The following is a 72,089-nucleotide window of genomic DNA, read 5'->3' as shown; positions in this document are numbered from 1 at the left end:
ACGTGGAATATTATCTATGCGGATAAGGATTGTTTCAAGCTAAACAATCTTCGATAGTATTCCCTTGGACGTGGAATATTATCGATGCGAATGAAGTTTGTTTCAAGCGAAATAATCTTCGATGATATTCCCTTGGACGTGGAATATTATCAATGCGGATGAGGATTGTTTCAAGCGAAACAATCTTCGATGGTATTCCCTTGGACGTGGAATATTATCATAGCGGGAGAGGATCGTTTCAAGCGAAGCAGTCTTCTATATTGGAAGCAGTTACAAGCGTAGCGGTTTTCAAGCAGGATGGCATTTTCTAGCTTGCAGGAGGTCATCAAAACAACAGTAAAGCAGCAGGAAATCGGTTACTTGCAGAGACGTGTTCTCGACGGTGCAAGATAATGGCCAAATTACTAAACTGGGCCCGGTTTGAGCCTTATATGTGGCCCAATGATCTAGGGGAGGGCCTGATATAGATTTATCATTCCTAATACAATTAGGAATGGTTTTAGTCTTCTACATTCTTCTAGAAGGTTCTTTTCATTCCTAATTCAATTAGCATTGATAAATTGATTTTTGTTGACTTTTCAGAGTTCTAATTAAAATCAAAGAGCATTTTTGAGGAAAATACGATTTTATCCTCCTATACGGCAATTTTTATCTGATTTTTAGGAAAACGCGTAAATTTTCAAGTCAACGCCAAACGCTAGTTGTAGCCCCTAGTGCTAGCCTTGGCGCTTGGCGCCAGGGTTAGCGTCTGGTGCCAATGGCCAGCGTTGGCGCCAACCTTGTTTCACGTGCTCAGACTCTGTTTTGGTATTTTTATCTTTTTGGCTGATTTTTTCTATATATAACGTCGTAAAAAATCCGTTTTCATTCACCGGTTTTAACCAGAATTCACCTACAACTAGTTTTCATTAATATTCATCTACAACTTGTTTTCATTCTCATTCTCTTCTAATCATTCGCCAACTCTCATCAATTTTCTTTTTATTCTCTCTCTCTCTTTTTCTAAACTCGCTTTTTACATACAAAATTACGCATTGTCAAGATCTAGAAACACCTAGCCATATTCGAAGTTGCCTTCGCCCTAGACGTGAAAGGTTTAATTTCTGAGGGTTTGGTCCCAAATCTCTATTTCAATTATTTAATTTATTTGTTTTGATTTTATTATTTTCCTTGAAGTTACTAACGTGTGTATTTTGTTATTAGAAAGAGGTACGAGGCATCAAAGTAAGTGCTTTAATAGTTTTTATTGATGTTATGATGTAGAAATCATGTTTAGGTTGTTATTATGATTCCTAGTATCATGTTTAGCGTAAATTTAATATCAAATATGATTGTTACGATGCTTCCTATGTTCTTCCTAATATTTATGATTCCTAGTATCATGTTAGGGTTAAAGATTTAATTTTTTATTGTTTAGTGACATGATAGGGTTTGTTATTAATCTTGTTAGTATCATGCCTTGGATCTTGCTATGCTTTAACATAATTATTATTATTAATTAATGATGATTATTATTATGATTGTTCTTTATGATTTATGATTATAATTGTTATAATGATGATTATTTTTAATTATGATTGTTATGATTATAAGTTTATTATTATTATTATTATTATTATTATTATTATTATTATTATTATTATTTTGCTTGATATATTGTTATTGCTTGATCACACCTTTTATGCATGTTTAAAGGGAATTTGTACTTGTAATCACGCTTAATGAGATATTTAATAATCTTGTTTAGGTTTAATTTGATTATAATTCAAGTGATCGCCAATAATAGTTTTATTTGTGCATTAAATTCAACCAACATAGATTAAACAGGTTTAGGGTAGTCCTATTGATTGCATGTTAGTCAGAAAGCGCACATGAATACGATCAGAATAAAGTAGAGGCCTATTATTAGGGTAGGTTCAATCTCTTTTTGGTTAGATTTGTACCTTCATCCCTGAACCCTTATTTTGTTCAAGACCTTATGGAGTTGACGATCTCTTGGATCGTTAAGGGATGTAACCTTCTTCCTGTGAACGGTTTACAAGTTCCTAAAACTTGTTGGCGACTCTTTTGCTCTATCTTCTTCCCTTTTGTACGCCACCGTACTTTAGTGTATGATCACGGTGGGGTTTAAGTTAGGGGATTAACGCTTGAAATATATCCTACAGTATCATTCCTAGGATCTTGCTATTTTTATGCTTTAACATGATTATGATTATGAATATTATTATTATTATTATTATTATTATTATTATTATTATTATTATTATTATTATTATTATTATTATTATTATTATTATTATTATTATTATTATTTTGATTATTATTATGTTGCTTGATATTTATTGTTATTGCTTTATCACACCTTTTATGCATGTTTAAAGGGAATTGATACTTGTAATCACGCTTAATAAGATAATTAATAATCTTGTTAGGGTTAATTTGATTATAATTCAAGTGATCGCCAATAATAGATTTATTTGTGCATTAAATTCAACCAACATAGATAAACAGGTTTAGGGCTAACCTATTGATTGCATGTTAATCAGAAAGCGCACATGAATATGATCTGAATAAAGTAGAGGCCTATTATTAGGGCAGGTTCAATATCTTTTAGGTTGGATTTGTACCTTCATCCCCGAACCCTATTTGGTTCAAGATCTTATGGAGTTGACGATATTTTGGATCGTTAAGGGGTGTAACCTTCACCTCGTGAACGGTTTACAAGTTCCTAAAAAAACTTGTTGGCGACTCTTTTGCTCTATCTTCTTTCTCTTTGGACGCTACCGTACTTTAGTGTATGATCACAGTGGGGTTCAAGATAGGGGATTAATGCTTGAAATATTCCCCACAGTTTGTTTGTTTTTTTTGGGGGGGAGGGGACATGTTAATTTGGAGGATAATATAGTAATTTTATTACTTGTGTTAAGTTAAAGGTTAATAAAACACCAGAATCTTGTTCTCTAACAATTGTAAGGGCAAATATGGACAAGTCAAATTTCTACCATGTAGAAAGTTAGATATTACCATGTAGAAATACTCTTATATTATAAACAATTATGAAAAGACTTGCATGTTTTCAAACTGATTAGCTATTTTGAACTAGAAAGACGCATATGTTTTCATTGAAAATTGTTTTCCTTCACCTCTAGGTCAATTATAGCCTAGCTCATTTTGTTTTAGTGTGAAACGAAGAAAAACAAACTTTAATAGGGAGTTTTTTTTATTTTTTATTTTTTTTTTTTTTTTTTTTTGCGAGAAGAAGGAATAACAATCTTTTACAGGGAGCTTATATTAATCTATATAGGGACTTCTTCCTTTTTTTTTTTTTTTTTTTTTTTTTAAATGCGAGAAGAAGGAATAACAATCTTTTATAAGGAGCTTATATTAATCTGTATATGTACCGCGAACCTTAATTAATTTAACCTGTAATAATTTTTTATTTACCACAATAAAATGCTTAGTAAAGCCACATATATATAACAATAGACAAACACAGGTTTATCACTTAAAATGATATCATTATTATAGTTTGATTACCAAAGAGAAAAACCTAAATCTTAGGGTTCGTTTGGCATCACTGTTGCTTTCTGTTTTTTGGTTTTTTATTTTTTAAAAGTATATTATATATGTCACATAATGAATCAAAAGTTATATAGACTTATTAAAATCATGATAATTTTGAAAACTGACAACAGAATAGTGGAAACACCTTTTGTTTTTGGTTTTTAGTTTAAAAAAAAAACAGGAAACTGAAAACCAAAAATGATGCCAAACAAACTAGATACTATTAAGAAGTTTTCAATTATTTTAACCTTGTCAAGTAATACAAAAAGGTTTTATTAAAAATATTGAAACAATAATAAAAATGTCAACTTATAATAAACTATGGATTTCTTATATAGGTAATAAAGATCACTAAATTGTTATAGACATGATCATCAATCAATAGAGATATGTTTAATGATAATAAACAAATAGGAAAATACAAGATATCTCCCAACTTAACTAACGAGGCTAGACGAAAAGTTGTTAAGTATGGGCTTTTCCCAGTTAGTGAATGGATAATTGAGTGTAATGGGATGACTTTACTACAAAGTAATAGAAGATTGGTCCCGTGGCAAAGAGTTGGTCCTACACAAATATAAGAATCAAGGATTTGTAAATTTATGTAATTTCGTGGTCCGTACACAATCATTTTTTACCTCCATTACATATATATATATATATATATATATATATATATATATATATATATATATATATATATATATATATATTTTACTTTTAGCATGTTTGTTTGTGGGGATTATTGGTGGGATAAGGATTTATAATTCCTCATGTCCCATTATCTCTTGTTTGTTTGAGGGGATACAAGTTATCCCATATAAAAGGGATGGGGACTAAATTGGGGCTTATATCTCTATCTCTATAACAAGGGGGAGCAAGTATAAGGTTTGGGGATAAAAATTAAAAATTAAAAGACATATTTGCCCTTATTAAAAGGGAAGAAAGAGGAGAGAGGAAAAAAATTAGTAAGGATAGTTAAGTGAATTTGCTAGTTAGCCTAATTTAATTCCAACCTCATTCCAAACAATAAATTTCATAATTTTATCCTTATCCCACCTAATAATTCCCTATCTTTATCCAACCTTCTTATCCTCATCATCCCTATCCTTGTTGCCAAACACCCCGTTGGGGTATTATTTGTGTGATATAAAATATTTCAAAGTTGCAAAAAACGTAAAACCGAGGTAATAATTAATTGTATAGATCTAAATATTTTGTTCTCCATTATCTATTGAGTCTTCACAGATTCTCCAAAAACGCGAGTTTATGTTAATTTATTATAAAATGGGTTAACCTTATTTTAAAAGTATTTAAAGTTACCCTTTATACTACAAAAGTTATTATTTTTCTAATAATAAATTTTGGGTAATGTTATATATAGCCCTAAGAGCTATATATAAGCATTAAATATACTCTTGGAAATTGAATAAAATTAGAAATTCATGACAAAACACGCGTAAATCAGTGTTATTAGTGTTTATATTTTGATAATTTCTTAACTTTTTACGATTTTCAAGTGTATATTTAATGCTTATATGTAGCCCTAAGGACTATGTATAACATTTTCCATAAATTTTATCTTACAAAAAACTCATTATACATTAGACTAATAATCACATTAACTTTTATAGTATGTAATCATGAATCTACTCCCTCCGTCCCTTTTTATAGTTTCCATTTGGACTTGCACGTTTGCTAATGCAACACTTTGATCACTATAAATATTGTTAGTTGCCTAATTGCCTATTAGTAAAATATATAACAATTAAATATTAATAATATATTCATCGAGACGAATTAAATAAGACCCAACATGTCTATGTTATGTATTGTATATTAAGAGTAATTTAAAAGATTTTCTCATATTATGAATAGTGTCAAGATTTCAAATGGGAACAATAAAAAGGGTTGGGATGGAGGGATTATAAAAAATTACTACTATGTTTTTTTTTATTATTTCTTTTTTTTTAATAAGCTATAGTTAAATTTGCACATTGGACAAGACACAATTTTCACCATCACTATTTTTAACGAGAGATTAGTAAAAGTTATGAAAAAATTAATTTATAAAAGTAGACATTATGACAAATCCAACAACATATTATATTAACATATTTTTTTTGTACGGAATCCTCTCTTAATGTAATTAAGCGATAAAAACTCTGTTTAATCAATTTTAAATCAAATTTATCATAATAAAACACTTGTTTTATTTCAAACCAAATTCATTATTTTTCTAAAATATTAATTATCAATGCTAATGCTATTAGAACTCAAAATATCCTTCTAGACTATTCTAGAAGACTATAATCAATCCTAATAATTTTAGGAATAATAAATAATAGGCCCTCCACTAGATCATTGAGCCATAAAACCATTTCAGACCCAAATTAGTATTTGGACCATAACGGCCCTACTTTGACTGAGTTTGGAGAAACGCATGTTTCGAAAACAAAAGTTAAAGTAGCCATAGGGACGGAGAATGATTCAGAACAATTTGCGATCCTAAATCATCCTATAACGCCGATACCTTCAAACTAGCGTTAATTAAACAGATAAAAGAGTTAAGAAATGTGTATCTCGCACCGTCGAGCACACGTCTCTAGAGTAACCAATTTTGTTGCTACATTTTTTGGTGACGACCTCCATAGTGCCTCGTGAACGCCATCTGAAGGTAACAATGCCTCGCTATCTTCATTTTTTTGTGACAATCCTCCAAAGTGCCTCGGGAACATCATCGAAGGATACTATGCCTCTCCATCTTCAGGGTTGTGACAGTACCTCGCCATGGTTGTGCCTCGCCGTTATAGACAATCTCCTCTCTACCTCGGGACATCGTCGAAGACTGCTGCTTGTAGCGACCTTCAGAGTTGTGGCCGTACCTCGCCATGGTTGTGCCTCGCTGTTTTAGACAATCTCCCCTATGCCTCGGGATATCGTCAAAGACCGCTGCTTGTATCCATATTCAGTTTTATAATGATAACCTTCCTAGGAACGTTATCGAAGACCACCTCTTGTTGATCCTCTGTGCTTTGCTTTTTGTTGTTACTTCATTGTAATTCCTCACTATACTAGTACCTCGGCGCATTTTTAATGAGTCGGTACCTTGGCGCTTGTGCTTGCTTGTGAACCATGACCTTGGTGCTTGTGATGAGCTAATTAATACATAGGCGCTTTAAGCTAAGTGAGACGATAGTTGTCAAGTTGATCACTTTCTGCGATTATAATCAAGCCGGCTACTAATCATGTCAATTTTCTTATATGGGCTAACTAGCGTACCAAGGAACCCAAAATGCTGCATTAGGTCCGCATAGACGAATATGGGGGCCATGTTTCCTATCGCTAAGCCAGCGCCCGCAAGAACTTGTTGTCGCGACACAACTGCTTTGTCGCGACGCGACAAGGATCACGCTGCCCTTGATTTCTGTCATTTGGCGATAGAGTTGGGATTTTCGGATTTAAACCCCTTCTCCTTCATTTCGCCGTGGCTGATCGTTTTTTGCTCTAGTTTTCGAAAATCTTCCTCTTCTTCGTTCTTTCTTGTTTCTCAACCGAAATCGCTCAAGTTTTTTTCAAATCGAAGCTTTCAATCTCTAGTTTCCCGATCTATGTAAGTTTTCTCCAAACTCACACCGATTTTTCTCAATTTTGCGCATGTTTGTTTGCGGGTTTTTGAAAATTCGAAGGACAATTATGTTTATTTTGCTTTATTTGTTGAATTTTATGCCATGAATCATTTTGCTTATGCTTGTATATTGCCTTGGGAGTGTTTTGAGACTTGTTTGACTCAATTTCGTGAAGAAATGAACATTTTGCCATTGTTGACCCCTTTCCGTTCGTGAGAACAATGTGGCTCATTCTTGATGTTCTTGATAGTTATTCATGCTAAATTTATCACAATATTTGCTATATTATAGTAAGAAATTGTTTGATTGTTTGAAAATGTTATTTCTTCTTGAATCAAAATCGTACTCTGTTTTAGTACTACGTACTCTTTTTTTGTTTGAACATAGTATCATGCGGCCAGGCGAACCTTAGATACCATAGAAACTTTGATTATTATTTTTTTTCATAATTTAGCATTGATAGACATCGCGGCTCTAGTTCTCACTCCTGCAACGCTCATCAAGAGGACGAGCCTGTTAACATAGGCAAGGGAGCTTCTACCAGCTTTGGAGAGTTCCCCGAGTGGGACAAGCGCACTCTCTACTTTGCTCCTCACTTTCACATCTCGGATCGCGTGTAACTCAGGATCACAGGCGACCGTATTCGTTGCCACGCATCTCTTGGTTAGATATATGGCCTATACTTTCGCGACTACATCGAGTTGCGCGAGCTTTGGGCGTCTTGTGGTCTGACTCCTCTTCTTCTGGCTACACGGGCCGTTCATTATTTCACGTCAGGCCGCTGTTTGGTTTGAGCTATGATGGAGTTCTTTTGGGACACCACCAACACTTTTCACTTTCTGTGGGGCGAGATGACTATCACTCCTCTCGAATTTTCTTTCATCACCGATCTAGAGATCCGGGCGACGGCGGTGCCTTTTGGCAGCGACATCACAATATACTCTCTAGAGGTAGAGGAGTTGATCGAACCCATAGCTATTCAAGATCGTGCTGAGGCTCAACCTACTCAGATCAGCAGTCGGTCCATCTGCCAGACCATGTTGATGAAGGCCTTTCATGATAGTGCGATTACCCTTGAGCAGCGGGTGCGAATCTTTACTTTGATTGTTTTTTTAGGGACCTTCTCCCCTGACAAGGGTATCCGTGTGCTACTCTACTACTTCCCTGCTCTCCGTGACCTTCGTATGGTCGGATCATATGATTGGGCTAGCTTGGCCTATGCTGACTTCCTGCTTGGATTGCGACTCGCTTGTCGCTGTCGCAGTTATGAAGGGGAGGTCACGCTTTCCAGTTTCTGAGGGAAAGTATAGGTATATCTCTTTTAACCAAAGCTTGCTTTAGGTTTTGTGTTTAGCTTTTTCTGACACTTTATCCTGTCTTATAGGTCAAGTTCTACGAGTATTTCCCTTCTTTTTTACCGGCGAGGCCATCGCTTCGCGGGCTCCCTATTGGTGCCAGTTGGGGAGGTCGTGTGAAAGACCAGACTGCTACTGTTTGTGTTCAAGAGTCACTTCCCTCGGTATGCTTCTTCACACTCTATGTTTATATTACCCTTAGCAGGATTTGACCTGATAGGTGTTCGTTTTGAGGAGCCTAAGGTTCGATTTCGGCTATGGGATGACTTCATCTTCCCTGCACTAGTCGTGCAGTATACTGCCCAGCGTCGGTATTTTTAGGGGATGTATGATGTTGTGGTCTATTTGGGCGAGAGAGTTGCGATTCAGTACTCCTCGGATTCTTTTGTTGTTCCTTCTTGTCCTCATGGCCACATGTTCGATCCGACGAGGCTGAGAGGTCGTGCAGCTAGGACACCTGTTGGTTCAAATCGGAGGAGTCATATCCATTCGAACCGTAGATTTGAGGAGAGGCTTTTGTCGCACTTGGCTCCTCCACCTTGCATGCCAAAGTCGAGAGAGGTATCATTTGTATTTTTTATTTGTTCATTTGATAGCCCCCGAGTCAATCCTAATCATTCGGGTTTCACCTGACAGGCTTCGACCAGGGAGTTCGTGCCTCCGCCGGTGTCCATTGTCTACTAGGGCTTTTTTAGTCCTATTGATGAGATGGTTCCTCTGGCTCCTGAGCCATGTCGTATCATAGAGGAGTTGATACCTCGATAATAGACTTCGATGAGTCACTTTATCTATTATCTTATTTATATGTATACTTGGTTATTTCTAACTTTGTATCTTGGCAGTTTTCTCGCGAGGTGATGCTGATGATGGCTAGGGGTATGGACGCCTTCCGCTACCAACTCGTGAGGCTGAGCCACCAAGCCATGTGTTGTCGTGGTGACGATGGCATGGAGGTACTTCTCTTGACTCCTTTTATGTTTATATTTGCTTTTCGATACTTGACTTGACTTTCTTTTCTATTTTAGCTCGTTATTCCGACGCGCGCTCGTGTGAAACCTTAGGCTAGGAGAGAGAGATTGGGGTCTGACTCAAGGCGTCGTCGGACCTCGGTTGGGAGCCAGGGTGGTCATGAGGACTCAGATCGTACTGTAAGATTAGACAGTTTTGGCTCTTTGTCTAAGGGTGCGTTGGGGGACCGACTGGCCAAGGCAGAATGACGTCAGCTCCTTTAGTGCTTGGTGGGACGTACGAGGTTGGCTCGTCGCCACAACACCCACAACAACCTCGACAGCCTTAACACTTACGAGTACAGTAGCAGGGTGAGCCTGGATGGGCTGGCCCTACTCTATCGATTTTGGCTCCTTCGGATTAGACTGCGGGTAAAGGTTTTACTCCTCGGACTGTACAATTTTTCGATATGTTTAATGTTCCTCCCATTTGCAGGGTCCGCCATCATAGGTGTACATGTAGTTTTTATTTTGACTTTGTAGGTTTTTGCTTATTTGACTCCGACACTTGTATATATATGATTTTATTTTCAGCTTTGCATTTTTATTTTTCGTTTTATTATGCTTAAAAATTTATGTCATTTTCATTATCTATGGAGGGTATCCGACTTTCTCCCCCCAAAAAAATGAAAAATAAAAATCGATCTTAAATTAAATTAAATTCAAAATGTTACAAAAAAAATTTACAATGAAGGATTTGGCTAATTTTCTGTAAATAAAGGTAAAAACCATAAAATCATGGTACAAAATCCAGTCAAAGTCAAGAAAACTGGGTTAGCATAGCAAACAAGGCTGGCGCGACATAATACTGTATGGGGCAATGCAACAGTACACCATGCATGTTTTCTGTGGCATGGCGCTGGAATGATTTTTCCGAATTCGAGCGGGATTCGGATTGCGCCTATTTTTGTGCATAAATAGCCCCCAAATCTGACGATTTCTACATAGTCGAACAAATTAAAAATAGTCATAGCTTTTGATTCTTAATCATGTCTAAGAGTTTTAGCGATTTCACTTGTGAGTGGTGCTGGTCTATGACTGCTAAAGAGTGAAAAGAACTTGACTTTTTCCATATGGGGGTATCTATGGTATAAAGGGGGTAGATCTTGACATAGACTTTATTCATACCGCCTTAGAGTATTGGGATTTAAATACTCATTGCTTTACACTTGGTTATGATGAAATTTGCCCTTTACCGGAAGAATTTGGGGCCATACTAGGCTTCCCTTCCCTAAATCTTGCGGTAATTCCAAAAGTGAGTATTACTATAAATATTTTGAGCATTTTATTACCCTTAAGGATAAGGATTTGAAAAATATTGTGCATGGAAATAATGTTAATTTGAAAGAATTTACACGTTTTTATTTTGATAGACCACGCTCCAAATATTTTCATGTATATAGGAGAAAAACCTTCCTTTTTTGCATGTTAAACCAATATATGCTTACTACTGGTAATATTAATGAAGGCCAAGCCATTTTAGCACTTGTCATGGAGCAGATTGAATCAGGTAGAAATCCAATGCCTTTGATCTTTGGAGAAACCATGCTTGGTTTAGATGCGCTAAAAAAGGATCCAAAAGCACCTCTTTGAGGTTCTACATTATTATAGGTAGAAAATCATTACTTTTAATTACAGAAATAAAAAATATTAAACTCTGTATAGTAATAATAATTATTTGCATTTGAATTTTTACAGATGTGGCTAATGGAGAGGCTTGAATTAATTAGCCCTCCTGACAATGTCGACAACTATACTCTAAACTGCTTTGTGAGACGGAAGAAACGCTTTTCCATATAGATGGGCCGCCGGGAGTGGAGTAGGATCTTTGAATCTTGCGACTTTAACATCAAGTGGGTTGTCCCTTGGTGGAAAATTGAGAAGATGGTTGGTGTCAATAGCCAACCTTTCTGCCATCTTCCTAGCTTGTCAAAATTGACATTTTATTATCCTTCCAGGGTGAGGAGACAATATGGTCTAGCTCAAACTGTTCCATCTGGTGATCTTCGACGTCCCTATGAATTTCCAGTTTCATAGAATGTAGAAAGATTCGATGATTATTGGTGTGCTAGACCTTTATGGGAAGTTGTTACCCAAAGGGTTCCTCCTTTGTCCAGGGATGTGAAGCAATGGATACTTGGTCGATCTCAAAAGGACAAGAACAAAGCTCAAAATATGAATAGGACCAATGTGAAAGACCGCTTAGGGGACAAGAAAATACCTCCTAAGGAGCGTCTGGGTGAAAAGGTTGAATTTAAGACTCCTGTCATGTCTTAAAAGAAGAGCCCTAAAGATAAAGAGAAAAAAAAAAGCTTACTCCATAGAAAAGAAAGTGTGGGTTGAAAAGAAACATGGTGTAATGGCTATTTGAGAAACTATTGACACCAAGATTGAATGTAGGTCTTCAAAAGGATGCTTACTAGCAAAAGTAATGGATGATGAGGAGGAAGCGGAAAATAATTAAAAGAGAGATAAGAAGGAGAAGACAGATTAGAGCATTGCTTTTCTTTCAATTTATTAGACAAATTTAGTATTAAGTCAATTTTTTGTAAGCTTTATTTAAATTCCACAATAATGTAATTTTTGTTTTTACTTATTTTATTAATGCAATTTCATCTTTTTAATTTAAATTAACTTTTATATTTTTAAATTTTTTCTTAAAGCAATGAAAACAACTTGAATTATTCTGAAATTTATTCGAGTACAGAAGTCGAAAAATTTCCAGAAAACACCAAAATTTGCCCAGATAGATGCGGAACCCCTGGCGTTTCGATTCGGAGTTTGTCGCTGTCCTAAATAATTGTCGCAATGCGCTAGAGTCTGTCGGTGTGCAACAGCTGGGTTTCGTCGCGTAGGACTTGATCTTTGCGCGTTGATTGTTCTGTTGCCGGAGAATCGAATTTTGTGAGAATTAAATTGGTCGCACCCTTTCAAGGTTGCCCACGTATCTTTTCCTAAGTAATCAAGCCAAGCGTAGCTCTCTTAAGTATCCTACTCAAGTAATTATGGGTAGTATTTCTTAAATTGGTCAACATTTGTCATGTTTGAAAATTCATTACCATCCACGTCAGTTAATTTTGCAGCACCTCCTGATAGGATGGTTTTGACAATGTATGGTCTAGACAAATTGGGCCTAAACTGGCTTCTTGGTTCTAGAACATTCTTCCTTAATGCTTTTAACACCAAGTCTCCTACCTTGACATTTCTTGTCTTGACATTCTTATTAAAGTGCCTAGCCATACAATTTGGTAGCATTGAGTATGATGTAGAGCTTCTAGTCGCTTTTCATCAAGTAGAATTAACTCTTCGTATCTTGCTATAGTCCATTCAACTTCATCGAGTTTACTTTCCAACACAATGCACAGGGAAGGTATTTCTAGCTCTACAGGTTGTACGACATCCATTCCATAGACTAAGGAGAATGGTGGATTTCCTGTTGATGAGCGAATTGACGTACAATAACCCCAAAGAGCAAAGTGGAGTTTGTCAGGCAAATCTTTGTAATTTTCCATCATTTTCTCGATGATAATATTTTAAATTTTTATTAGCTGCCTCTACTGCACCATTTGCTTGAGGCCTATATGGGGAAGAGTGATGGTGTTGAATGCCATACTTTTGTAGAAATTATTCACATTCTGCTTGAAAGTGAGTTCCATTGTCAATTATCATTTCATGTGGGACTCTATATAGACATATGATGTTTCTTTTGATAAAGAGTGCTTGCTTTGCAGTGAGTTTTGCATACGATGCTGCCTCAACCCATTTTGTAAAATAGTCAATTGCTACTAGGATGTATTCATGTCCTTCTGTCCCAGGAAGAGTAATTTTCCCAATAATATCTATTCCCCATGTTGAGAATGACCATGGTGAAGTGTAGGTGTAAAGGAGTGATGGAGAAATGTGCTTTAAGTTGGCATATATTTTGAGTTTAGGACATCTTTTCACATAGTGATAACGGTCCTTATTCATTGTAGTCTAATAATACCCTTCGCGCATTATCTTTTGGACTAGTATCTTGCCGTTCACATGAGTTCCACATACTCCTTCATAGATTATTCTCATTACTCTTTGGGATTCCTTTTCGCTTATGCATAAGAGAGCTCAATCTTTAGGTACCCTTTTGTGTAGCTCATTGTCTATGAGTACATATTGGGAAGCCAAAAGCCTTAGGGCTCGTTTTGCTTTTTTGTCAGCGTGGAGTGGATATTCTCCTTTGGTGACATAGTTGAGGATGTCTGTATACTAAGGTTCTTCTTCTTCTTCTTGAACTACCTCATCATCCTCTATTGCTTGAATGTAAGCCGGTTTATGCCTCTTTTCTATTGTCAAGGGCATTTTCTTGATTTCTGTGGGAATTCTAACCATCGAGGCTAGCCTTGCCAAAGCATCAGCAAATTAGTTTTCCTCCCTTGGTACATAGGTGTATTCTACCTTTTCTAACTGATTAGTTAGAGTTTCCAGATATTTTTGGTAAGGGTCCAAGGTCTTGCTCCTTACTTTCCACCTTTTGGAAATCTGGTTGATTATTAGAGAAGAATCTCCAAACATTCGAAGCTTCTTTACTCCCAATGCTAAAGTTGTTTCGAAGCCTACCACACAAGCTTCATATTCTGCAGCATTATTGGTAACGTTAAAATCTAACTATATAGAGATTGGGACGTGTTCTTCTTTTGGTGATACTAACAATACTCCCACACAACAACCTTTTTGGTTTGATGCTCCATCGAAGTATAACGTTCATGTATCATCCTCTGTAAGCATTAATCTTCATTCGGAAACTCATTTTCATGTATGGGAGTCGAATCTTCTATTGGGAAGTCCGCTAAGAAGTCTAAGACCACCGATTCTTTAATAGCCTTTTGAGGCATAAACCTTACATCGAATTGGACGAAATTGACTATCCATCTTGATATTTTCCCATTGAGTGTAGATTTCTCGAAGAGATACTTTGATTGTTTTATCTGAGATACTACATAGACTGTATGAACGAGCATGTAGTGTCTTAACTTGGTTGTGGCCCACACTAATGCGAGGCAGAATTTTTCAAGTGGTGTATAGCGTACTTAATACTCGAGCATCTTTTTGCTTAATTAGTATATGGCGTTTGCTTTTCCTTCTAATTCTTGTGCGAGCATAGCTCCCATTGTCTCTTTGGTGACTGTCAGATATAACCTTGGAGGGATTCTTGGGAGCGCATGTGCCAGTACGGGAGGATTAGGGAGATAGGCTTTGATTTTCTCAAAGGATTTTTGGCACTCATCGTCCCATATAACTCGCACGTTCTTCTTCAATTTCTTGAATATAGGTTCACATATTGTGGTTAACTTGGATATGAACCTACTTATATATTGCAATCGGCTAATGAATCCTCAAATTTGTTTCTCTATCGTAGGCGGTGGCATTAACATGATTGCTTTAATCTTGGTTAGGTCTATCTCTATTACTCTAGAGCTAATACCCTATCCCAAGAGTTTACCTAAGGTTACTCTAAAGGAACATTTAGATGGATTTAAACTCATGTTATACTTTCGCAGCCTTTCAAAGAATTTTCTAAGGCTATTAAATGTCCTGGACGATCTTTTGATTTCACAATCATATCATCCACGTAAACCTCAACTTCTTTGTGCATCATGTCATGCAACAAGGCAGTCGCTGCTCTTTGGTAAGTGGCACCGACGTTTTTTCAACCCGAATGGCATTACCGTGTAGCAGTAAGTGCCCCATGGCATTATGACTGTAGTCTTTTCCTTATCCTCTTCGACCATGAGAATCTGGTTGTATCCCGCGTATCCATCCATAAATGAGAGAAGCGCATGATTTGTTGTATTATCTACCAAAATGTCGATGTGTGGTAAAGGGAAGTCGTCCTTTGGACTTGCCTTACTTAAATCCCTGTAGTCGACACACATTCTTACCCTTCCATCTTTCGTTGGAACTAGTACCACATTTGCAACCCATTCTGGGTACTTAGATACTCTGATAAAACCTGCAGTAATCTATTTTTGAACTTCTTCTTTTATTTTAAGAGCTACGTCGGGTTTCATTTGATGTAAATTTTTTTTTACAGGTTTCATTCCTGGAATTAGTGGTATTGTGTGTTGAGCTATTTCTCTATTTGTTCCTGGCATATCTTCATATGACCAAGCAAATACATCGATGAATTCTTTTATTAGTAGATTAATTAAACCGGTTCTTTCTTTTATAGTAAGAGTTAGTCCGATTTTGACTTCTCTTTTATGTTTGGATCCTTTGAAATATCCACCGTATCAGTATCTTCTATTATTGGTGTTTTGTTTACATGTGTTTCCACTACTTTAATTATCTCTTTGTCATTTTCATTGTTAGTTAAGCAATGTTTGTCATATTGAGTTAAAGAGTGACACGAGGATTAAGAAAAAGAAGACATGTTATTAAACTCTAAAATCATTAAATTACATCAAATAAAGAGATGTCCATTGGGACTTGACTACTAACTATCCTAGGAAAAGAAGCTAAATAAGAGCTAGGGAGAGGTGCTATATCTAGAGATTTTGAAGACTCAACCGGGGAAGACTCAGACTCAGACTCAGACAACTTTTCGAACATGGGTCCTTGTCTTGTCGTTATAGCGATCTTCCGTCCGCTTGGTGTAGTCACTTTCACAGTCTTTCGCCATCCCTTGACTAGTCCGCCTGCCGGAGTGATAAGCTTTGAGGGGTTAAAGCTCTCACTTTGTAGTGCTGTCTGAATTAGCGCGGAGTTATCTTTAATATATTTCGGCTCATTTTTCTCGTGCCTGAAAAGGAGTCTCATGACATTGAAGTCAAAGTATGGGGGTGCTTTCTCCTTATAGATAGGAGTTGGGATGTCATCTAGGAAGTGACAATCTAGGAAGATCTCGAACCCAGGTGGTCTTATTCCATCTTTCACAAAGGGCTCGAGATATTCATAGCATGGATAATTTTCACCCTCTCTTATAAATTGTCCATTTAATGTGAGGGGATATTCATCCATTAGGTTTGCTTTCTTGTGGGTACGAGCATTCCTCCACACATTAGCCTTTTCCCGGGCTTGCTTATAGTCTTTCAGAGTTGGTTCAAAACCAAGTCCAAAAGTATCTAATTTAGGAAGGCCAGGCGATTTCGTTTGCATGGCTACTCCTTTCTTCTTTCCTAGAGTCATTCCGGGAAAGTTTCCTTGTTTTCAAAGTATGCCATTAACTATCATGTTTGAATGGAGGTCGTGGAAAAGAGGAGACCTCTTCCGCGTTGAAGCCCCATAAATCATCATCGTTTTTATCGTGCTCCACATTTATAAGAGGTTTATTAATTGTTTTTATTCTCAATTAGGAAGCGTTGATGGTGACAGGAATTCTTCCAACTATGGCTTTCACTTGTTGATGAAGTGATGAAGGGACGAACTTAAGGTCATGAAGCCAAAGGCGTCCCAACAAAAAGTTAAAGGAGGCTTTGATGTTAACCACTTGGAAAGTCGTAGCATGCTCTATAACTCCGACAGTGACATTCATGGTAATGGTCCCAAGAGCTTGGTAACGAGTGTTGTCATAAGCTCTTATACCTTGTGTTGATGGAGATATATCTTCGTCCCTTATCCTCAACATCCTCGCAGTTCGTAATGGACAAACATTAATTGCTGACCCATTATCTACAAGAGTCATTGGGACATTCATCCTTTTGCAGACTACTGTGAGGTTCAAGGCTTTGTTGTGTTTATCATCTTTTGGAGGTAAGTCTTTGTCAGAAAAGGTGATTAAGTTGATGGGACTTGGAAGGTCACTCGTGAGGAAATTAGCTAATCCCTCAGGAGTGGTTTCTAAGTTTATCCCTACTTTATCCAAAGCATCCATTACCACGATTCTATGTTCACACGATGTGGCTAATAGCTTTCATACGTTCATTTTGACCTTAGTCTTCTTTAGTTGTTTGACAATGTCGTTGAATTCTATGATCGGTATGGGAATTTGTTGAGTGGTAGGGATAGGTTGTGTAGTGATGAAAGGTTGCACTCTCCCTGATCTTATGAGGACATATATGGATGGATCCTCTTCACCCCAAATATCATCCATTGGGTATATTGTGGAAAGTGGAGTTTCCTCCACATCTTTGAGGTAGATATCCTCATCATCACTTTCCCAGACTCCGTTGATGCTAACATCCCTTTCTACTAGGATTTGGACCAACTTCTTATTGTCGATTAATTTCTGGATGAGGTCTTTAAACTTAAAACAATGCTCTATAATATGTCCTCCTGAGTGATGGAATGGACAATAGAATATGTCTGTCCTCTTTAATGATTCAAATGGTCTTGGCTCGAGAGGATTGATCTTCCCACTCTCGAAGAGCCTTTGGAACATGTTAGCATAAGAGGTCCCAATTGGAGTGTACGACTTGTCACTCCTTTTAGATGAGGGAATAAGTTTCTTTGACTGGTTCGATGAGGGAAGACGGGTCGATGTCATTTCCCTCATCGGAAATAGCCAAGGAATCTGAAAGTGGGGCATTATTGATACTTGGCTTCTTGATTGTAGGATCTAGTGGAAGCTTGTTGCTATCAATCAGATCTTGAATAGCTTCCTTTAACTTCTAACAGTTTTCAGTAAGGTGACCCCTACCTTAATAATACTTACAATGTGCATTGGGGTTCTAGTTAGCCGTCCACCTCTCGACTGGTGGATCTCCAAATGGTCCAATGAGAGTTAGAAGACCTTTTGCATGAAGGCGATCAAATGCGGTGTCATAACTCATGCTAATAGGAGTAAAGTTCTTCCTAAATGGCTTCTTTTGTCCTTGATTATTCATAGCAAGGACTTCATTCAAATTGAAGGTGCTAATATTGTTTGAGTGGGTAGTTTTGGAAGAAGAAGGATTGTTGTTCTTCTTTCTTTTCCAGCCACTGTTGAAGTTGTTAGCAGCTTTTTACTTTGCAAGGTCGTCTTCAATGTTGATTCCTACGTCATAAACGGCCTTTAAAGTAATTAATTGCTTTGGTACTTGAGATGCTTAGAATATTTTTCCTGGAGGTTCTTGATGAACATCCTCACATAATCTTTTTCACTAGGCACCTCAACCATCTTGGCAGAAGTTTCCCTCCACCTATTAAAGAAGGAGGTGAAACCTCGTTCTCTTTTTTCTTTAATATTTCAAGTTCTCTATGATCAGTCTCAACCTGAATATTACACTTGTACCTATCGATGAAAGCGTTCACTATTCCATCCCAATTAGTAGAAATCTTTTCTTTGTCAAGAGAAAAGAACCATTGTTGGAAAACGGTTTTAAGTGATAGGGAGAACAAAGAATGAAATACTTTCCTATCTATCCCCTTAATATTCATCATAGTTTCTAAAGCTCTTAAGTGGTAGTAAGGATTGTCAGTAGGTTTGAACCTATGGACACCCATTTGTGTTTCCCCAAAACTAAACCCAGTGATGAGTACCTTTTGCGTCGAATCATAATCGAATGAAGTGAAAGTGTGGAAAGTCTAGTGTTGCGGTTAGTTTTATTTCTTTTCTTTCTCTCTGTTTTTTAAAACCTACTTTAAGAAAACAGACAATCTTGTTTGGTTTGGTCCATGTCAAGGGTCCAATAATGGTGTGGTTGGATGGGGTTTGAAAAGAGATTTCCAACGATATATTATAAGCCCAATTCCGATAAATAATGAGGAATTTATGGCAAAATTATTAAATTGGGTCCGGTTTGATCTTTATATGCGGCCTAATGATCTAGAGGAGGGCCCTATTATGATTTATCATTCCTAATGCGATTAGGATTGATTATAGTCTTCTAGAATATTCTAGAAGGTTCGTTAGAATCCTAATTTAATTAGCATTGATAAATTGACTTTTAAGAGTTTTAATTAGAATAAAAGAAGTGTTTTAAGGAAAATACAATTTTACCCTCTCGTACGTTTAAATTTTATCAAAATAAGAAAACGCATGGAAAACTATTTGCAGCGCCGTACGACAGACCTGTCGCCTGGCGACAGACCTGGCGTCCGGCGACACGCGCATCGTCTTGCGACAGGCGCGGGTTTGGCGCTGCAGTCGTGTTTTATTCTTTTTGAAACTTTGATTTGTTTTTTATCATATCTGGCTGATTTTATCTATAAATAGTCTCCTAAAACCTCCGTTTTGAATCATGAACTCTCTATGAATTCTCTCTAATTCTTCTCACCAACTCTCATCAAAAAATTCTTGATATCCTTTCTCTCTCTCTTTTCTAAACTAGCTTTTCGCATACAAAATTCCGCATTCACAAGATCTAGACACACCTAACCAAGTTTGAAGTTTCCTTCGCCCTAGACGTGAAAGGTTTTAATTTCAAAAGGTTTGGTCCCAAATCTCTCTTTCAGTTATTTAATTTAATTGTTTTGATTTTATTATTTTCCTTGAAGTTACTAACACGTGTATTTTGTTATTAGAAAAAGATATGAGGCATCCAAATAACTGCTTTAATTGATTTATTGATATTATGATATAGAAATCATGTCTAGGTTGTAATTCTGATTCCTAGTATCATGTTTATGGAAAAGGTTATAAGATCAAATATGACAATTGTGATTCATGCGATGCTTTCTATTTCTTTCCTAATATCATGTTAGTATCATGTTAGGGAGAAAGCTTTGAACATTATTGTTTAGTGACATGCTAGGGTTTGTTATTAATCTTGTTAGTATCATGTCTAGGATCTTGCTATTATTATGCTTTAACATGATTATTTTAATTATTATTATTATTATTATTATTATTATTATTATTATTATTATTATTATTATTATTATTATTATTATGTTTCTTGATATTTTATTGTTATTCTTGATCACACCTTTTATGTATGTTTAAAGGGAATTTGTACTTGTAATCACGTTTAATAAGATAATTAATAATCTTGTTTAGGGTTAATTTGATTATAATTCAAGTGATTGCTAATAATAGATTTATTTGTTTATTAATATTCAACAAACATAGATAAACAGGTTTAGGGTAAACCTATTGATTGCATGTTAGTTAGAGAGCGCACATGAATACGAGAAGAATAAAGTAGAGGCCTATTATTAGGGAAGGTTCAATCTCTTTTAGGTTGGACTTGTACCTTCATCCCCGAACTTCCAGTCTTAGTTCCAGACCTATTGGAGTTAACGATCTCCTGGATCGTTAAGGGGTGTAACCTTCACCCTGTGAACGGTTTACAAGTTCCTAGAACTTGTTGGCGACTCTTTTGCTCTAGCTTCCTTCCCTTTGGACGCCACCATGCTTAAGTGTATGATCTCAGCGGGGTTCAAGTTTGGGGTAATGCTTGAAATATTCCCTACTGTTTTTTGGCGACTCCACTGGGGAAGATTTCTATTTTAATTCCTGAAATTTATTTCGGCAATGATTTAGAATGAGTGGATTAGAGTCGAAAAGTGCTAAGTATTTCGTGCGCGTAATTTTGATTAACATTATTGTCATATGCATAAAAAATATCTCACTGGAAAGACCATCCGTAATAAATTAAAAACATAGGATTTTTACACGTAGGAAATTTGAGGAATATCTTTTATAACTAGGATCGAAATAATGCTAAGAAAAACTGGAAAATTTTATCGAACACAAAAAGCTGTTGAGGCATGTAGGAATTGGCGTCTAGAAAACAGAGTCTGTTGCCAATGATATGACTCTGTCGCCAGGCGAAACTCCTATCTCCTAGCGACAGAGCTATATTGCGACGACGACCTCTTTTCGCCGACGCCAAGTTCTTCCTATACCGATCCAGAAATATGAGTTCTTTTTTGACTAGTTTTTAGCACTGTTTGCTCGATTCTACTTCCTGATTAAGTTTTTCTCACTTTTCTGAAACCCATATGTGTTCTACATATGGACATAACCCTCTGGGAATTCATGCTCCATCTACCTGATTGAACGCTCTGTGCAACAAAGGGTACATCTGAGAATGTTGAATTCACCAAACCATGGAAGCGAGTTTTTAACTCGCGGTGTCCCATCCACTCGCGCCAACCCTTCAATAGGTAAGGCTTCCGCGCGGTGCATCCGGACAAGTAACCATGGACCCTCTTTGACTAACCCATATCCCGAACTTTATAGAACTAGAGTCATGGTTAGGTTGCAAACTCATTGGATCATATTGTGCCTACTTGACTAATTATGCATTATTTGTTGTGCATACTTTATATGTTTTTCCTAACCGTTTGTTTGACTTGTGTTTAAGACAAAATAAACTGATTAATGACTAAAAGGACTTTGCCTAATTAATTAATTAATTAATTTGAATAATTAAAGTCTAATAATTTAATCGGAATTGACATAGTACGACTTTAGGCATGTCCCGTAGAGTTAAAATACTGAAAGCATTCCCAGATTAACGCTCCAGCACTGGCGCCAAGATTTGGGCTGCAGCGCCACACTATGTTGTGCAACGCTTGAAGAAAACTATGTCGTTTGGCGCTACACTGCAAAGTACGGCGACAGTCCTGTTGCTTTGGCGACAGTTCAGCATTTTACTCGAGTCATCACCATGAGTCTAATTAAATAGTTTGCTAATCAATTCGATTATTTTGTTAATAACAGTACCTTTGTTAAGTCCTTAATTAAGTCTAGTCATATAGTCTAGCCACATGGTCATGACACGAGTCTTAACATATCATCTACACTCACTAGTCTTAGCACACACTGTGTATAGTCACCATGACCATGTCTTAGGTTCATGCATGAGTCGGTTTTTTCCGTCATTTGAATTGAGGGTACATTCTATTCATAATTTTGTCATATCTCTCCATCTACATCATCTTTCCATTCTCTACATGCTTTCCCCATATCGCAGCCTTTATTCTTCCAACCTCCTTTGTTGAATAGAGTTTGAGTCAAATAATTAACAGTGAATATCCCTAATTTCCCTTTCCACAGTACTTGGTCAAGGAGAGAAGGGCGATTAATCAAAGACAACACCTTTGTTCAAGTTCAACTTTTTGATAAACCAGTTGGTCGAAAAAGAAAAGCTAAGAAGATAATGGCAAGTCAACTAGAAGTCAATGAGATTAAGAAGCAAATGGTTGACTTTACTAAGGTGTTGAAGGTTTTAACCCTCAAAATCAATGACCCTGTGAAGCAACAACAAATGGGTCTCATGCAAGAGACCTTAGGCAAGATATACAATGACTATAAATTCCAGGGTATTAGCTCACAAGGGGTCTCAGTGGACAAGGAGCTTCTTCCGCAAAAGTTCAATGCCACTGACATCCCTAAATTCAAGGCAACAAATAATCCTTATCTTCACTTAAGAGCCTTTGAAACTATAATGAACATTAAGGGGATTGATAGAAAAGTATTTTATTCCTTGTTTTCCTTATCTCTTGAAACCGTTTTCCAACAATGGTTCTTCTCCCTTGACAAAGAGAAAACCTCTACCTGGGAATCGATAGTAAACGTTTTCATTGATAGGTATAAATGCAATATTCAAGTCAAAATCGATCATAGACAGCTTGAGATGCTAAGACAAAAAAGAGAATGAAGGCTTTACCTCTTTCTTTAATAAGTGGAGGGAAAATTCTTCTAAAATGATTGAGGTGCCCTCCAAAAAAGAATCTGTGAGGATGTTCATAAAAAATTTACAAGAAAAGTATTCAAAGCACTTAAAATATCAACACAACTTGAATACTTTCAAAGTCGTCTATGACATAAGCATCGAGATCAAAGATGACCTCACAAAGCAAAGAGCTACTAACAATAGTAACCATAGTGGCTAGAAAGGAAAGAAGAACGACAATCCTTCTTCTTCCGAAAGCACCCACTCTAATAACAATGTTAGTACCTTTGATCTCAGCGAAGTTTTAGCCATAGATAACCAAGGATCTAAGAAGCAACTAAGGAAAGAATTCACCCCCATTGGGATAAGCTACGATACTGCCTTCGATCGACTCCATGCCAAGGGACTTATTACTCCCATTGGACCTATTCAAGATCCCGCACCTGAAAAGAGATTGCCTAGTTGGAATCCAGATTCACATTGCAAATATCATCAAGGTAGGGGTCATACTACTGACAGCTGTTGGAAGCTAAAGGAGGTTATCCAACATTTGATCGATAATGATAAGCTTCCCATGCCTCCAGCTAGCAAGAAGACCGAGTAATGATAAAGCAAACGACACACGACAAGAGGTGAGCTTTAACGACGAGATTTCGTGACCTCCTCTTTTCTATTTCTTTTATTTACCCTTTCCCTAATAAGTCTAGCATAGGCACCTTTTTATTCTCTTAGATTTATTTTGTACGATCATTATTTCTTCTCCTTTAATAAAAATGAGCATTTATTTTCTTGCATATGATCATTTCATTACATTACATTAAAAAAATAATAAAAAAAATATATCCATTTCAAACTAAGCACAAGATATACCAATGATTTGAGGCACCCCTTGTAGCCACATCATATCACCTTTCACCCTTCAAATATGCAATCCTTTTTTGATAAACCACTTTGAGCCTCGTCTAACGATAGACCTTTCTTTTTTTCAACCCATATCTACTTAACCTTGGGATGGGAAGGTGTGCAACTTATGCAATTTTCAATTTCATAAAAATCTTGAGTAACTTCAAAAGATTAAAATAGAAAAAAATAAGAAAAAAAATAAATAAAAGTGTACAAAAGGGCAAGTGTTCCAATGTCTTTGACATGAACATGTCTTTGATATGAACACGTCTCAAATTGCGTCTCTTATTGAGTGCTCGGTACCATGCCTAAGAAACATGAATGTCAAGTGAGTGATAGACCGCATGATCGGGATTGCCCACACTTATAAAAATAAAATAAATGCTAAAGCAAAAGAGAGAGCTAAAAAAAGACTTAAAAGCCTCAAGTATAAGAATACAAAGATTCAAAAGTAAGGCTGCACACCTTGGGGGCTTATCTGGGGTCTTGAGCCATTTATCCCCTTCTTCTTCAACCTTTAACCTAACCACGTTACAACCCTTCAAAATACCTTATTGAGGTATACACACTTGTGCGAGGTTCGGCTAGAGCTACGTTCGGCCTGATTCCTAACGGATACGTAGGCAACCTCACATCGAGGTGCGGCCGTAATAAAAATGCATTCACATTCACATTCACTCATCATGATCGTATCAAGGGATCTTCTATCTACTTAGAGCTAGACTTGGGGGCTTGATCCTTATATCATTAGCTTACCTAGCCTAAGAGTCACCATCATTTGACTCTTCTAAAAATAATATATTTCCGCACACTTAGCCCTTGCGGCCTAACTCTAGTATCACTATCACACACTGCACAGATACATGACCAAATATACTTCCCTTAGGAACCCTTTGTCATGAAATCTTAACACAACTTGAAGCATACTTCGTCATAACAGAATCATTCATCACTCATCGTTGCACCACAAAGTACGAAGTGTTTAGCCTCCGTGCCTAAGTTACCTAAATACTTTCATCATTGAGTCAACAATTGAGGTAGCCTAGGATAAATTAATCCTTGCACCTTGAAAGATAGTATCAAAAAATATTTGACTAAGCTCATTCAACATGCATTCAAAAACTTTGCATCTTTCTTTTTTCGCATCTTTCTTTTTCGGGAGAAAGTCGGTACCCTCTGATTAGGGGATTTTTATCCACCAATCACCGTCTGACAAGTGGACCAACCAGGTTCCGCCACGTGTCCTTCACGAAGGCCAATAGGAGCCTGCCACGTGTCAACCACAGATACGTCCTCTACGGACCAATCGAGGCACGCCACGTGTCCACCCATGCCAAATGGGAAAACCGGCCATCAAGGCCCAATCCTGTCTAGAGGCCCGGTCAGCCCTAGGTTTACCCTAAACCTAGAGAGTGGCACGCTTCTCAAGGCTATAAATACTCAATTAATCCTCATTAATTAAGCAGTGAATCCAGAGATCAAGAAATCAAGAGAAGAACAGAAACATTAAGGAATACTAATAACCGGCTAATCTCGCTAACGACGCAGATTACCAACATTACACACTCTCACCTAGAGAGATCTTATTACTTTAATCTCCGCATTAATTACTCCTTAATCAGGGACTAACTTGACCGTTGGAGGCGGAGCTCTCAGGAGTCTCCGTTATTTTGCAGGTACAGGCGTCCGGTTCCAGTCTCGGAATTGTAACTCTCCCGCAGGACATCAGAAAACCCCGAAACATTTGGCGCCGTCTGTGGGGAGAGTACTTCAGAGATGGCATCCAAGTCTGTACCGACTCCTGAAGAGAGGCGTCCCCTAGACGACCCTCAAGTTCAGTCGGACCATGATACCGAAAGTGAATTTGAAGTGGAAACTCATACAGCTCCAGACGGGACCCTAAGGGCCCGACGTACCCGTCATACCGAAAGGAGGGAACGGGAGCATCTTCAAACAGGAAGCGAGCCAGCAGGCGCACCGCCTGCTCGGCAACAGCCGACTGATGGGTCTGCTCCCATCACAAGGAACGAACTCATAACCTTCATGAGGGACTTCAAGGGAGAGATTCAAGAGTTGATCAACAAAAATCCGCCTGCTTCAGTCAAAGAGCAGTCGGCCAAAAAACCTTCCACTTCACTGAAGAGGAAGCCAGTTCAAGGGCGAGAGGCGACTCCTCATCCTAAATCCAAGAAGCGGGAGTCACCTGCTCTTGATTTCACAAAACTCCGTTATCCTACGGGAAATAGGAAACCGGTTCGTCATATTCAGGCGGACGGGTCAAAGCAAACGTTCACAGATGCTCGGCTACTGCTAGAGCAGAAGAAGAGTGACCGATTGTCAGAGTCGGCTTCTACTTCAAATTTTCAAGACAGTTTGCGAAATGCCTCGATGAGGCATACTCAGTCGTACCATGAGAGTCAGTCAGGCGGCACCTCCCGTCAGTCCGGCTTTCATAGTGCCCAGGCGGTACCAAACTTACCATTTGTGCCGCAACAACAGTATTTTATGCAGCCACCTCCATTTGGTGGACCTGCAGCAAAAAACGTCCAACCTATGGACTGGCAGCTACGGCTGCTTAGACTTGGGGAACAGCCGTCGGCCTTCTCCAAGGAAATTACTGAAGCCGCTCAGCCGGCCAAAGTAAAAAATGTTCTAGTAGGCGCCTATGACGGCACTACTAACCCAGAAGACCATCTGATGGCATTCACCAACCTGATGTACCTTCAAGGGTTGGATGATCCCACTTGGTGCAAGTGTTTCCCAGCGACTCTCAAGGGAATTGCACAGCAATGGTTCGGCAACCTGCCGACTGGTTGTGTAAACAGCTTCAGGACGCTTGCTTACTTATTTGCCTCCAACTTCGCCATGAACATCCTTGCGAAGAAAACGACCCTTGATTTGGGAACAATTCAGCAGGGCGAGAAGGAGGGGCTTCGTTCTTACATCAGGCGGTTCAACCTGATGAGAATACAGATTCAAGGGTTACCGGATGAGGTAGCTTATACTGACTTTTTTAGAGGTCTCAAAGACGGGTCTACCTTTAAATTCGATTTAGTTCGAAAAAGGGTGGCGACTCTTCAAGAGGCCTTGATTGAAGCAGAAGCCTATATACAGGCGACTGATCTGTGTACGATAAAACAGTCGGACGGGAAACAGGCGACAAAAAGAGAAAGGCGTCCCAGACAGAGTCCGCAAGAAAAGCAAGAAAATAGCAATCATTGGCAGAGGAGCGGCCGGATGAGTTCCGCCCTCAGCCGGCTGGTGAGCATGCGGACCTGATCTTAGACGACTCACGTCCTGACCGAACAGTCAAAGTTGGGACGACTGCTCTGAGAAACCTTGGTGACGACTTTCACAACCTATTGAAAGAATACAAGGACATCTTTGCATTTGAGGTCCATGAAATGCCAGGCATTAGTCCTTATCTGGCAGTACATAAACTCGCTGTGGATCCGAAAAAGAAGCCGGTACGGCAAAAGAAGCGGAACCATGGCGAAGAAAGAAGTCAGGCGGCAGCCGCCGAAGTCAAAAAATTACTTGATGCAGGGTTCATTCGGCAATGTTACTTCCCAGACTGGGTTGCAAATGTGGTGCTTGTTAAAAAGCCGAATGGCACCTGGCGAATGTGTGTAGACTACACAGACTTGAACAAGGCGTGCCCCAAAGACAGTTACCCTCTGCCTAAAATTGATAACCTGGTCGACTCAACAGCCGGCCATGCCTTGATGAGTTTCATGGACGCCTATTCTGGTTTCCATCAAATTCCCTTGTGGAAGAAAGATCAGGAGAAGACGGCCTTCGTCACTGATCAGGGGTTATACTGTTACACGGTCATGCCGTTTGGTCTTAAGAATGCCCCGGCTACCTTCCAACGAATGATAAACACAGTGTTCTTTGATCAGATTGGGAGAAACGTCGAAGCATATATTGATGATATGATTGTCAAGACTAAACTTCAGAAAGATCATCTGACGGACCTCCGAGAAACTTTCGCCACACTCAGGCGGCACCATGTCATGCTCAATCCCAAGAAATGTGTCTTTGGAGTTGAGTCTGGGAAATTTCTCGGATTCCTTATCAATCAGAGAGGAATAGAGGCGAACCCTGAGAAGGTGCAGGCGGTCATCGACATGCAGTCGCCTCGTACCATCCGAGAGGTTCAGAAGTTAACAGGTTGTCTGGCGGCCTTGGGGAGATTCCTAAGCCGATCAGGCGACAAATGCCTATACTTTTTCCAGGCAATTAAGAAAAAGGCAAGGTTTGAATGGGGGCCGGATGCTGAGGCCGCCTTCCAGAAATTAAAAGTTCACTTGCATTCCTTGCCGAGGCTGGTCAGCCCTTTGCCCAAAGAGGATCTCTACATGTACCTGGCCGTCTCAGATCATGCGTTAAGCGTTGTGCTCCTTGCTGAAAGGGACGGCTGTCAGCTCCCGGTCTACTTTGTCAGTCACGTAATGAAAAATGCCGAGTTGAGGTATCCCCTAGTGGAGAAATTTGGTCTTGCACTCTTCATGGCTGTTAAAAAATTGAAGCCCTACTTTTTGGCACATGCAGTCGTCGTGTATACCGACCAACCAATCAAGCGGCCCCTTACCATCATGGAGTCGTCAGGACGAATGATCAAATGGGCCATAGAAATACAGAGCCTCGAAATTACTTTCGAGCCTAGAAAAGTAGTGAAGGGGCAAGCCTTTGCTGACTTTATTGTAGAGATGACTCGTCCTCCTGACTCTCAAGTTCCAGACCAAGTCTGGAAGGTATATGTGGACGGAAGCTCTACTTCAAATGGTTGTGGAGCAGGCGTCGTATGTCAATCTCCAGAGGGCGACAGGTTCGAGTATGCTCTACGCTTCAGTTTTCAGGCTTCAAACAATGAGGCAGAATATGAAGCTTTACTAGCCGGGATCCGCATGTGCAAGGCGGCAGGGGCAAGAAAAATAGACGCCTGCTCTGATTCACAATTGATAGTGAGTCAGTACAATGGCGAATACGAAGCAACCCATCCGGCCATGATCAAGTAATTACAGGCGGTCCGACAAGCAGTCGGCTCCCTTGAAGATTTCCATCTGATCCAAGTGCCGAGGTCAGAAAACAACCAGGCAGATGCACTGTCAAAATTAGCATCATCCGCCTCCTCCGATACTCCTCGAACTGTTTTTTGGGAAGTAATGGAGAAGAGAAGCATCGAGGAAAACCCTATTGGAATCCTAGACAGAAGCTCAACCTGGATGGATTCAATCAGAGCATATCTGACAAACGGTACACTGCCGGATGATCCTCAACAGGCGGCAGCACTGAAAAAACGAGCCTCCTGTTTTGAAATGATACAGGGAGAACTTCACAAGAGGGGGTACCTTCAACCCTTCTTAAAGTGTGTTACTCCTGAAAAGGGACGAGAGATACTAGATGATCTTCACTCTGGTTACTGTGCTTCTCATATAGGTGGTAGGATGCTTGCTCAAAGGGCAAGGCGGCAGGGCTACTTTTGGCCTACTTTGGAAGCAGATGCAATGGAGATGGTGAAAAAATGTGACAAGTGCCAAAGGTTTGGCAAATTAATTCACCGTCCGGCTACTGACCTCACTACCATTCACAGCCCACTACCGTTTGCTAAGTGGGGCATGGACATTCTGGGTCCATATGCGCCTGCTACAGGCGGCAGAAGGTATATACTTGTTGCCGTTGACTACTACACGAAATGGGTAGAGGCGGAGGCTGTAAAGGGAATCAAGACGAAAGATGTAATTTCATTCATTTGGAAAAACGTCATCACTCGGTTCGGGGTTCCCATGTCTATGGTTTTTGATAATGGTCCCCAATTTGAGACGCCTGTTCTCAAAAGCTGGTTGGGAGACCAAGGAATTGCACACTACTTTGCATCTGTCGGCCGTCCACAAGCAAACGGCCAGGTAGAAGCCTTTAATAAAATCATCTCAGACGGTCTCAAGAAAAAGATTGAACGAGCAGGCGGCCTATGGGCGGATGAACTACCACATGTTCTCTGGGCCATTAGGACGACTGAAAAAGGGGCGACTGGAGAAACTCCATTCCTCCTAACTTATGGTGCAGAAGCTGTTCTTCCAATAGAACACTACGAACCGACTCTTCGAGTAATGCTGTATGACGAAGAGGCAAACTGGGAAGCCATGCGCCTGGCATTAGACTCACTTCCTGAAAAGAGGGGCAATGCTGTTTTGCGCCATGAGATCTATCGCCTGAGAATGACTAGATCATACAACAAAAAAGTACACAGGCGTCCACTCAAAGTAGGGGACTTTGTACTTAGAAAAATGGAAGCAGTTGGTAGGGCTAATGAGTCTGGCAAACTAACTCCCAACTGGGAAGGACCCTACCGAATCTATGAGGAAGTCAGGGACGGTACCTACCGTCTGGAAACACCAGACGGACAACCGTTGCCTCGAACTTGGAATGTAGATAACCTTAAAAAATATTTCTTCTGAAAGATGTAAAGTAAAGAGCTACTTAATAAAGTTTGCACTTACTATTCAATTATTGTATTACGAGGGGCATGCCGTCTGGACCTTTACAGTCGGCTACTCTCCATTGAGTTTTTTCACTCTATCTTCAGAGGGGCATGCCGTCTGTACCTTTACAGTCGGCTACTCTCCATTTGAGTTTCACTCAATCTTTAGAGGGGCATGCCGTATGTTCCTTTACAGTCGGCTACTCTCCATTGAGTATTTTACTCACAATACTTAGCTAAAAAGATTAGGGCCTGGCTGACCCTGTGCCTAACAGGCGGCTACCCTTCTTTTACTTAGCACCTACGTTCACCAAGAACTTACCAAGGCCACCGGCAGAATGATCAAACCAGGCGCCAAGCCACCTGATCAAATCTACAAAACTAATTCGACCTGTCCCAACATCATAGCAGGCGTCCGACGGCATCCCTCCGGATGAAATTCGTCGCAGAGAGCAGCTCCCTTTTGGGTGGAACATTGTTCTATAAACTAATTACACGGCACCTATACGACTGTCCCCAAGGGCAACCACGTAGCCGTTTTTGAGAAGGATAACTCTATCACTAACCAAACCAGTGGTAGCAGTTGACATCTGAGTCAGATGACCGCCTGTATTACTTGGGATAAATGCAGGGGGTACCTATTGAGTTAATAGCCAACATTGGCAAATCAAGGGGTCTAGCCGGCCTACGCCGCCTGGTACCTCTACTTCTCAAACAAAAGTGACGGCGACTGAGTAACTCCAACGTTAACTCATAGTCACTCCTTCAAATTTGGTATGGAACCTAAAAAGTTTGAGTCGTCCGCCTGTTTTAAACAAACAAGGGCACTCAAACCCCTATTCCTACTAGGTAACCTATTGAGTTAATAGCCAACAAACATTGGCGAATCAAGGGGTCTAGCCGGCCTACGCCGCCTGGTACCTCTACTACTCAATCTAAATTGTGACGAAGACTAAGTAACTCCTATGTTAACTTAATAGTCACTCAAACTTAGTATGGAGCCTAAAAGGTATGAGTCGTCCACCTGTTTTTAATAAACAAGGACTCTCAACCACTACTCTTGCTAGGTTAACAAATTACGAGTTAAAAGCCAACATTGGCAATAAAGGGAAACAACCGGTACCCGCCGCTTGTTTTCCTACTTACTTAATTCCTTGGCGACTAGGTAATACTATTTACTTGGTCAGACCGATTGAATAAAGAGTTCGAATAACGATTGAATAAATGGCCGACTGATCGTCTATCCTAGAAACAGACAACCAGTCGTCCAGGGGCATAGGCGGCGTACTTACTATTTGTACCTGTCTGCAACGTTCGGCCATACACAACAGTCGGTCTAGTGAACAATGGGATATTAGATATGGAATACTTAGACAAATTTGAATCAAAACAAAAATTTGATTAAAAATAAGCCGATCATTAAAGACCAGCAGAATATTCAAAACCCCGGCCCCCTGGCCGGGTAATTACAAAGCAAACGGCACGCAGGCCGTGGAAAAAATACTTAAAGCTTAAGAAGGGGGCAGTTCAGTATCAGCAGCTGCCGCCTGATCAGCACTTTTCTTGCTGGATTCGGCTTTAGCTGCACCCTCTTTTGATGCCTTACCCCCAAGTGGCACAAGCGCCACAACCGACTCTTCCTCCTCCAACGCATCTTCCAATGCCTCTTCTTCGGCAGCCGCCAGGATCTCTTGATTATATGTTTCCGAACACTGGCGGTACGTTCTTTCCCATGAGGCAAAGTCGGCACTGGGGAACAGGCGGCCCCAGGTCATGCGCTGGATTTGAGCGGAGTCTTCCACCATCTCCCGGACGAGCTCTTTCTTCTCTTGCTCGGCCTTTTCCGAGAGCTCTTGGGTAAGACTCTTCTCTTGGCTCACCAGGCGTTCTTTTACGTTGGCCAAAGATTTCTCCATGGCTTCGTAAGAGTGCATTTTTTGGCAAAGAGGTTTCAGCTCGGCCTTAAGATTTGTGACGGTCGCCTCCAGCTCGTCAATCTTCTTCTGGGCCGCCTCTAACTGAGCCCGAACAGCGGCGGTAGCCTGCGCCTGATAATAAAGAAGATCAATGGTCAGTACTTCATTTTGGGCAATTTGAAACATTGCCTTATCACAGCTGGAGGCGGCCATAGCTTTTGCGGCCTTTACCTCTTTGTTTTTCCGATCAATCGGCTTGCGAAGGCTGTTGACTCAGAGCAGGGCCTAAGTAAAAAAAAAAAAAAAAAAAAAAAAAAAAAAAAAAATAAAAACAGGCGTCAGTTTCCAAACAAAAAAGATAACAGGCGTCCTGGAACTCAAATACTCAAAAAAATGCTAAGTATACCTCAGCAAGGACCCCTGAAATCCCATCAAGGTCAAGGGTGCCGGCACCCCTGACCGCCTCCCTTTCAGATGGAGGAACTACTTTGACCATGGACTTGGCTACCTCAACCAAGTCAAGCCCCTGAGGGCCGGCTGCATTAAGCGAAAGGAAAAAACAAGTTAGACCTAGTCAAGAAGGAAGCAAGTGTGAAAGTTTTTACAAGTGATTGTCCATACTTCTAGGCGGCCCCGCCGGGGTTTTAGAAGAAGTGGCCGGCTGCTTCTCAGCCGCCACTGTTTTCCTGGAAGACCCAGGAGAGCTTGCAACAGTCGTCCTCCGGGCCTTGGGGTCCGGCTGTTGCGAGGAAGAAGCCCTTGGAGTGCCAGACTGAAAACAAAAGGAGTTAGTATATGCATAAGACAACTAAAAGAGGAAGAGTTTTCGAAGCCTACCAAGGGTGCCCCCTTGTTGGGGGAGTCGGCATAAGACTGTTGCATGAGAGAGGCCCGCAACATGGCCGCCGCAGTCTTGGATGCTGTTATTTTACTCATGGCGTCAGCTGCAAAAAATAAACAGCAAAGTTAGTAAAGATCCCAAGTAAACAAGGTGTGAAAAAACAGAGTATTTGTCAGGCCGGCTACCTCTAGAGCACCGACTGCTGAGGCCACAGGCGGCCAAAAAGTACTCGTCATAGAGCCACTTGAAGCTCGGGACGCAGTTTAGGGGTACTTGCTCTCGTACCCCTGAAGTAGGGTTCACCCTAGTCTCTACTTTGAAGAGTCCTTTGTCTAGGATCTCTCTTTTAGCCTTTGGGGGAACAGGCGGCATGCTGCGGCCGCCTGCGAGAAGAGGCGGATCCCTATTCCACTTGTTAAACCGTTGGTTCAGCTCCGTGTCTGAACCCTCAATTATAAGGAAGGTGTTCCGCCAATCCTTCCATTTGTTCGCTTTACCTCTCGTCATGAGGTAACCCCTATGGCTTGTTAATTGATACCAGTCGGTACCTCCCGACTTAGGGGTCCGGCTGAGATAGTTCATGTGGGCGAAAGCCTCAAAGCTTGGCTCCACCCCGTACATTTCGCACCCGGCCACATAGCCGAGTACGTTTACCCAAGAGTTGGGGGCTAACTGCCATAACCCCAAATCATACCCATCTAAAATCCGCTGAACAGCCGGATGTAATGGGAAGCGCAGTCCAGCTTTGATGGCCGCCACATAGCAGCCAAAGCAGCCGTCATCATAGCTGGTACCAGCCGGCCAGACGACAGTGTCTTCTGGATCCGGCACGAACAGTAAAAATTCCGGGCCCATTCTGTGATTAGCAATAAAGCTCGCCACTTTGTCTTGCATGGTTGCGATCCGGCCCCGGGGTACCATGCAGTAGTAGGGGGCGTTTTCCTCTCTGTAAGAGGCGGACGGCTCCGCCCAATTGTCCCCCTTCTCAACTGCGTGAGAAAGTCTCGCCTCTTGTAGGCGGCTATGTCTTTCTTCTGAGCCTGAAGAACTGTGGCCAGAAGAGCTGGACTCGGACTCGTCCTCTGACGAGTCCGAAGAGGACGACTCCTCCCTTCTCCCAGAGGGGCCCGCCTCCTCTCCCTTAGAAGGAGCAGGAGGAAAATTAGACATGTCCACGGAAAGATGGGAAGGGACCACCTTGGCCCCTCTCTCAGAACTGTCGGCTTGGCAGCCGCCTCGTTTCAATTCTACATCTGGCGCCTGGTCAGATGTTTCACTAAGGAGCACCCTTTGGGAGGAGCCGTCTGAGTTTGATATCATAGCAGTCTGTTTTGTTCTGGCCATCACATTCTGCATAGACACAGATACAGTCGGACTTTGTATAAAGGGCAAAGATGGGTCCAGAAAAGGGCAGGCGGCACTCCTAGTCCTAGATTCAGCCGTCCCCAGTGACCGGCTGATCACTAACTTAGGTCGTGTCGTGTGCTTCCGTGGTGCCATTTCAAAAAATAAAAAGAAAATTAAGAGTAAGAGAACTGAGTTACCTGAACGAGTGACGGTTGATGAAGTTCTGGAAGTCCGGTGCAGTCGGCTTGTCAGAACAGGCGGTAGGCAGAAAAGGTCCGAAATGTCAGAGCAAGTTCAGGGGTCCGAATGTTCTCGCAAAGTTCTCAAATGTGAAAATGACCGAAGTCAGCACTTCCTTATATAGGCAAGGTGAGAAGGCGAAAGGTCGCTTCCAAATTCAAAATTTGGGCGGGAAAATCTCTCGGCCGTTTGCAAGGTGACACCTGTAGCAGGCCGTCGCCTGTCACCGTGCGACACCTGTCACAGGCGACACGTGACCTGTCACGTGCCACCTGTGAGGGGCAAATGATTAGGGGATTTTTATCCACCAATCACCGTCTGACAAGTGGACCAACCAGGTTCCGCCACGTGTCCTTCACGAAGGCCAATAGGAGCCTGCCACGTATCAACCACAGATACGTCCTCTACGGACCAATCGAGGCACGCCACGTGTCCACCCATGCCAAATGGGAAAACCGGCCATCAAGGCCCAATCCTGTCTAGAGGCCCGGTCAGCCCTAGGTTTACCCTAAACCTAGAGAGTGGCACGCTTCTCAAGGCTATAAATACTCAATTAATCCTCATTAATTAAGCAGTGAATCCAGAGATCAAGAAATCAAGAGAAGAACAGAAACATTAAGGAATACTAATAACCGGCTAATCTCGCTAACGACGCAGATTACCAACATTACACACTCTCACCTAGAGAGATCTTATTACTTTAATTTCCGCATTAATTACTCCTTAATCAGGGACTAACTTGACCGTTGGAGGCGGAGCTCTCAGGAGTCTCCGTTATTTTGCAGGTACAGGCGTCCGGTTCCAGTCTCGGAATTGTAACTCTCCCGCAGGACATCAGAAAACCCCGAAACACCCTCCACAAAAATGACGGAATTTTTTTTTTTATTTTTTGCATTTTTTAGTCACACGACCACATTATAATGCATACACAAGTCATGTACACATTGAGTCATGATGTGTTATCACATTGAGTCAACATTATGCACACACGAGTCACACGAAGTGAGTAATCATTAAGTCAGGTTTGTACCTTGAGTCGTGTCTAGTCAATGAGTCAAGCAAAACTAAACCTTAGGTCAACCCTAAGATAATTAAAGAGATTAGCAAAGTCTTATAGTAAAAAAATAAATACAGATGCATCCCAGCAAGCAAGAACATTCCCGAAATTTTTCGAAAAAAACCGCAAATACGCCGCATGAGACTCCTCCAAGATGAAAGGAGTTTGAGCAAAACAACATGGATTAGTAAATTGGAGATGAAGAGCTTTAATTTACAAAAGATTTGAGCGGATTTGGTTGAAAGGAAACGACCAAGTTCAAAGTTTGAAGCGAAACCGAGCAACGAACAGTAGCAGCAAGGGAAAAATAGGGAAGACACGACTCCAGCGCCAGACGACAAGGCTGTCGCCTGGTGACAGAAAAAAGGCACGGCGCCAGATAGTTTCAACGAGCGTTGGTGCGGCGACACAGTGCGTAGCTCCCATATTAGATTATGCGGACTTAGTGCAGCAATTTCCGGGTTCCTTGGTAAACTAGTTAGCTCTTATAAGAAATTTGACATGATTAAGTAGTCGGCTTGATTACAATCACATAAAGTGATCGACCAGATAAAATATCGTCTCACTTAGCTTAAAGCGCCTAAACATTGGCTCATAGAAAAGGCACCGACATAATGGTTCACAAGTAGTAAAAAGCACCGGCATACTGGTTCAAAAACAGCAGAAGCGCCGACGCACTGGCTAAAGAAAAATTCAAGCGAACTTTTAAGGATCAACAAGCGTTGGTCTTTGGTAGTTTTCTTTCAAAATATTATCGCAACAACTGAGGATGACTTCAAAAGAGGTTATCTTCGACAACGTTCTCTAAGATTGTGGAAGTTTTCACCAATGATTTGAGAAGATAGCACGAGATGGGCGGTCTTCGACAACGTTCGCTAAGATTGTGGAAGTTGTCACCAAAGATTTGAGAAAATAGCACGAGATGGGCAGTTTTCGACAACGTTTGCTAAGATTGTGGAAGTTGTCACCAAAAATTTGAGAAGATAGCACGAGATGGGCGGTCTTCGATGACATTTGCTAATATTGTGTACGTTGTCACAAATATTTTAGAAAATAGCATGAGATGGGCAGTCTTCGATGGCATTCGCTAAGATTGTGGAGTTTGTCACCAAGATTTGAGAAGGGCAGTTCATGATGAGGCTGTCTTTGGCGACTTTTGCTATGATTGGGAAGGTTGTCACTATGATTCAAGAAAAAAGCTATTTTGCTCAGAGACGCGTGGGCATATCATATTAAAGCTCTTTTTTTAGAGATGCGTGGACATATAAAAAAATCTCTACTGTTCAGAGACGAATGAACATCAAAACAGCAAAATGGTGTTCCCTAGCTTGTGGAAGGTTGTCAAAAACAGCAATGCAACACAACAAATCAGTTACTCTCAAAGACGTGTGCTCGACGGTGCAAAATACGCGTTTCTTAACTCTCTTATCTATTTTAACTAATGTTAGTTTTGCAGGTATTGGCATTACAAGAATCATTTAGGATCGCAGAACGTTCAGAATCATACTTTGTCCTTATCGTTACTTTGACTTTTGTTTTCGAAACTTGCGTTTCTCCAAACTCAATCAAGGTAGGGGCTTCTGTAGACACCTATTTGTGTCTCCCCAAAACCAAAACCAGTGATTATTATCTTTCACTCTTAATCATAATCGAATGAAGTAAAAGTGTGGAAAGTCTAGAATTGCGGTTAGTTTTATTTCTTTTTTTCTCTTTGTTTTTGAAAACCTATTTTAAGAAAACAGCCAATCCAGTTTTGTTTGGTCCTTGGAAAGGGTCCAATAATGGTGTATTTGGATGGGATTCGAAAAGAGCTTTCCAACAATATATTATAAGCCCAATTCCAATGAATAATGAGGAAGTTATGGTCAACTGGGCCCGGTTTGATCTTTATATGCGGCCCAATGATCTAGGGGAGGGCCTATTATGATTTATCATTCCTTATGCGATTAGGATTTATTACAGTCTTCTAGAATCTTCTCGAAGATTATTTTGAATCCTAATTTAATTAGCATTGATAAATGTACTTTTAAGAGTTTTAATTAGAATAAAAGAAGTGTTTTAAGGAAAATACAGTTTTACCCTCTCGTACGTTTAAATTGTATCAAAATAAGAAAACGCGTGGAAAACTACTTACAGCGCCAAACGACAGACCTGTCGCCTAGCGACACGCGCAGCGGCTTGCGACAGCCTTGTCGTCTGGCGACAGGCGCGTGTTTGGCGCTGCAGTCGTATTTTATTCTTTTCGAAACTCTGATTTGATTTTTATCATATCCGGCTGATTTTCTCTATAAATAGTCTCCTAAAACCTCCGTTTTGAATCATGAACTCTCTATGAATTCTCTCTAATTCTTCTCACCAACTCTCATCAAGAAATTTTTGATATCCACTCTCTCTCTCTCTTTTCTAAACTAGCTTTTCTAATACAAAATTCCGCATTCACAAGATTTAGTCACACCTAACCAAGTTCGAAGTTTCTTTCGCCCTAAACGTGAAAGGTTTTAATTTTGAGGGTTTGGTCCCAAATCTCTCTTTCCATTATTTAATTTAATTGTTTTGATTTTATTATTTTCCTTGAAGTTACTAACGCGTGTATTTTATTATTAGAAAAAGATACAAGGCATCCAAGTAACTGCTTTAATTGATTTATTTATATTATGATATAGAAATCATGTCTAGGTTGTTATTATGATTCCTAGTATCATGTTTAGGGAAAAGGTTATAATATCAAATATGACAGTTGTGATTCATGCGATGCTTTCTATTTCTTTCCTAATATCATGTTAGTATCATGTTAGGGCTAAAGCTTTGAACCTTATTGTTTAGTGACATGCTAGGGTTTGTTATTAATCTTGTTAGTATCATGCCTAGGATCATGCTAAAATTATGCTTTAACATGATTATTTTAATTATTATTATTATTATTATTATTATTATTATTATTATTATTATTATTATTATGTTGCTTGATATTTTATTGTTATTGCTTGATCACACCTTTTATGTATGTTTAAAGGGAATTTGTACTTGTAATCACGTTTAATAAGATAATTAAAAATCTTGTTTAGGGTTAATTTTATTATAATTAAAGTGATTGCGAATAATAGATTTATTTGTGCATTAATATTCAACCAACATAGATAAACAGGTTTAGGGTAAACCTATTGATTGCATGTTAGTCAGAAGCGCACATGAATACGAGAAGAATAAAGTAGAGGCCTATTATTAGGGCAGGTTCAATCTCTTTTAGGTTGGAATTGTACCTTCATCCCCGAATTTCCAGTATTGGTTCCAGATCTATTGGATTTAACGATCTCCTAGATCGTTAAGGGGTGTAATAACCTTCACCCTATGAACGGTTTACAAGTTCCTAAAACTTGTTGGAAACTCTTTTGCTCTAGCTTCCTTCCTTTTGGACGCCATAATTCTTAAGTGTATGATCACAGTGGAGTTCAAGTTTAGGGTAATGCTTGAAATATTCCCAACAGAACCTATGGATGTCATTGGCAAAGAACTTCTGCGGAAGAAGTTCCTTGTCCACTGAGACCCCTTGTGAGCTAATGCCCTGGAACTTATAGTCATTGGATGGTTGGTTCAAACTTTCCTCCATTCGTTGCATTTTTAGTTGTCTCGCATGGTCTTTGACTTGAAGAGCCATAGTCTTCATCATCTCATCACATTAGCCAAGTATTGCCTAAGTTGATCGGCTTCTTCTTGAGTTGCCATTATCCTCTTAGCCTTTCTCTTTTGATGGATTTGTTTATCAAAAATTAGAACTTGGATGAAGGTGTTTTCCTTTATTATCCGACCTTCTCTTCTTGCCCAAGTATTGTATATTAAACCATTCGTTTTTTAATGACTTGACTCAAATTGACTTTGATTTTATTGTTTTTTTTTAAAAAAAAAAGAAAATATTTTTGGGAATCAAGTTTAAGGTTCAAAAATTATGGTTTAATTAGAGGATTAATATTCAACTTACCCCCCCTAAAAAAATGACGGAAAACACGCGCACACAAGACTCTCTAGACATAGTCAAAGTGAAACATACATAAAGTGTGTGCCTTTAATGGTGATTGAATGTGACATGCTTTGACATTTGTGTAAGACCATGAAACTATGTGCTTAGACTCAATTAAGGACTAAATCAATATTCTTACTTTTAATAAATCGATTAATTAGACTCGGTGTGAGGACTCGAGCAAGAAACTAGACTATCGCTAAAGCAGCAGAACTGTCGCCACACACTAAGACCGAGCGTCGTGCGACAGAGTTGTCGCATAAAGCTTGACACTGGCGTGTTGCGCCACAGTCCAAATTCCTTCGCCATTACTGGAGCAGTCATCAGGGGTTGTTTCCAGTATTTTACTCTAAAGGGACAGCCTATAGTCGTACTAAGTCCAATTTAATCAGTTTATTTAGACTCATATTAATTAATTAATTAAGCAAAGTTCTTTAGTCATTAATTAATTTATTAGACTTATTCAAAAGTCAACTAAACGGTTAGTATAAGCACACATAGGATATGCACAAGTAAGAATGCACAAGTAGTCAAGTAAGCACAATATGATGCAATGAGTTTGCAACCTAACCATGGCTCTAGTTCTCTAAAGTTCGGAATATGGGTTAGTCAAAGAGGGTCCACGGTTGTGAGTCCGGATGCACCACGCGGAAGCCTTACCTTTGGAAGGGTTGGCGCGAGTGGATGGGACCCTGCGAGTTAAACTCGCTTCCACGATTTAGTGAATCCAACAAACTCGGATGTACCCTTCGTTGCCATGAGCGTTCGATTGGGTAGATGGAGCGTTAATTTCCAAAGGGTTCTGACCATATGTAGAACACATATGGGTTCAGAATAGTGAGAAAAACTCAATCAATAAGTAGAATAGAGCGAATAGTCCTACAATCGGTCAAAACAAAGAAGTAGATTTCTAGCTCGATATTGGAAGAACATGGCGCGAGACAACAAATCGAGTTTGGCGCCAAGAGATAGCTCTGTCGCTAAATGACGATTCTGTCGCACAGCAACAGAGCCATCGCAAGGCGCTGGCTATGTTTTCTCAGCGCCGATTCCTACATGCCTCAGCAGCTTTCTATTCTTTGAATTTTTTGATTTTTTGTAGCGTTTTTTCGATCCTAGCTGTGAAAGATATTTCCCAAATTTCCAATGTGTAAAAATACTATGTATTGACGCATTACGGATGGTCTATCCAATGCGGACCTTTTTTATGCTTATGTTAATAATGTCAATCAAAATTACACACATGAGTACTTAGAACTTTTTGAGTCTCATCCACTCATTCTAAATTATTACCAAAATAAATTTTAAAATTAAAATAGAAATCCTCCCCAATGAAGTCGCCAAAAAACTTTATGGAATATTTCAAGCATCCCACACTTGAGCCCCACAGTGATCATACACTTAAGCATGGTGGCGTCCAAAGGGAAGGAGCCTAGAGTAAAAGAGTCGCCAACAAGTTTTAAGAACTTGTAAACCGTTCACAGGGTGAAGGTTACTCCCCTTTCACGATCTATGAGATCGCTAACTCCATAGTGCTCTAGAACCATGACTGGATATTTGGGGATGAAAGTACAAATCCAACCTAAAAGAGATTGAATCTTCCCTAAAAACAGGCCTCTACTTTATTCTTCTCATATTCATGTGCGCTTTCTGACTAACATACAATCAATATAATAAGCCTAAACTTGTTTATTCTATGTTAGTTGAATATTCATGTACAAGCAAGACTATTATTTGCGATCACTTGAATTATAATCATATTAGCCTAAACAAGATTATTAATTATCTTATTAAGCGTGATTACAAGTACAAATTCCCTTTAAACATGCATAAAAGGCGTGATCAAGCAATAACAATAATAATATATCAAGCAACAAAATAATCACAATCATCATCATCATATTCTTAAAAAAGCATAATAAAATTAGCAAGATCCTAGGCATGACACTAACAAGATTAATAACAAATCCTAGCATATCACTAGACATTAAAGATCAAAGCTTCAACCCTAACATGATACTAACATGATAGAAGGAAAGAATAGGGAGCATCCCATAAAAACATACATGATATTAAAAATCTTAGTTATTACCCTAAACATGATACTAAGAAGCAATAAAACATACTAACATGATATTAGGAATCAAAATAATCAAAGCATGATTTCTATATCAAATAATAACAATTAAAGTAATTTATCTGATGCCTCGTATCTCTTTCTTATAAAAAATACACGTGTTAGTAACTTCAAGGAAAATATTAAACCAAACAATTAAATTAAATAATTAAAATAAGGATTTGGGACCAAACCCTCAGAAGTTATCAACCTTTCATGTCTAGGGCCAAGGCAACTTCGAACTTGGCTAGGTGTGTCTAGGAATTGAGAATGTGGAATGTCGTAAGAGGGAAGGTTTAGAAAAAGAATAGAGAGAGAATAAGCTTCTAGCTTTAGAGAGAAGAGATAGATGAAATTGTTAATTGTTGATGAATAAAAACGGGGAGATACAACCCCTATTTATAAGAAAATAGACCGGAATTGAAAACAAATCAGAATTTGGATCGAAATAAAACTGATGCATGTCGCGAGCGACAGAGCCTGTTGCCATGAGACAAGAATCATGGATGGAGACAAGCCCTGTCATTTGGCGACAGGCTTGTCGTTATGCGGCAATTAAAAGGATAAACACACTTTTGTACGGAATCCTTCTCTTAATATAATTAAGCGATAAAAACCCCATATAATCAATTTTAAATCAGATTTATCATAATAAAACACTTGTTTTATTTCAAACCCAATTCATTATTTTTCTAAAATATTAATTATCAATCCTAATGCTATTAGAACTCAAAATAACCTTTTAGATTATTCTAGAAGACTATAATCAATCCTAATAACTTTAGGAATAATAATTAATAGGCCCTCCACTAGATCATTGGGCCATAAAACCTTTTCAGGCCCAAATTAGTATTTGTACCATAATATCCTCATTATTCATCGGCTTTGGGCTTATAAATATCATTGGAAAGCCCTTTACGAGCCCAACCCAATTACACTATTAGTGGACCCTTATTATGGACCAAGCTATTTTCATAGATTAAAAACAGAAAGAAAGATTTTTTTTTAAAAAAAACAAACACATCACAAGACTGTTCACACTTTCACCTTATTCGATAATCAAGCGACGTGAAAAGTATTCATCACTGGGTTTGGTTTTTGAGAGACACATTTGGGTGTCTACAGTATTACATACACCCCCACTTAAGAAAGGCAACGCCCTCATTGTGCTTGGACTCCTAGGAACCCCAGTATTATGCCTAATGGCAACCGGGTATCCAAAGTGTTAAACCTAGTCTGGATACGGCCATATAGCCCTGGAATTCACCCCTGCTAAGCGTATGACATAGAATTAATTATCCACAATTAGCACGCAGTCGCAAGGTTGCTCTGTTACCATTTATAACACCCTGACCCCAAACAAATTAGGGAGGGGCCTATAGTCACGAAATGCACACTCAGGGCCAAATATAAAAGTTGTAGACTACGTAAAGATGGCTTGGAAGAAAATAAGCTCTTTACGCAGTCTTAACTAGTCCAAGTGAACCAATAAAAAAGTAAGTCGGAGTAGGACTAAAGACAGGGAATTCCCTAGGAGAAGGTTTTCCTCACAGACCAACACAAGTCTTTCCAGCGCATTTGTACTCACTCAAAACCCTGGTAAAACTTCCCATGAGGTCACACACCCATCCCAAAACTACTCCTAGCTGAGACTATCTTAGCATATGAGCTCCCTAAAAGGAAGATGCATCTTGTTGGTATGAGTAGTATATTAAATTACTTTAAAGCAATCATGAGAGGTATTACATTTTCTTTTGTTTGTTCTATTTGAAATCTTAAGAGATTCTAATACATAGAATCTAGTACTTAAAGGGTTTTCTAAAGTTCAAAATATATTCATGTAAGATATTGTTACATTCGTCTTATTTTTATGTTTAAATATATGTAATTTTTATAATATTTTACAATGAGTAAGTTGAGACTTTTTAATTATAATATTGCATTGAAAACCATGTATATATCAAATAGGAAAAACAGATAAACACTAAAGGGAGTATTTATATATGTAGATATGTTTCAAGGTTAAACTAAGAGAATTGAGATTATCCTCCAATGATCAAGCTAAGGTTTGCAGTGAAGCTCTAATCACTAAGGTTTGGAATGAACTTTAGGTTAATTTAAATTTGGAAGGATTCGAGTGATGTCATTTGATTGAAGGGAAATCACTTAGAAGGAAATTTTATCAACAACTACTAATTAAAGCACGTGTTTTGAAAACGACTATCTATTAAAAAATTAAAAGAACTACCACAAAGTTGTAAAAATTTTATGTAGCACTATCACTCTAATAATTTTTGCTAGAATCTTCGACATTTGGTTTCACTTTTATCACTTTTTACCTTTATGAAGGGTATGTAATTTAGTCAATTTAGATGGTGATTTTATGATTTAAAGGTAAAATGTGGAACCTACATGCCGAATATTCTAGTTGCAATTATTAAAGTTGTAGTGCAACGTACTTAAACTTTTTACAATTTTGTGGTAGTTCTTGTAAAAAAAATTCTAATAGGTAGTTGTTTTCAAAACAAACGCTTTAATTGGTAGACATGACAAAATTCCCCCCCATAGAAAAATCGATCACATTGCTAACACCTACTCAATAATATCATCAAAGGCGTAGGTATCCCATGAGATGTCATTGAGAATCTAGTCCAAGGGGATAAACATATTTAAAGGATAAGAAACGATGTGTTTAAACCCTAAACATTAAGGGCATGTTCAGTTCAGCTTAATTTCAGTTCAGTTTAGTTTAGCTCCAATCATTTCAGTTTTGTTCATTTCAGCTCAGCTCATAATTTTCTTCTCTCATAAAATATTCATTTCAGCTCTATTCAATTCAGTTCAGTTCACTTCAACTCCCATCATTTCAGTTCAATTTAGTTCAGTAAATGTTAACAAACGACCCTAAATACAAGAGAATATTTTTAGAGCCATAAAAATACACAAAAATTATGTAAACATTACATGGCCATGAAAGAACGATTGTGCGACGAAAGACATTACAAAAAATATTAAACTCTCGCTATAATTAATTAGGAGAGAATTTGCGTGATTAATCAATGCACTCTTTCTTGGTTGGCTTTGGGTTATAAATAATAAAAATAATTCTACCTTTAGGTTATTTTTAAATAATCCCACCTTTACCCCCGATCGTTCTAATGGTCCCAACCGGTCAGTTAATTTGTTATAGCAAGTTACTTGACACATGTTGGCACCTGATTAGTCTAAAAATTAAGATTTAAAAAAATAAAAAATAATAAAATAACAATTAATTAATTTTAGAAACCACCCACTAGCCAAACCACCTCCCTTGCCACTGATTCCGGTAAGCCAACCTCCCCTGCCACCCCTCCTTTGAACCACCGTCGAACCCCCTCCCATGAACCATCGTCGAACCCCCTCCTTCCAACCCGCACAAACCTCCCTTTGAACCACCCTCAAACCCTCACGAAACCATAATCCTCTCCCCTTGAATCACCCTTGAACCCCTCTTTCCCTCCCTCACAAAACCAGGTGTTCCTAACCCCCTATCCTGAACCATCCTCGAACCCCTTCCTCCGTCATGAAATCATGTGCAGTTGAATCTCGTCCCTCCGCCACGAAACCACAATTTTGACCTCCCGTCACTCTCTCTTGCCTTGATTTCGGCCGCTCAAACCACCTCTCTCCTCCCCCCCCATCACACGAATTCAGATCTAATGGTCTGGTGGAGTATTGCGGTGGATAGAGCAGGTGGTCTAGTGGAGGGGGTGGCTGGCTGCTCCCCTCCCCCCCCCCCCCCCCCCCCCTTTTAAAAAAATCATTTTTTTAATTTAAAATTTTTAGACAAATTGTATGCGGACACGTGTAGTTTAATCCAAAATAAAAATTACCTTTGCAACAGGTAACCGGTCACTTTGGACCATTGGGAGCAGATTAGGGGCAAAGATGGGCTTATTTAAAAATAAACCAAAGGTGGGATTATTTTTAGCAGACGACCCAAAGGTAAGATTATTTCGGGAAATTTTTCCTTTAATTTAAGTGTTATACATGGACATATTTAGTTGTTATGCTGCCAAAATTAGCCTAAATATCCCTTTTATGTCTCTTCTTAGAGAATTAAGCTAGATGCATAGTTTGGGTATATTAGCTCGACCTAAACTTGAGAAAGTATACTGCTTCCTTTAATCATTTAGAGAAACTAGATCATTTAGAAAGCTTAATATGACTTTCTTTCAGCATTGTAGCATGACATCACCATACGAGGATGTTCCCGGGGAGACGGGCTTTCTAAACCATCACCATAAGGCATAGATCTTGGGCCCAAAGGCTAAATGGAAGAATGCTTCCGGCCACGATGTGACTTAGAAATGGGTCACTACTATGGGTGAGATCTTGGAATCGGTTGGGCGGAAAGTGAAGTATATGGCAAGTTCCATGGAAGAAAAATATCCTCAATTCTTATCAGATTTTGGTAGTCTACCAGTCAGGTCTATTATAAGACTAGTTGGTAGTCTTCATTAGAATTCTACAAGCATTTGGTCCATAAAAGTAAGCACATTGTAATCTGGACCAAATTCTTGTAAAATTTTGATCAAAACTTCCAATTGGTCTTATTATGGACCTGACTTGTGGACTATCAAACTCCGAAAAAATTTGAGGATATTCTTCTTCCATAGAACATGCCATATACTTCCTTGCCATCTTAACTGATTCCCGACCAGAAACCATTTTCTACTTGTAGGCGTCATTTGAAGCGCACCTACATTAAGCATATTGTGAATACAATTGGCACTCATAGGAAGTGGGAATTGACATATACGATTAGGGATACGATTAGAGACAAAGCAAAGTAGGGAGCCGCCAACAAGTTTTTAAGGAACTCGTAAACCGTTCACGGATCATTAAAAGGCAACCATAATAAGGGACAACGATATGCAACAACGATTGACCTGTGAAGGTTACACCCAATTAATAATTTTTGAGATTACTTATAACTTCATATGGTTCAGAACCATGAAAGGAGGATCGGGGATGATGGTACGAAGTGAGTCATGTAGTCACATTCACCCGTATTGGCCTCTACTCGATTCTTATAGTGAAAAGTGATTCCTACAATCTCAAAGGCATACAAAAAAATATTCTATTCGCTCCAAACTATTATTATCCTAAATTTTTTGAATATTAATGCAACATATATATAATTCTAAATGTTGTGATCACTTTATTTAAACAACAAGATTAAAATAAGACCTAAACCGATCATCCAAATTATCTTATTAGGCGTTATATTCAATTACATGTTCCCTTTAAACATGCTATATGGTGATCATAAAAAATACAATAGAATCAACATTAATACTGGAAGCAGTTGAACAATAATATTTAACAATTAATATATGATAAACATAATAAAATCGTTAGAAAGATAATAGCAACAAAAGGAGCATGATTCCTTACTTTGATTTTGTTTGCTTGCAACTATAAAATAATAAACGCATTAGTAACTTCAAGAAAAATTAATAAACAACAATGTAGGGAATATTTCAAGCATTACCTCAAACTTGAACCTCATTGTGATCATACACTAAAGTAAGATGACGTCCAAAGGGAAGGAAGATAGAGCAAAAGAGTCACCAACAAGTTTTAGTAACTTGTAAACCATTCACAGGGTGAAGGTTACACCCCCTTAACGATCTAGAAGATCGTTAACCAAGACTGGAAGTTCTACGATGAAGGTACAAATTCAATCTAAAAGAGAAAGAACCAGCCCTAATAATAGGCCTCTACTTTATTCTTCTCGTATTCATGTGCGCTTTCTGACTAACATGCAATCATTAGGTTTACCCTAAACCTGCTTATCAATATTAGTGGAATATTAATGCACAAATAAAACTATTATTGGGGATCACTTGAATTATAATAACCCTAAACAAGATTATTAATTATCTTATTAAGCGTGATTACAAGTACCAATTCCCTTTAAACATGCATGAAAGGTGTGATCAAGAAATAACAATAATATAATATCAAGCAACATAATAATCATCAAATTTTATGTAAATTATCTGTTAATTATCATATAACATGAAATAATTCGTAAATTAACAAATTACGTAAACAATTCGTAAATTAACAAATTACGTGAAACAGTTTGCTAATTAACAAATTACATTAAATTACATAATTCAACACAACAGTAATCATCATCATAATCATAATTACCATAATAATCATAATTAAAATAATCATGTTAACAATAAATCATAATAATAACAAGATTCTAGGCATGATATTAACAAGATTAATAACAAACCCTAACATGTCACTAAGCAATAAAAACGAAAGCTTTAACCATATCATGAGACTTTCATGATATTAGGAAAGAAAATAGGAAGCATCCTTTTAATCATACTTGATATTAGAAATTTTAGTTATTACCCTAAACATGATACTAGGAAAAGCATCCTAACATGATACTAGGAATCAAAATAACAACCTAAACATGATTTATGTATCATAATATCAATAAAACAATTAAAGCACTTACTTGGATGCCTCGTACCTCTTTCAAATAACAAAATAAACGCATTAGTAACACCAAGGAAAATAATAAATCAAAAAATCAAATTAAATTATTGAAAGAGAGATTTAGGACCAAACCCTCAAAAATATTAAACTTTTCACGTCTAGGGCGAAGGCAACATCGAACTTGGCTAGGTGTGTCTAGATATTGTGTATGCGGAATTTAGTTTGTAAAAGGGTTGGTTTAGAAAGAGAGAGAGAGAATCAAGAAATTTTTTATGAGAATTGATGATTGAAAACGGAGGTCCATGGACCCTATTTATAATAAAATAGTCAGAAACAACAAAATTTATGCTTAGTAAAAACGAATCATGAATAACTAGAATGAAACCGTTAGTCCCCAGCAACGGCGCCAAAATTTGATAGGCGTGTCGCGTACCTAACAAAAATATACCTAATATGTAGACGGGCAAGCAAGGGTCGGATCCCAAGAGACTATGGTTCAACTAATTAAATAGACTCAAGTAAGTACTAAGAAAGTAACCAAATCAAATAATTGAGGATTAATAACTAAATATCAAGAATGATAATTAAACTAAATAATATGATAATCAAATACTACAGACATCCAAGATCAAGCATTACCACGAATACAATTAATGCAATAGTTGTTCTACCCCTAACATATAATTCAATTGATTAAAGAGGAAAAGTAATCCCTGAATAGTACCAACGGTCTCTCTCGAATTATCAATGGCTTCCCTAATCACAATCAAACCTACTTCCGTGGAATCATGCAAATTAAAGACCTTGAGCACATTAATCTAACTTCCTAATCATCCATTCAACTACTCCCGTGATGAACTTCAAACCCTTAATTGATTTATTCAAACCCGTCAAAACCCAACTCCCATTGGTGGATTAGTAACAATACCAATTATCCCTAATCTAGTATTGGCATGAGCATAATCAATTAAGCATATCAATTGCAATTATCATTAGAGAATTTAAAGAATTAAATCAAGCATTAATCATATTCGGGTTCCGCTAGATCTTGGAATAGGGAAACTACTCACACATATTAATGAAAACAAGAATGATAATCAATAAAGAAAACATAATTAACAATAATAAAATATAAGAATTGAGAGAAGAAATCAATACTTGAAATTAATTATGAAATCTTGAATCTTGAAAAGAAAAACTCTAGAAAAATAATATGGAAGAACGTAATACCCAAAAAGAAGTCTAAAATAGTATATGAAAAGTGATTAATAAAATACTATCTATAACCTGTTTATATCCTCTCATAAAACTAGGTATTTCTATCTTAATAGGACTCTTAAACGCTGCCAAAATGAGCTTCCACATGTGGGTTGTAGCATGAAGAATACCGCCACAACCGGGCTGTGGAGTGGGCTGTCTTCGCCTCTCCCTTGCTCCGACATAGACGCCCACAAACAGGTTGTGGCCAACAGATTACACGCCACAACCTTGTTATGGAGTAGGCTGCCACAATGCTCCCTTTGATGCTCCATTGGTGCTAGAAACGCTCCATATAAAGAAATATCTTGCAATCAAAATAAGTTCCACGCAAATTGAGCCCTATTCCTATAAAAACAAAAACAAACAAACCGAGAAGAGCAATATCGAAATAGGAAGAATAATAACTCAAAAAGATTAGGAGAATGAAGAAAACACAATAAAACAAGACCAAATATCACATATAAATCGTGTATAATATCGTGTTATCAAATTCCCCCAAACTAAACCTTTGCTCGTCCTCGAGTAAAGCAACGAATAAATAAATCAATACTTCACACCAAAAATAATCAAAATCAACAACCACTAATTCAAGGTAAATCCAAAAAATATGCTTCAAAATCAACCAATCTCATCCATTCAATCATTCATCCTCCCTAAAAATTGTCAAATAGAGCAAACCACAAGAGCATATAGAATTCAAGACTAGTGCTCACACACTCGACTCTCAATTATGTGGCGAGTAAAAGATGTACTCGATCGCTCTCCATCCCAACCCCATCATGTGAACTTTGCCCTCCTAACTCACACACTCGTGAAAAAGACATACACTCAACCTAATATTCGACTCAGAATATGTGAAGTCATTCCTTGCATTGATAAGTAACTACTTTCACATTTGCACAACTCTATGCACAAAGTTTGGAAGGTCTTTAAAGCTTGTAATGTAAGTTTAGGGTAACAGGTAGGATAAATTTGGGAAAATGTGAGAGAAAAGCAATGCTTAAGGGATCTAAATTCCTAGCAAACCAAGGCCAAAATAAATAATGACCAATCATTCCCAACATAACTCAACTCCACCAGTTACAATTTCACTCATAAAAAAAATGTAGAACTTGAGTAAATAGACAAACTTTGAACTCTTCTACTTGATTTTTCTTATTCAAACTCATTTTTTTCTTTTGCTCAACCTTCACTTAGAACATTTGAACATTAAACAATTATTTTTCTTTCTTTTGAAGTTTACTTTTTATTTTTTTTTACTATAGAAATTCAACTTCCAAAATCATCAAAAATAAACCACAATCAAGAATAAATATCTTCTCAATATCACCCCAAATTGTGCAAATAAATAGCACACCACAAACTCCCTCACCTCATGCACTAATTGCTCCCCCAAGCCAAGCTTGGTACTAGTAAACAATGGGACAAAACCGGCTTGTAATGCGGCTAATAAATAACAAAAAGGTCATGGAAACAACATGGGTAGCAAGAAAGGAACAAATGTATCTAATTTCATCTGAAGGCCACCTAAGAGAACAATGCCTTCGTCCTCCTCAATGTGCATAATAATGAGTCATAAAACACTATTTATAGTAGCAAACCAATACTAAAATTCATTGGCATACCAGGAACTAAAACACATTCCTCACCAAATCAACTAGTCAAGCACTATATTCACAAGCAGTTGGACAAAATTGACGCATGTTAAGGCATCCAAGCAATCAAATATCAAATCATGACTAACCTATCCACAATACTCATCATCATATACCAAGAATCAAAATAATTTTCATGTATGGGGCACAGGGAAGCATGATTTATTATTCATTAGAACGTATTTTTGGATTTTTTTAAAATTTTTGAAAGCAATAAAACTAACCTAGAAGGCAATATAATCTATACTAAGCACATCAAAAAAAAAAAAAAAAAATAAAATAAAATAAAAAGAGAGAGGGTGAAAGATATACCAAGCGCACACGAGAACCTTCCCCCAAGCTAAAGTAGACAATGTCCTCATTGTCTTAAAGGGAAGATAGTAGTCAAGGTAACTACTCCTCATCATCACCACATCAATTTCACCAAACCCTCAAGGATTTCAATGCGTCTCTTTGGAACAAATTTGGGCAAAAATGAAACAAAGTGTTAGTGGGAAAAAGTCCAAATTTGAGTCAAGTGTACTCTTTTGATCATAACTTTTGATATATAAGTGATAATTCAGTGATTCTAATTGCATTGGAAAGTAGACTTGAATATCTTTCCAATGATAGGTCACACGCCTAAATCCGATAAGAAACGCAAAGTTATGGCCTATAGAAGTTGAAAAATTTTGCTGACGCTACGCACGCCCGATTGGGCGAGCTCTGCCTGATCGAATACGTGCAGTTCCAGCCTGAATGAAGCCTTCTCTAGCTCAAAATCTGCACAAAAACAAACTCCCACAAGCATAAGTTATACTCTTCTTACCTCTTAAAAATAAAAAGTAATATAAAATAAAATAAAACACACACACACACACATATACAAGAAAAAACTAAAAGCAAAATAAAGTACGAGTTGCCTCCCGCAAAGCACTAGTTTTTAAGGTCATAAGCTCGACCTCCTTTTGTAGCTCAACCTGGATCACCACCACACAGAGAGGATACTCTACAATCTTGTCTATAAATATGTCCACCTCTATTAGAGTTGATATGATTTGTATCCGAACTCATTTTCATGTAGCTAAAGCCATCATATGTTGGAATGTCGTCCTCTTTTCTCCCAAGATTTCTATTAGATACACACTTATCAACCAAAGGGTTAGTAGCATCAATTCTCAAGCAAGTACCACCATTAAAAGTGAAACTATGGTCATTAAAGATCTTAAACTCTACTTGCTTATCTTAAGCCCTAATGGTCACTTTTCTCTTAAGAACATCTATTACTGCTTGACTTGTAGCAAGGAAAGGGCGGCCAAAGATAATCGGGATCTTATGGTCTTCTGTCATGTCCATTACAACAAAGTCAACAAGAAAATCAAGTTCACCAACCCTAACCAGTACGTCTTCAATTACACCCTTAAGGAGTCTAATAGTCCTGTCAGCCATTTGAAGAGATACAGAGGAAGGTTTAAGGTTTTTCAGACCTAATTTGTCATACACTGAAGAAGGCATTATATTAACACTAGCACCTAGATCACACAAGACCCTATCAAAGTATGTTTCGTTTATCATACAAGGGATAGTAAAACTACCGGGATCATGCAATTTAGGTGGTAGGCTTTCATGTAAAAGATCAGGACATTTTTCCTTTACTAAAAAATTTCTAATTTCTTACAATTATGATCATGATCTAGAACTCCCTTCACAAAATTTGCTAATTGAGGCATTTGAACCACAAGATCGAAAAAAGAGATGGTGGAATATACCTTCTTAAGAGTCTCAGAATACTTCCCAAAATGCTTATCAAGCATGGCTTTTGATAACCTTTGCGGGAATGGCATCGGTTCCTCATAGGCTTGTAGGGCAACATATTTGACACCTTCATTCACATGCATTTCTGTTTTTGACTCCAGATTGCATACTTTCTCCTCTAATCCTCCCGTAGTCAATTCATCTCTCTTCACAAAATTTGCATTGCATTGTTTCGTTTTGAGTTTCGCTTGATCTTGAAGAGTTGTTAGATGACTCACTTGTTGTGAAAGTTGAGAAAAATGAGTTTCTATCCTCTTATTTTGAGAAACAAGCAATTGAATCGAGTTTTCAAAATATTCATTTTGGTTTGCTTGTAACTCAAATTACTATGATATAAGCTCTTGTTGTTGACATTGGGAGGTAGAAAAAGTCTCCATAACGGATTCAACATTTGAAGATTGAGGTAGTGGTTGGTGTATGGATTGAAGATTGTTAAGTGCCCGTTCTTGAAAAACGGGTTGTGGTGGAGGATTAACTTGAGCCTGATTGTTCATATATGAGAAACCTTGATGATTTCTCCACCCTTCATCAAATAGCCTTGTGGAGGTTGTGGTATAAAAAGCATTATCTTTCTCAATCGTCAATCCATCATAATTGGGTTGACACTCCCGCGTAGTATGGCCTTGTGTTCCACACATTTGACAAGTTTCCATTGAGGGTCGAGGAGAACCGGCTTGGAGTTGATTGACTTTATGAGTTAATTCCTGCATAGAACTTGTTAACATGGTTATAGCATCAACATCATGTTTATTACCTCTATTGGTAACATTTCGTCCCCCTAGATGGTAATTATCATTAGCCGCCATCTTCTCAATCAAAGCCTTCGCATTGGTTGGGTTCTTAGTCATGATAGAACCTCCGGACGCAGCGTCAATGTATATGCGAAACTCATGGGTCAAACCATTATAGAACGTTTGTATCAACATCCACTATGGAATACCATGGAGAGGGCATTGTCTTTGCAATCGCTTAAATCTTTTCCATGCCTGATATAGGGATTCATCATTAGATTGATGGAAGGTAGATAGCGCGTTCCTTAATTTTGTCGTTTTATCTTGCCCCAAAATTTTCACTAAGAAGGCCTTGACAAGCTTATCCCACGTATCAAAAGAACCAATACCTTCATCTTGTAACCATTCCCTTGCTATATCCCGTAGTGAAAAAGGGAAAAGGAGTAGTCTAATAGCATCATCAATGACACCATTGAGCTTCATAATGTCACATTTCTCCAAGAAACTGTCTATGTGAGTCATAGGGCAATCATTCGGTGAGCCCGCAAAAGAATCACTAGAGATGAATTGTATGAACTGGGGATTCAATTGAAAGCTCTGAGCGGTGACAGGTGGTCTAACAATACTAGAGAGGAATCTGGTTGTTGTATCAGGAATGCCATACTCCAAAACAGATTTTGTTCCTAGGTCGACCATGTTTCTTGTGTGTCGATTTCTCCTTCTTTTACCTCTTTGTCTTCTTGCAGTAGCTTCGATCTCATAATCAAAAGGTGCTAGATCTTCTAAACCTGAATTTCTAGTTTGCATGCATTAAAGAAACTAAAATAGGAGATCAAAGACATAAGGGACAATAGCCGAAGCAACAAAATTTATGCTTAGTAAAAACGAATCACGAATAACTAGAATGAAACCATTAGTCCCCGGCAACGGCGCCAAAATTTGATAGGTGTGTCGCGTACCTAAAAAAAATAAACCTAATATGTAGACGGGCAAGCAAGGGTCGGATCCCAAGAGACTATGGTTCAACTAATTAAATAGACTCAAGTAAGTACTAAGCAAGTAACCAAATCAAATAATTGAGAATTAATAACTAAATATCAAGAATGACAATTAAACTAAATAATATGATATTCAAATGCTAAAGACATCCAAGATTAAGCATATCAATTGCAATTATCATTAGAGAATTTAAAGAATTAAATCAAGCATTAATCATATTCGGGTTCCGCTAGATCTTGGAATAGGGAAACTACTCACACATATTAATGAAAACAAGAATGATAATCAATAAAGAAAACATAATTAACAATAATTAAATATAAGAATTGAGGGATGGAATCAATACTTGGAATTAATTATGAAATCTTGAATCTTGAAAAGCAAAACCCTAGAAAATAATATGGAAGAACGTAATACCCAAAAAGAAGTCTAAAATAATATATGAAAAGTGGTTAATAAAAGTCTATCTATAACCTATTTATATCCTCTCATAAAACTAGGTATTTCTATCTTAATAGGACTTCTAAACGAGCTGCCACAGGTGGGTTATGGCATGAAGAAAACCACCACAACCGGGCTGTGGAGTGGGCTATATTTGCCTCTCCCTTGCTCCAATATAGACGCCACAACCAGGTTGTGGCTAACATATTACAAGCCGCAACAAGTTGTGGAGTATGCTGCCACAATGCTCCCTTTGATGCTCCATTGGTGCTAGAAACGCTCCATATAAAGAAGTATCATGGAATCAAAATAAGTTCCACGCAAATCGAGCCCTATTCTTATAAAAACAAAAACAAACAAACCGAGAAGAGCAATACCAAAATAGGAAGAATAATAGCTCAAAAGATTAGGAGAATGGAGAAAACACAATAAAACATGACCAAATATCACATATAAATCGTGTATAATATCGTGTTATCAAAATTAGAGTTGATTTGGGGCCAAACCTTCAAACAATTATACCTTTCACACCCTGATTTAAGTATAGAACTACTGGTTAAGTACGGACTCCTTGGAGTTCTTAAGGGAATTATTGTGGAAGAATAAGGTAGCCTAGTGTTTAGGCTAGAGCATAGAAGAGAGAAGAGAGAATAATTTTTGGTGTGGGAAGAAAGAGAATGATTTTTAGTGTCTCAAAACTAAGGAAATAAGCCTCATATTTATAATGGAAATGAGACGGGTAAAGCACGAAACATAAGAAACACTACTAGAAAACAGGCCACGGGAAATATTTAATTGGTAACACCCTGAATTTCGTCGGAAAACCCGTTTTCGACGGAATTTTCGTCGGAACTGGTTGTCAGAAACAGGTTGGTAGGAAAAACGTCCTTTTCCAATGGAAATTCCGCCGTTGCCAAATTTTTTGGCACTAAAAAAATTCGTCGTAAATTTTCGACGGATACAAATTCCATCGTAAATTTTCGACTGAATTTCCGTCGGAAATTTCTTTTTAAAAAATAAAAAAAAACACGCCGCACCACCACCGGTGCAGCGTATCACCACCTCAACTAACCATAACCACCGCCACTATCCCCTATATTAGACCACCACCAGCATGGACGACACCCACTATACACACACGCACACAAATCAGTGCCACCCACCACCACCACTACCTAGGGGTGAACATGGTCTGGTTTGGTGTGGTTTGAGTCTAAACCAAACCAAATCGTAAAATACGGTTTGGTCAATTTTCCATACCAAACGAAACCATATTAGTATTGAAACCAAACCAAACCAAACCGTAATAATGCGGTTTGGTACGGTTTGGTTTGCGGTTTATGATGAGATGACATTTTTTCCTAAAAATTGTCAAATATTAATAAATTTATAATAAAGTTCAAATAATTAGCCGAAGGGATTAAATTCTCCTACAAATTTTTAATAAAAATAACAACCAACTAATCAAGTGCTAAGTGCTAACACAATAACACATAATAAAAATAATACATAACAAATTGGCAGTGGAAAAAAACTATAGTATTATACTGACCGTATAATCTTTTAATGATTTTTCATATTTTTTTGTTTTTTATTTTTTTTATAATATATAATAACTATTTTAATTTATTTAAAAATTATTTAAATATTAAAATGTGGTTTACTGGTTTACGGTTTGGTTTGGTTTATAATTTTTGAAAAACCAAACCAAATCAAACCGCAAACCATATTTCCCAAAAAATCGAAACCAAACCGTATTTTTCCAAACCGCAAACCAAACCGCTAAAATGCGATTTGGTCTGGTTTGATTACGGTCCAGACCAAATTGTGTATATCCCTACCACTACCCCACCAAATCCAGATCCACCCACACCCAAGTTTTACTTAACTCTCCAAACATTAATGCAGACCAACCATTTGATGCTTGAATTTGCATAATTGGTGTAATAATAACAATCAGAGCACCTATGCTCCTCAAAATAGGGGTAATGATAGGTGAAACGTAAATCTAATATGTCTTGTTGATCTTAACCACAACGCCCTAATTCATAGCATTAATATACTTTCTAGCATCCTCCTTATTGATTATTGCTAACGAATTCCTCACCAGTGGCGGAACCAGGATTTATAATTTGGGGGGACAAATTTCAAATGTTTGATAAAGTCGACAAAAATTTTGAGAAAAAAAACGATGATCACATAAATTGCTTAATACGAGTATATATTTTTGTTATGGACAAGACAATTATTCTTATATGGCAAAAGAGTAGTTTTTATAAGTTTGTTTGCATAGTAAGAAAATTATCAAAAAAAAAAAAAAAAATGTTTGGTGAACCCCAATTTTAAGTTATGTGATCCCCGATAATCGAAAAATACAATTTATCAAATAATAACCGTTTAAACAATATGAAAATAGATATAAAGGGATTTGGGTTACATTGGAAGAAAAATAAACACAACTTTATTTGACTAATAAAATTATTACAGTGTGTTCTGTAAAATTAAAATTAGAAATTTAGTTCCAAACACTATAAAATGAAAATTTTGAATTTAAGCACACATAATTAAAGAGATTAAAAATATGGAGATATGAATTCATTACAAGTATTTGAATAGCACATTTTTAATCATTATAAAAAAAAGGCAGTACTTGATTAAATAGTTAACTGAGAATAGTTAGAGGTTTAAGAACTTATAATACTTTAAATTTATAAATTATATATTATAAAATGAAATCCAAAACAAGTATATAAGAAAAGGAAAATATCCAGGAACAAGAAAAAAAAGTTAAATGACAGCACTTTGTATAAACTATAAAATGAAATAAGTATTAAGTCTAAAAAGAGGGGGGAATTATACAAAATATTGTATGAGTGAGGAGTCGAAACTAGGAACAAGAGGAGAAAAAGAAGTCATATTCAAGGCCCAACAACCACTAAACCATCTCTTAACTTTGTGATACATACTCCCTCCGTACCTTAATACAATGCGTCTTTCTCTTTGTTAGGTGAGGAATAAATGCTCAAAAGAGGCATTTTATTAAGGGGCGGAGGTAGTATTGTTTATGTAATGTATATAAACGTTTTACGGTATCTTTTTATACTAACGAAAATCAAACCTCTAAAAAAAATGGGGGGACAGTTGTCCTCCATGTTCCTATAGGAGGAACTAGAAATTGAGGAAAGTTATGCATTAGTAAATGCATAACATTGATTAAAATATTATAAAAACACATGGTAGAGAGAGAAAAGAGGAGAGAGATAGGAAGAGAGAGGCATGTAGGTGGACCACACCTATTTTTTGGTCGGATTGTATCACGTGATGGGGGACCACATGCTGATTGTTCCACTGAAAGTTTATATAGTACCATTGAATCCTCAGTGGTACTATTTACGCATAAATTTAGTACAACTGATGCATATATAATACCATTATGTGCACATATAGTATTACTGTATATTCAATGGTACCATTTGATCATCCAATCATATCAGAATATTTATTTGTTTGTACATATTCATAATTACATGAATACCCTTTGTTATGCATTTCTAAATGTCTTACATTCCTCCCTTTAAAATTTCTTGTTTCTATTGTGGCTCCGTCACTGTTCCTCGCAATTTTTGTAGTTGGTCTGACCTCATCATCAAAGTCAGAGATATAAGGTGATCAAAGATCACAAGTGCTGTTACATTGCCTAATCACAATATCTTTTTTTATTCGTTGATATTTTTGTTTATTTTGACTTTTATTCTTCTCATTACCACTTGGTAATTGTTTAGATTTCTTCTTCATACCTTCCTTATCAGCCTGGTAAAATAAAAAGTCAAATTCATAACAAGTCTGGTAAAAGACATGTCAAGTTATTAAAATCAAGTTGGGTTTAATTGGGTCACATGAAGATTTTAGGTTGGTCCATAGTAGGTCTTGTCTAGCCGAGATATGGGTAGGGTTTGTTTCAGAGCAGATACATAAATGGTCAAGTAAAGTCAGTTATTTTTTCAAGTTTAAATGGTTTATTTTGAGTCAGATCAAATTTGGAGCTTGTATTATCAGATCTTATTGTTTTCAGGTAAACTATTGTAGACATCTGAAAATATCTCCTCAAAATCACACATGATAATGAACGGCCTTTCGCCGCCGTTATTAGGCGGGCTGAGTATTTATTCTCTGGAGTGCTTAAAATCCACGATCAGTCAAAACAGCTTACAGAATTGTCAACAAATCAATCCTAATGTTTAGTCAAAGCGTAGTCCAATTCACATTTTAGCCCAAACCCTTTTTAATTCATTTCGTATTATTTATTAATTTAGCCCAATTAATAAATAATAAACCTAAATATGCCTAGAACTCTGAAACGGTACCTAAAAATCACATATTTAATGATTAAGAATTAGGTTTAAAATGAATCTGGACTGATTTAAGGAAAACCCGAATACCGTATCACGGTATGTATATCGCGTGATGGTGTTGTGCACCGTATCATGGTATCCAGCACCATGTCACGGCACACATGCCTTGACGCGACTTCAGTCAGGGTTTTTCCGCGGCGCCTTATCATTTCTAGGGTTTCATGCATCACCTTGCTCATTTCCTCTATAAATACCCTGTTGATTTCCTCAATTTTGGGGCACCAAATCATTCTCTCTTCCTCTCTTATACATCAAAATATTTCACTCTTTCTCTCTTATGCTTTAGCCTAATACTAGCCTCCCTATTCTGTCACAATACTTTCCCTAAGCACTCCAAGGAGTCCATACTTGGCTCGGGGTTCCATCTTTGAACCAAGGCGTGAAAGGTAGAATTTACTGAGAGTTTGGACAAAATCAACTCTACTTTTTTTAATTTAATTGTTTTAATTTGATTTATATTTTTGTTGAAGTTACTAACGATTTTTTTTATGATGCAGCAATTCAAGGAAACACGAAAAATGAGTAACTAAACACTTAATTACTCTTATTTTTATTCTTTATTGCTACTATCATGATCAAGGTTGTTATTATAATTTGATTTGACTATCAATATTATAGTCAAATTGCTTCCAATATTATTGTTTGTTCTATTGTTTATTGTTGATTACCATATTGCATGTTTAAGGGAATATGTAAATGAACAATAACACCTAATAAGATAATTTGGACGACCAGTATAGGTTCCTTTTTAATCTCATTGTTTAATCAAGTGATCACAATATTTTAGAATTATATGTTGCATTAATATTCAACCAATTTATCATAATTATAGTTTAGAGCAAATTGAATATTTGTTTGTATGCCTTTGAAATTGCATGAGTCACTTTTCATAATAAGAATCGAGTAGAGGCCAATACGGGCGAATGTGACTCCATGACTCACTTTGTATTATCATCCCCAATCCTCCTTTCGTGGTTTCGAATCATATGGAGTTAGTAATCTCATGGATTATGAATGGGGTGTAACCTTCACGGGTCAATCGTTATTGCCTTTCGTTGTTCCTTACTGTGGTTGCCTTTTAATAATCCGTAAACGGTTTACAAGTTCCTTAAAAGCTTGTTGGGGGCTCCCTAATTTTCTTGTCCCTAATCGTTGTCCCTCATCGTATATGTCAATTCCCACTTCCTATGAGTGCCAAGAATATTCACACCATGCTTAACATAGGCGCGCTTCGAATGACGCCTACAACTATGAATTGATTTTAATTAAGTCGGGTTTGGATTGTAAATTATCAGGTTATATATCTTAACTTTGGATTGATTAAAAGTTAGATTTGGATTCGAGATTTCTCAGGTCAAATCAGTTAAAAAATGTCTAGATTGGACTTCAAGTAAATCTTTTGGGTTTGGTAAGTTTTTGACATCTCTAACTAAAATGGTAAAAAGAGGAATGCTAACAACAAAATAAAATAAAGTGAGTAGAACATAAAATAGCAAACTAAATTAAAAAGTGAGTAGAACAAAAAAAAAAACGACAAAAAAAAAAAAAAAAAACACCCGAGGGGATATATATCACTAATAAACATGTTGTCAAAAATTTACTTCTTACAAATTATCCCTTCTCACCATTTTAATAGTAATAATGGGCATAAAGTTCGATTCTAGAGGAGTCAACTCATGTAATTGGGTCGGGTTTGATGTATTCCACTCGAATCGTGTCGAATTTATGTTTGATGAAATTGGCCGCAACACCTTGAAGTATGGCTTAGGTGCACCAAGCACCCTGAACTTTATGTAGTAGCCAAAACACCACCAACTATGATGTTAGGTGCAACGCATGCAATAAATGAAATTTCTCAGTAACTTATTTCACCGGAAGGAGGTAAATCTTTAGTCTCTAGAACAATTATGTAGTCTTCCATCCACTTGGTACGCATGGATTCACCTCCTCCGGTGAAATAAGTGACCGAAAATTTTCATTTAAGGCACACGTTGCGCCTATCACCATAGTTGGTGGAGTTTTGGCTACTACGCAAAGTCCGTGGTGCTCAGTGCACCTAAGCCATACTTTAGAGTGTTGCGGCCAATTTTTCCTTTATGTTTTAGTCATACTAAATCATTCCGTCCATGCAAATCGAATTCTGAATCAACTTACTTTCGAATTAGGTCGGATCTAATTGAATTAGATTAGCTTTTGAGTTTTGACACCTCTGACAATCATTCCTTTTGTGAGGTAACCAAGTTCACTTCGAAATCATAATCCTTGTGCCACATGAATCATGCATAAATATTGTTGCCGTACGCCCACTTGCAATGGCTTGCGGTCGAACTTTTGACAGTGAAACATGTAGCACAACCACATATATGTACAAACTTCCGGAAAGAAAAATTCCAAAAGCGGATGAAAGCATATAGTAGGGCAAATGCATGCATATGATTACTTGAATAAAAACTAGTCCACTATTACTAATTCTTTTTATTCTCTTACTTCAATTTCATGATACCAAAATCTTTTTGTACTTTGAAAATAAACAGTTGTCTTTTTGGTTTGTAATACTTATCGCCTAAACTAAGTCCTCTTATCTATGGGATCTTGTGCTCCAGAATCCACTAAATCAAAGCCAATTTTTCTAAGACGTGGATATCTCCATCATTAAAGGGCCATTTATGGCATATTTTGAGGATATTAGTGGGGTTCTACTTCTTGGTTTAGGCAAAAATTTATAATTGACTTGATTAAAAAATGAAAGGGATTGATCATTGATGGCTCAGCTGTGCTTTAATTTCCCTAGTCCAAATAGAAATAAATAAGAACAAATTTTGAGAATTTAGTTTTACTTTATTTTTGATTTTATAATGATGCATCCACTTTTCATTGTATTTCTTTTATTTCCTCTACACACTTCTAATTTATTTCAAGGTAGCTTAGTAGATGTGTCTTACAATCTTACCAATTTATGCAACAATAATTGTACATTGAGAGTGAGCAATAGCTTAAGTGACCTAGTTAGAATTTTTCTTTCGATTTTAGGAGATCTTAGGATGTTTCTCATCACTCACCAAGGTGGATCTTGGGCCTAAAAGTTGGGGGACCAAGGTTAATCCGCTAACGTTTTGCTCAAAAATACCAATAATGAACTGTATAACACAACTCTTTATGTGCAATTATTAGACATCATACTACTTATAATCAAAAACTCAAAAATACTTAGGGAGCCCTCCCAAACAAAGATAGACCCCTGTCACTCACCCTTGTGATTCTCTGAACACACGCAAAAAAAAAAAAAAAAAAAAAAAAAAAGAAAAAAGAAAAAATGTTCGTTTCTCACTCTAGTACTCTTCATTACATTATTCATTTTTTTCTTACACTATATTTATTCATATTTTTATTTATTTGACAATGAAACAAATATCTTTAAAATTAGCTATACGACATTTAAAATGATATAGAATTAATCCCATATGTAGAGAAAGAACACGACTTTGCAATTAAAATAATATTTTGGAAAATTCTACGTAGTAACCCTCTAATATTTTATTTTCCATGTTGTCCTCCCTCTTTTGGAAGTCACACATTGAAACTCTCATGTATACTTAGTTAGAAATAATAGTCTAATTGGGGAAAGGGTAATTATATAAATGTTACCTTTAATCTGTGTTTGATATTCTAATGAAATGGAAATAATTTGAGGGATGTTAAATTGGTGTAAACACTTTAAGTAGATTGTGATTAGGTAAGGAAAACTTTCCCAATGTCGAAAAACCCTAGAAACCCCTCCTTTCTAGGGTTACAAAGGTTGGGGGGTGGGGGCGGGCGATAGTTTTATGGGAAGGGAAGGGGTTTCTAGGGTTTTACAAGGTTGGGTGAAGTTTTTCGGGAAGGGAAGAATTTTGCATGGGGAGGGGAGGGGAGGGGAGGGGTGGGGGAGAGGCACCAAGTCGTGGGAAAGGTGCGGCGAATGGTGGGGTGGCTTGGAAAAGGTGGGAAGCGAAGGGGATCGGTGGTGGTGCACGGGGCTAATGGCTTGTTTCTCTTTGTTTTTTTAATTAAACAAATAAAATAGTAAATTTAAGAGATTTTCCTTTCATTATATTTATTTTCCTTTGTTCATTCCATTTTGTTTACCCCGTGTAAACCAACCAACTCTTAAATAAATAGGAAAATGGTAATGATAAATGTTACCTTTACTATATGTTTGGTATTTTAATTGAATGTAAACGATTTGAGAGGGGGTTAAATTTGGTATAAACACCGTATATGGAAAGAAAAGAATTTAAAGAAATAGGGGGAAAGGTAATGATAAATGTTACCTACCTTTATTACATATTTGATATATATCCTAATGGAATGGGAACAATTTGAGTAAATTGTGATGAATTGATAAGTAAGGAAACATATTTTGTTTCCACCGGATTGTCAAGGGTAACGAATTGGGGGATGTGATTTTGTTACCCTCCACAAACGGTTTTTGTTTCTTTTCGTACCACAATTAGAAATAAAAACACTTATTTGAATTTGTTTTCTACATCTAATATTATTAAACCAAACGCCCCTAAAAGAGGAGAGAAAACAGAAAGTAGATAATGAGAGAGGATACTTCGCAAAGACCCATACATGTTTTAACATTTTTCTTATTATTTCTTGAATTTTCTTTTTACTCTTACTCAAAACTTCTATAAGCTCTTATAAGCAAGACTGCAAGAGTTTATAGTATACTTCCTCTATTCTTTTTCACTTGACATGTTTCTTTTATCACGCTTGCCAATGTAAAACTTTAACGATCAATAACTTAAATTCTCCATAAGCAAAAATTATAAAAGTTATATATTATGATAGTATTTATTGAGACGAATCCAAAAATATCATACATTAATATATTTTTCCTTACATATTATTCACAAAAGACGGACAAAGAAGGGGTGGTGAATAGTCTAAAAGTCAAAGCGGGTCAAGTAATAGATAACGGAGGAAGTATGTGAGTAACTAATACGAAATACTTCGTACAATACAAAGGGAGTATATAATTTTCATGGAAAATAATTTTTAATTTAAATAGCCATGATAATGGTACTGAGTATTTGGTAGTTAATATTAGTCAGATTAATTGGTCTACCTTTCGTCATTATTGCAAAACAATAAGGTAGAATGGACTAATGGAGCCATACAACACAATTAAAACATCCTGCACAAATTTGATCGCGTCAAATCTTACTTTAAGCAAACCTTTTATGCTTTATCAAGTTTACTGTCAAATTTTAATTAGAAGTATTACAAACCTTATTTCAGTTTCTAATTATTTTTCTTTACACAATGGACACATAACACAAGTTCAGAAACTAACAAGATTACGTTTAAGGATATCACACTCATTTACACGATTATTGCTCAATTGTAATATTTTGGGTGTACCAAATACAATTGGAATGCACCCCTCTCTTTTTTTTTTTTTTTTAAATAAAACACTTACAAGATCATCGCGCACTAAAATCTTCAATGGCATATGAATTTCTTGTTTCAAAATCAACACACACAATATATGCCTTGATTGTGATATATGTGCACTTGCAATAATAGGGAGAGGAAATTTTTTTATATTCATAGTTAATTTATTCACATTCTTTCAAAAATGAAAACAAAAAAAAAAGTTACGGAGTATAACTTTTCATATCTAAGTTGAATCAATTCCTTTATTATCACTTTGTTATTCCTTGATTGTAGATTTTTAATTGAAATCCTTTAATTGATGGCATTATTGCAATATCTAAAGAATTAGTGTCAAATTTTACATTGTCAATTATGATTGATTTGGCAATGATTAGTTTCATTTCAATTGTGCCTGTATTCATAATTTATTCATCTTTTCATCCAAGCCAGTTGATTTATTTGATTTTCCAATACTACCATTGAGCTACAGAGTGTGTAATTGATATTTTAGCGGGGAACTTATCCCCACGATCTTTTTTTTATATAATAGAGATTATTAATTTATCTAGTTGCATATTGAGTACTCTTACAAATAAAGTCAAACTTGACAGTTTTAGACACTACCATACTCTTAGTTATTATATGGGTCTAGAGTTTGGAAAAGCAACCCGCGAAATATGACAAGCCAATAGGAGAAAGATCTTTGGTGACATAAAATATGGACCTGTTGTTATTTATAGGTTTGGTGAGCATCGTGTTACACAGTTGAATATATAAAGCTATTAATTTTCATATATAATTAAAATATCTTTGAGTTGGTAGTGAACTAGTGATGTTTTGGTAGACAAAAGATTGTATTCATTAGGCCATATTCAGCTCATCAACTTAATTATATAACCAAATATGTCTGTATAAGCAATAATATACTATATTAGATTAGATAAAATCAAATTAGATCATAATCCCTTTTTTCGGCATTTATTTAATGTAAAATATCTTTGAGTTTTTGATAATTCTAAAATCTTGTCTAAAAATATTCAAATTAATATTAATATGAATCTAACAACATTTCATTTAAAACATCTTTTTATTTACATTTTTTTTCTTAAGAATAAATGAGCAAATATGTTTAAATCTTAATAAAATCGACTATTAAGATCAAATCACAATACGGAGTACTACCTTCGTTTATATTAATCCAAGCATTTCGACTTTTACACTTACTTTTTTTTAATCAAAATTTAAAAATATATATTGCTACATAGTATATTTTTGGATTAGTCTTTATATATATTGTCATTGTATCAGCCTTTTATACTTCTTATTAATTTATAATTACAAATAAATACCGAAATTCAAAGTTGTGCATATGCACATTGGCATGTGTCTTAGTAACTGTTGCGATTATTAAATAACGGATTGAATGGGGTATTATACAAGCAAAATCATAGTAAATCAAATCAGATGATCGAATTGAATTTTTCGGGGAAAAAAACATGTGAATTGAACATAATCTGGTGAAAGTTTCGTAAAAATTTTAAGGTGCTACAACATGATAATGATAATAAATTAGGAGGAGGCAAAGAAAGTGATACGCTTGGGCTTTTCGGGTAAGAACAGATGAAGACCACTTTACTACAATGAAAAGGAAAAGGACAAGCAAAACACTGAGGTTTTATATTAGTCGGACTCTCAGCATTTAGTGGAGAAAAAGTAAGATTTGATGTCTACGACACCAACAAAGGATTTGATGGTCTACCACACAAACGAATAATTACCGTACGGTCTTCGGCCAAGTCCCGCGGCAAGGCCAGAATCACTTGCATTAAATCGTCAAGTAAAAAATTTGATCAGATATTTCCTTTGCTTACTTTTAGTTGTAATATGTAATATATCAGTGTATTTTGTGTGTATCTGATCACATTATGTGATTGGTTGTAGAAGAACAAAATAATTTTCATAACACTGAATGAGTAACCCTTTATATATATTACTTATTAAGGAATCCCTATAATATTGACTGAGAAACCCCTATAACACTGATAATTAAAATAACCGATGTAACACTGACCGAATAACCCATATACTTTAACAAACTAACTTTATGATGATTGACCACGCCGTGTAGCCAGCTACAATAAAAATTTGTGGTAAAATATAGCATTGTTCACTAACATACTTTGGTTAAATCACCTTTAGTTAATTTAATGATATACTTTGTATTTGATAACATATAGTCAAGTGAGATTTGTAAGATTTGTTGTACGTTTTCTTACTATCAAGGGTGTTTTGGTTTTTGTGTATGACATTTTTTATGGAATGAATTTTCCATTTTCATTCATTTATCATATTGTTTGATTTGTGATAATTACACTCTCAATACAGGTTATCAAAGTATAAAGTACAACCAAAATAACTTTTAATAAGTTCATCAAATAAGCTAAGTAAAGTTCAGATAAATTCATTTAAGTTCATATAAGTAAAAATTAGGTGAATAGAAATTATAATGATAAGCTAATAAGGATACATAAAAAGTAAAACAAAAAAATATTATTATGATAATTTAAAAGCTATTTTTTAGGAAACATAACATAGATTTATGGTAATGTGATATAATCTAGGATAATAATATATATTTTTTAGGGATATTCTAAGATAAATTTATGGTAATTTGATATTGTATAGAGTTACCTTTTGTAGGTTATATGTATTGACCAAGAGTTATTTTTTTCACAAAGTCTTATATGTGGCTTGCCACACCGTGTGGCCAGCTACTGTAGGGGTTACTTTTCTAGTGTAATGGGGGTTACTTGGTCAGTATTAAAGGGGTTACTTCGTCCTTGTTATAGAGTTATTCAATCAGTGTTATAGGGGTTACTTTGCTAGTGTAACGGGGGTTACTTGGTCAGTATTAAAAGGGCTACTTCGTCCTTGTTATAGAGTTACTCATTCAGTGTTATAGGGGTTACTTTGCTAGTGTAATGGGGGTTACTTGGTCAGTATTAAAGGGGTTAATTCGTCATTGTTATAGAGTTACTCAGTAAGTGTTATAGGGGTTACTCGATTGGTATTAAATTATAGGGGTTACTTAATCAATGTTATAGGGATACTTAAGTGGCCACACGGTGTGGCCGGCCGCACATAAGACGGGCTGTATTTTTTAAAAAAAAAAGGATTGACCAAGAATATCAATACATGTGGCTGGTCATACCGTGTGACCGCTTGTAAAGAAACAAAGTAAGCTCCTATAACATTAACCGAGTAGCTCTTGTAATACTGACTATATAACCCCATTACACTGACGAACAGGGCTATATTGTCTATTAGGGGAGCACCTTGAGCGACGACTCAGACCCTCCTATTCATGGGCCCATCAACTTAAAAATACATTTTTTTTTATAATCTATTACTAGTTATACCCATAACAATGCTAATATATGGGCATGCTCGACAAAATATAGCTGTGAAGGTAGTTGTAGCTGTGGAGGTAGATGTGAGTTGTGCATGTAGATGTTAGCTGACAACAAACTGTTAGCTGTGAAGATAAATAATTTACAGTTGAGTGTTCGGTAAAATAGCGGTTGACTACCTATTACATATAAAAATCAACATTTTATTTTTAAAACTATAGATTAAATTTTCAGCAGCTACCTCAAAAGCTACCTCCAATTTCAAAAACTAATCTTTCTAACTTTTCATAAAAGCTACCTCCACCACTAAAAGCTATCTTAACCACTACTTTGCCAAACACCCACATTTTTTGTCAAGTAGTGATTTGACTTGGTCAAACCACTAAAAGCTACCTAAAAGGTACTCCAAATCTAGCGCCGAACACGCCCTATAACTTAACTTTTACGCTATTCAATATTCATATGTCTATATTAATTTGACAATACTTTTTACCTATAACCTTTTATACTTATTAATAATATATAATTACAAATATTAATGGTCAAATTTTTGCATTGACTTATGTGTTAGTATTGCGATTATTATGAAATAGAAGGAGTACATAATTGCCTTCTTTTCTCTCTCATTTCAAATTTTCCCGTTAAAATTTTAATCAATACTATGGTAAAAAAATAATAATTAAATAATTCAAATTATTAATACAATAACACTACTAGAAAATGGCTTAATACCGACGGAATTTTCCCACGGACCTATTTTTCCATCGCAAACTTTAATTTCAGCGACGGAATTAAGTTTGTTGCTAAAATGCGTCGGAAATTGTGAATTGCGACGGAAATTCCCTCGCAAAATTTGCGACGGAATTTATTTCTGTCGAAAAATTAATTTTCCGACGGAAAATTCCATAGAAAAATTAATTGCGACGGAATTTTCCGTCAAAAATATTTACCGACAGAAATAAATTCCGTCGCAAATATTTGAACTAGAAATTAGGTTGTAAACCAGAAAGAACCAAGGAAAAAAACACGGGGGAAGAGAGAGAAAGAAAGAAAGAAAGAAAGAAAGAAAGAAAGAGAGAGAAAGAAAGAGAAAGAGGAGAGGACGCGCCACCGCCGCTACCTCCGCCTGAGCGCGCCTCCGCCTGAGCGACCACCGGATCCCGCTGCCGCTGTTCTCCCCGACGGTAAGCCGCTGTTAGGTTTTTGTATTTTTTTAAAATTCGCAAAAGGCCGCACTAACCACCGGGGCTTGTGAACAACCACCACCGGCTTGTAGCAGCCGCCGTCACACCTACCCGGCTGGCGACATTCCAAGAATTCCGGCTGCAGCGCCTTTGAGATATTTTTATATGTATATTTTTTTTAAATGTTTTAATTTTTATTTTTTTGATTTAACCCTAACACCCCTTTTGTTTCAGGTTCCTCCACCGTTCCGCCTCCTACCAGAACCACCACCACCTTCATCCTCCCGCTGGTAAATTATTGAACATAATTTGACCTTTTTTTTTCTTTTTTTTTTAAAATAAAAATTGACATTTTACACCTTAAATAATGTTTAATTGTTATTATTTGTAGGATTTGTATCTTTGCCTTGCTTTGAATCTCAATTAAAAGTGTAGATCTATAGGTTCGTGACATTCTAATTTCTAAAATTGTTATTTTAGTTTATACTTGGCATGTTAGTGACTTAGATACATGTTAGTTTGGTTTGCTTTGGTTTTATTATAATAAATAATAATGGTTGATATGTTAGTTAAGTTTAATTTGGTTTGGCATTTTTATAATAATGTAAGACATGACATGTAAATTTTGTTTGGTTTAGTATAATAATGTATGACATGATATGTTAGTTTAGGTTGATATTTTATTATAAAAATGTACCGCATGATATGTTAGTTTACATTGATTTAGTTTATTATAATAATGTATCTTAGTTTAGTTTAATTTATTATTATTTAATAATGTATGTTAGTTTTGTTTAGTTTAATATAATGTATGTTAGTTTAATTTAATGCATGTTGGTTAATTTAGTAAAAAATATTTGTTTTATATAATTTTAAATGTAATGATTACTATATAATTGTTTATATCAATTTAATTACGAATATTAGTTGTTTATATATGATTGTTTATATCAATTTAATTATGATTATGATATATTTGGTTTACTTATAATGATTGTATTATGTAATTTGCTTGGCATATTTGTAAATGAGCGTGTTATATTTACTTGATATATTTATGAATGAATCATTTGCATCATCATTTGCCTAGATACCCGTTCAAGGCATACTCATTAGGAGTATGTCTTGGATAGTCCCCGGTTGGGACTGTCCTTGGACGTTTATTCTCACTTAGGTGGTGAATGTATGCCTTGTTATTGATTCTAGGGAATATCCTGGCTTATCATTTCTCTACAATGATCTCTGGGTACATATGTCGGGTTATCTAATAGCCTACATCGTGTACTTGGAGAACATAAGGGAAATGCTGCCGGATTTTCCATAGAATTGATAACCTGGCATACATTCGCTAGTGAGATTAAATGTCAAAGGATGGGTTAGGTTGGAGTGATAAGGACCTTTGGACATCATGTACAATCTTATTATCATATTTTTAACATTTAGATGGTTAATGAATATTCAATACGCGTTGTGACTAATGTGATTATACATATTCATGAGTTTGTGTAGAAGTTGTAATCATGAAATGAACAGAACCTAGATGGATGTATGAAAGGAAGGTTGGGCATTCTATTAATCCGGAATTTTTGAAAAGGGTAGATGAATTCCTTAAATACGTGGAAGACCATTCCCGAGAGTAGCAACCCGAATGAAGTTAGGTGTCCATGTTTTAAATGTAAGAACAAACGACTTTGGGATGCGGAAACTGTTAAAATTCATTTGTACCGCAAGGGTTTCATACCTAATTACTATGAGTGGATGTGTCATGGGGAAGGCTTTCCGGGAGCTCCTGAAGGACCGTCAAATGAATACCGTGAAATGGTTTTTGATGCTTTTGGTCATAATGAAGATCAAGGGCATTCAGAAGAGGCAGAGGAGGAGCCTAATGCACAAGCTAAGCATTTCCTAGATTTGTTAAAGGCTTCTGAAAGACCAATATACGAAGGAAGTTCATTGTCTGTGAGAGATGGCTGCTCGAATTACTAGTCTTAAGTGTGAGTATAATTTGCCCCATAGATGTGTTGACGGGTTTGCTTCTTTGGTCAATGAGACGATTCCTAACAATAACAATATGGCCGACACATTCTATGAGGTGAAGAAGATTGTGAAGGGGTTGGAGTTGCCTCATGAAAAGTTTCATGCATGCCCGAAAGGATGTATGCTGTTTTGGAAGGATGATGTTCAGCTATCTACATGTAAGGTGTGTGGTAGCGACTGATACAAAAAGACTTCTAAAGGTAGTTTAGTGCCTTTGAATGTTTTAATTTATTTTCCAATC

At 37.2% G+C, this 72,089-nt stretch overlaps 1 protein-coding gene across 1 annotated transcript; it reads right to left on the bottom strand.

Annotated features, from left to right (window-relative positions):
- Nucleotides 1–52,640: 52,640 nt before the first annotated feature.
- Nucleotides 52,641–53,293, bottom strand: LOC110698333. The gene is made up of 2 exons (XM_021875744.1): nt 53,074–53,293; nt 52,641–52,927 (listed from the first exon to the last, which is right to left on the bottom strand). The coding sequence occupies exons 1-2, from the start codon at nt 53,291–53,293 to the stop codon at nt 52,641–52,643; spliced, it is 507 nt and encodes a 168-aa protein (XP_021731436.1).
- Nucleotides 53,294–72,089: the final 18,796 nt, after the last annotated feature.

This window comes from Chenopodium quinoa, unplaced genomic scaffold, assembly GCF_001683475.1.
Source record: "Chenopodium quinoa cultivar QQ74 unplaced genomic scaffold, ASM168347v1, whole genome shotgun sequence".
Taxonomy (NCBI): Eukaryota; Viridiplantae; Streptophyta; class Magnoliopsida; order Caryophyllales; family Amaranthaceae; genus Chenopodium; species Chenopodium quinoa.
This window is presented reverse-complemented; position numbering and strand designations above follow the sequence as displayed.

Coding starts and splice junctions, on each gene's coding strand:
- LOC110698333 (XM_021875744.1), bottom strand. CDS start 53,293: ATGCATGTGAATGAAGGTGTCAAATATGTTGCCCTACAAGCCTATGAG. Junction 52,928..53,073: donor TCTAGATCATGATCATAATT/GTAAGAAATTAG, acceptor TGTGTGATCTAG/GTGCTAGTGTTAATATAATG.